This window comes from Cornus florida, unplaced genomic scaffold (genome assembly GCF_030987335.1).
Source record: "Cornus florida cultivar Cherokee Brave unplaced genomic scaffold, ASM3098733v1 CherokeeBrave_3.0.0_Hap2_Chr06, whole genome shotgun sequence".
Taxonomy (NCBI): Eukaryota; Viridiplantae; Streptophyta; class Magnoliopsida; order Cornales; family Cornaceae; genus Cornus; species Cornus florida.
Window position 1 is genome coordinate 98,016,301 of NW_026775576.1, and position 62,946 is coordinate 98,079,246.

At 33.7% G+C, this 62,946-nt stretch overlaps 6 protein-coding genes across 11 annotated transcripts; 2 read left to right on the plus strand and 4 right to left on the minus strand.

Annotated features, from left to right (window-relative positions):
- The first annotated feature begins 12,048 nt into the window (after positions 1-12,048).
- Positions 12,049-30,426, plus strand: LOC132313217 (peptidyl-prolyl cis-trans isomerase PASTICCINO1). 2 transcript variants are annotated; one of them, XM_059811902.1, is made up of 20 exons: positions 12,050-12,367; positions 12,527-12,611; positions 12,870-12,939; positions 14,185-14,282; positions 15,771-15,893; positions 16,464-16,496; positions 17,008-17,066; positions 17,199-17,283; positions 17,401-17,559; positions 18,785-18,842; positions 19,030-19,178; positions 19,530-19,627; positions 19,777-19,846; positions 23,019-23,078; positions 23,938-23,994; positions 24,611-24,679; positions 24,839-24,916; positions 29,277-29,378; positions 29,460-29,531; positions 29,623-30,426. In XM_059811902.1, the coding sequence occupies exons 1-20, from the start codon at positions 12,294-12,296 to the stop codon at positions 29,902-29,904; spliced, it is 1,881 nt and encodes a 626-aa protein (XP_059667885.1). In that variant the 5' UTR covers positions 12,050-12,293; the 3' UTR covers positions 29,905-30,426. The 2 variants fall into 2 exon arrangements, with proteins under 2 accessions (XP_059667886.1, XP_059667885.1); XM_059811903.1 differs by lacking the exon at positions 24,839-24,916 and having other exon boundaries at positions 12,049-12,367.
- A 166-nt stretch (positions 30,427-30,592) lies between these two features.
- LOC132313215 (pentatricopeptide repeat-containing protein At1g71490) lies at positions 30,593-44,744 on the plus strand. 5 transcript variants are annotated; one of them, XM_059811899.1, is made up of 16 exons: positions 30,593-31,444; positions 32,421-35,236; positions 36,257-36,430; positions 36,811-36,963; positions 38,284-38,529; positions 38,619-38,863; positions 38,973-39,176; positions 39,288-39,380; positions 39,482-39,589; positions 39,722-40,078; positions 40,824-40,913; positions 41,042-41,137; positions 41,216-41,305; positions 41,452-41,584; positions 42,312-42,371; positions 44,238-44,744. In XM_059811899.1, exon 2 carries the CDS (start codon positions 32,650-32,652, stop codon positions 34,864-34,866), a length of 2,217 nt encoding a protein of 738 aa, XP_059667882.1. In that variant the 5' UTR covers positions 30,593-31,444; positions 32,421-32,649; the 3' UTR covers positions 34,867-35,236; positions 36,257-36,430; positions 36,811-36,963; positions 38,284-38,529; positions 38,619-38,863; positions 38,973-39,176; positions 39,288-39,380; positions 39,482-39,589; positions 39,722-40,078; positions 40,824-40,913; positions 41,042-41,137; positions 41,216-41,305; positions 41,452-41,584; positions 42,312-42,371; positions 44,238-44,744. The 5 variants fall into 5 exon arrangements, with proteins under 5 accessions (XP_059667882.1, XP_059667884.1, XP_059667881.1 ...); XM_059811901.1 differs by lacking the exon at positions 42,312-42,371; XM_059811898.1 differs by having other exon boundaries at positions 30,593-31,448; positions 41,452-44,744.
- A 1,904-nt stretch (positions 44,745-46,648) lies between these two features.
- On the minus strand, positions 46,649-47,447 carry LOC132315061 (copper transporter 6-like). The gene has a single exon (XM_059813818.1). The coding sequence runs from the start codon at positions 47,286-47,288 to the stop codon at positions 46,839-46,841; it is 450 nt and encodes a 149-aa protein (XP_059669801.1). The 5' UTR covers positions 47,289-47,447; the 3' UTR covers positions 46,649-46,838.
- A 2,035-nt stretch (positions 47,448-49,482) lies between these two features.
- LOC132315062 (copper transporter 4-like) lies at positions 49,483-50,516 on the minus strand. Its single transcript, XM_059813820.1, has one exon. The coding sequence runs from the start codon at positions 50,239-50,241 to the stop codon at positions 49,795-49,797; it is 447 nt and encodes a 148-aa protein (XP_059669803.1). The 5' UTR covers positions 50,242-50,516; the 3' UTR covers positions 49,483-49,794.
- A 2,053-nt stretch (positions 50,517-52,569) lies between these two features.
- Positions 52,570-53,622, minus strand: LOC132315063 (7-deoxyloganetic acid glucosyltransferase-like). The gene has a single exon (XM_059813821.1). It carries the CDS (start codon positions 53,564-53,566, stop codon positions 52,748-52,750), a length of 819 nt encoding a protein of 272 aa, XP_059669804.1. The 5' UTR covers positions 53,567-53,622; the 3' UTR covers positions 52,570-52,747.
- Positions 53,623-61,286: 7,664 nt separating this feature from the next.
- Positions 61,287-61,697, minus strand: LOC132314686 (copper transporter 1-like). Its single transcript, XM_059813515.1, has one exon. The coding sequence runs from the start codon at positions 61,695-61,697 to the stop codon at positions 61,287-61,289; it is 411 nt and encodes a 136-aa protein (XP_059669498.1).
- Positions 61,698-62,946: the final 1,249 nt, after the last annotated feature.

The following is a 62,946-nucleotide window of genomic DNA, read 5'->3' on the forward strand; positions in this document are numbered from 1 at the left end:
TATTTAGGAATTTAATTGTTTTATTTTTATTTTATTTTATTTATTTTATTTTGATATTTTTAAGGAATTGGATATGGATAGTAGTAATTGATCAATCAATGGCTCCATGGACTACTTGGATAAAGGGTTTAATGGGTACGGATAATTACCCATGTATATGTATATTTAATAAATATATATATATATATATATATATATATATATATATATATATATATATATAAGGAAAGTCCTTAAATAATAATCTGATATATATTTATATATTATATATAAAAAGGAGTACACATAGATTATACATAACATATATTTAAGTTACCTTTTTAGTATTTAAATTCTATTTTAGTTTGTCTTGGAATGAAAAAATGATTAGGGTTATTTTAGTTGTCTATAAATATATAACTATAGAGTTGTGAAAGAGGTTAGAAAATATATCACGTATTATATTTTAGAGAGAGAAAGAAGGAAGAGGAAGGAAGAGAAAAAGGAATAAGGAGGTTAGGGTTTTTATCAAATCCCTAAAGGCAAGTTTTAATTCTTCTCTTCTCCTTTGACTCATACCCTATGCATGCTAGATTAATTATAGATTCTTTAAATAAATTAATTGGATCTAATTACATAGATTTATTTTGAAATTTCAGTTCATGTGTTTTAATAATGGGTTTGTGATGAATTTTTATATTTTGATAAATTAAATTTTTATGTATTTTAATCATGTGTTGTAATACATTATGTGTTTAGCATGAAGTAGTTTGTATATTTTAGATGAAATTAAATTTGATTCATAGTGTGTGCGCCGAACGAGGAGATTTCTTTTACCATGAAATAATTTATACATGTTAGATGAAATCAAATTTTATGTTTGTTCATGCATGCCGATCAAAGAATTACTGTTACCATGAACCAGATTGTGTTGTGTATATGTACGAAGTCAAATTTGTGTTTTTTTCACGCACGCCGAACGGGGCTTCGAAAAGGCATCAGTTTGTTAATGGAATAGATTATTTATCTAAGTAAGCATTAGTTTATAAATAATTGGCCATCAGTTTATAAGAATTCACTTTATTCAATGCACGCCGAACGAGGAAAGAATAATAACAATCAATTTAATGGGATTAAAATTGATTAGCAAATACTATTTAATGGGATTAAGTAATTATTTAAATTGTTGGAATATTAAACAAGTATTTTGGTTTTTGGTTGAGTATTAAATATTTATTTAATGAAATAGATTCATTAAAAAAATGGGAATGCATGATTTAAGTTTGCATGCTAAGTATGGAATTTAATTAATTTTTAAAATGATAAATTAATTAAATATTGCTGGATTAAATTATTTTAATCAATTATTTAGATTTAAATTAATTTAATCAGAACATGGAGATGTACAATTTAGTTGATATGCATGTTAATTTATTGTAATGTAAATTAAATGTATACTATTTAGAATTGATATTTTTAATCAAGTAAATGCAAAGAATGTGTTTATGATTTATATCATGTTTATTTGGATTATTAAATATAAATATTAGTTACATTATTCTTGGATTGGAAACTTTTATTTGATTATGATATGGATTAATGCATCATTATGGGATGGGGGCATATTAGGGATGGATTAACTTAAAAGTTAAGTCCTACTTATTTTTAATAAGGGAATGGATTAACCATAGTGTTAAGTCCTACTTATTCGTGTCATGTCAACAGAATAGTTGGATGACATATTATTAAAATAATAATTGGATAGTTTATTTTGATGATTAGATATGATGGATTTTACATATATAATTATACGCCATGATATGAGCTTGAGTCTCAGGATCAGTGGTTAGGGTGCGTATATTGCCAGGGATGTGTAACTAGATATAACGTAGTTGTGTACCCTGGTAGGTCTAGGCACTCATGCCCGCTATATATGCGTTTTGCATGTTGTCTATTATTCAGGTTGAGACAACTCTATAGTCTAGTGAGGTTCCTTTAGTGTGTATATATCTACATATGGACTACTTAGTTCTTGTTGAATTAATTATGATGTGTATGTATATCGGGTCTCTGTTTGGGATGTAGTAGATTAGAACTTGTTTGTGGGCATGACCCACTATTATTTTTCAGGTGTTCGTCAGTTCCAGTTTTAGAGATTTTTCGTGCCAAGTAGAGACAGTCATTCACTCTTCCGACTCTACGTAGGACTCTTCTTCATGGTTTAATTATTAGTTTTATATCAGTTCAGTTATTTCAGTTAGGATATTATTAGGGGTCCACAATATGAATTCCCGAGTTGTGGTTTTAATTAATTACTGGTATCAGAGGATTGGAGAACTTTAGTATGAGATTTTTAATTATTATTTAGTTTTCTTTTCAGCTTATCTATTTATTTTTAATTCAACTTGTATTCCAATGCTTGTTTAAATATTAATTGTTTGATATCCCTTATATTCTGTACTCGGACTTGATCACCCGTGACTCTAGAATCGAGGGGTATCACGTTATTTCTTCAACTTCTGGGGATATTTTAATCTCTGGAGGGGACTTAATGACACGAGGTGTAATACCCCTAATTTTAAAAGGATAGTCTCGGTATTTATTTATTTATTTTTATTGTATTTTTTTAATTGTTTAATTGATTATTTGACTAATTGTTTATGTGTTTAATTGAATTAAGTGTTACTTGATTAATTGGCTACTTATTTATGTGTTATTTGTATTTTGTCTAGGTGTTATTTGTATTATTTGTTTAATTAGATTGTGTGCTTAAATGATGTATTTGATTAATTGTAATTAATTGTAAATTAAATGATTAAATGTTTTATTTTATTTTATTTTATGGTTATGGTTAGTGGTAATGGGCTAACTAATTGGGTCCCATGGATTACTTGGATACGAGGTTGGATGGGTATGGATAATTACCCAAGGATAGTTCTATATGTATATATATAGATATATATGTATATATATATATAAAAAGGAAGGTAATTTATTAATATTATAGTAACTTTAGTATTAATAAATAATCTGATGTATATATTTTATATATTTATATAATAAGGATACGTAACATGTTTTAAGTTACCTTTTTAATATTATGGTAACTTTAGTATAAATAAATAATCTGATGTATATATTTTATTTATTTAATGAGGATATAGATAGATTATATACGTAACATGTTTTAAGTTACCTTTTAATATTATGGTAACTTTAGTATTAATAAATAATCTAATGTATATATTTTATTTAATTAATAAGGATATACATAGATTATATACGTAACATATTTTAAGTTACCTTTTTAATATTTTCATTTTTATTTTTCTGTATTAAGTTGACTCGGATTGGGAAAAGGAATAGGGTTATTATTTAGCCTATAAATACACAACTATAGGTTGAAAAAGGAGTGAAAATATATCACGTAATATATTCTAGAGAGAGAGAGTTAGAGAGAGAAGGAGAAAGAGGAAGGAAGGAGGAGAAAACCCTTTAGAGAGAAGATCAAGGAAGAAGAAGTTTAACTTTCAATCCGAAAGTTTAAGGCAAGTTCTTCTTCTATCTCTTTCCCTTTGATTCGTGTTTCTATACATGCCTAGGAAATTTCAGGATTTATTAAATATATAAAATTAAATAATTATGCATGTTTAATTGGATTATAACATAGGTTTTATGAATTTGGTTCATATCTGTTCTTGTGTTTTGAATTGATAAATGCATGATTTTGATTTAATTTCCGGTGTGAATTTTTACATGTTTAAATTATGTATATTTCATATCGGTGGAATGATGGAACGTATAAACATACCTAGGATTCCTGAACATTAAATAGGAACTAGGTTTGGGTTTAAATAAATTTAAATAGACTCAATCATAATGATACTTGTTATTTGACTGTTTTAAACAAACGAATGAATTTAATCTTTTAATATGTTTTAACAATTGAGATTAAATGTGTAGGATGAATTAGATATGGAGAATGCTTATTTGACGGTATAATAAAATATCATCATATGTATAAGATTCAGTTTATGTAGGACATATGATATATGAAAGTTAAATAAATAATAAGTCATTCCTATTTTGTGATAACTTGAAGTCATATTATCATAGTTATTTCTGGATTGTTTGATGTATTTCCTTAATCGTTACATCAATTGTTGAATTGTGTGATTTAATGCACCGGTATGGGACGATGGCATTCTAGGGACGGATTAACTTATCAGTTAAGTCTTACCTATTTTATATAAGGGAATGGATTAACTAAAATGTTAAGTCCTACTTATATTCAAGTCAAGTCAGCTGAACAAGTTGAATGACTTATGGATGATTAATCTATTATATAAGGGAATGGATTAACTAAAATGTTAAGTCCTACTTATATTCAAGTCAGGTCAGTTGAACAAGTTGAATGACTTGTGGAGGATTAATTTATACCGGATAGGATGGTTACTAGATTTTATATATATAAGTATGGTTCCATGATATAAGCTTGAGTCTCAGGATCAATGGTTAGGGTGCGTATATCGCCAGGGATGTGTAGCTAGATATAGTGTAGTTGTGTACCCTGGTAGGTTTAGGTATTCATGCCCACTATATGTGCGTTTTGCATGTTACCTACCATTCAGGTTGAGACAACCCTATAGTCTAGTGAGGTTCCTTTAGTATGTATATACATATATATACGGACTAGTAGTTATTATTGGATTGACTAGGATGTATACGTGTATCGGATCTCTGCTTGGACTGTAGTAGAGTAGAACTTGTTTGTGGGCCTGACCCACCATTATTTTTCAGGTGTTCGTCAGAAGTAGAGGTTGTTCGTGCTAAGTAGGGATCAGTCTACTTTATTCTTCCGATGCTACATAGGAGTTCCTTTACGATTCAGTTTCCTGATTTAGACAGTTATTGCTGTCATTTGTTTAGTTTGGATTTTCTAGGGGTCCACACAGTATGGATTCCCGAGTTGTATTTGGAGGATCAGTTGTATCAGAAGAGTTTATTAATTAATGGAAATATATTCTGAGGTTTATTATTAGATTATCGTTTTAGTTTCTTGTCAACATTTTATTTATTCTTCTTTATTCTTTTGTACTCTATGTTCGTTTATTATCAATTTGTTTTGGTATCCTCGGGTATTCGGGCGTGGGCTTGGCCAACCCGCATTCGGAAATCCAGGGGTATCATACGAGGAATTCTTGCTTTAACAAAAATTTCCATGTTGATATTATGATCATAGAGTCTGAACCCAGGATTGTAACTTGGATTGATTTGTCGATAGGCTTTATAGTACACCAAATGGTTAAAGGTGGCTGGTTCGATCTCATTGCGAAAGTTATTTACAAAAGCAACATGTTGGGTAAGAATTTTGACTTCAGTAGGATCAGAATAAATGTAAATTTGATGCTGTCCCAAAATTATAGCTCCATCCTTTACCCATTTTGGGAGAGTACTGTGGATTTGAAGGAGAATTGGACTCTCTGGCATAAATTTTTGAGTTAGTTTTTGTTCGAAGGTAATGGCTTGGTTTAGACGGTTGGGAAAATTACATAAATAATTTAAATATTCTAAGAGAGTATCATTGGGTATGATGACACTATAGATCATTCCTAATTCTAATAACTTGCTTAAATAACAAATGGTTGATTTGGTAGAGAAAAGGATTTTTCTGGGTACTTCAAAAGGAATAAAGAAAATAGGGTCTATAACTAACAAGATAATGGCTATTTGTATGTCAGTGCCTGTTTGTATTAATCGTATAAAAGTATAGTTATAACGGGTGCCTTTGGGTGGACTGCTGTTTCTGAGGTAATTTTGGATATCAAACCATTCCTTTAGCCCATTTGACTTAATTTCTTCAAGAATAAGTTCTTTAATGTCATCGGAAAAGAGCTCAACTTGTTGTCTCATGATTTCTCTGTATGTAGGAGAAAACATGGGCAGTAACTTGGCATACTTGGTTTGTACCTGCAGAAATTGAACCTTCTGAAGATTTTCATCTTCATTAGTCCATTGCTCAGAAATAGTTAGTTCTATGAGATTTGTTGTCGTCTTTTGATAAGCTAAATTTAACTTTTTATAATGAGATATAAGCGGCTCATGTTCTTATTGTAAATCTTTATACGCTTTATTAGATGATACGAAATATTCACTTAAAGTATTTAGATTTCTAACGAGGGTTCTATCGGAGTTGTTTCTAGAAAACCAAATATTATCTAAAATAAGTTTTAAGTCAAGAAAAAGATTATGTCTAGCGCAAAACTGTTGAGCTGGGTTTTGGATAATTAAAAGAAGATTAGAAGTGTCTGGTATAAGGCTATAACTATTGTTGCTCTTAATCTCCATTCATGCAAAATTTAACGATCGATTAGTAAACGAGATAGAATATCTGCTAAATAATTATCGTTTCCTCTGACATGTTCAAATATAGGTTTAAAATCTCTTCCAGTAATACAGTCAATAAAGGAAATCCATCTCTTAGCAGACATCCGCTGTTGTTTTGCTTTATTTACAAATTTAACTATGTTATCACAATCTGTTCGTATAATAAATTCTTTATCAAGGAATATCTGAAATTTTTCAATAGAGTTGGTTACCCCTAGAATTTCTAAGTTTGTTGAGGGTAAAATAGATTGTGCTTTATTAAAAGTTCCACTAGCATGGCGACAAATTTGTTCTTCATCTCGAGAAGATTCTTTTGTTGGTCTTTGAAGAAGTAATCCTGCCCATCCTTGAGCTGATGCATCTGTTTGAATAATTTTATAACTTTTTTCAAGTGGGAGTTGTAAAGGTTCTAATTGAGAGACTAAAGATTTAATTTTCTTCACTAACTCTATATCTTGGGTATTGAAATACTTTTGACCATGTTTTCCTAGTTTTAAATATAAAAGTCCTACTAGTTATCCTATTTTGGAATAAAATTGCGACTATAGTTTAATAATCTTAAAAATGCTTGTGATAACTTGGTTTCTTCTAATTTATCTGGAAAGTCTAGAATCTTTTTGACAATATGGGATTGCAATTATATTTTTCCATCTTTTATGTATAAACCTAGGAATTCAATATCTTGTTTTTCTAATATCATCTTTTTACTACTTATAATGAGTCCTTGTGTTATAAACTCGTTGAATATAAGTTCAAGATGTTTTCTATATTCTTCTTTAGTTTGACTGAAGACTAAGATATCGTCGATGTAAACCACATAATTTTGAGTGTTTATTAAATATAATATCCATTTTACGCTGAAATTCTTGTGGCGCATTTTTTAATCCAAAAGGCATAACAAACCACTCATAATGTCCTTCTAGACATGTGATCACTGTCTATTCAATGGATTCATCGGCCATTCAGATTTGCCAAAATTCTGATTTACAGTCAAATTTAGAAAACCATTTTCTATCTTGGATTCGATTTATTAAAACATCTTTATTAGGGATTTTATAGCTATCATCATAGGTATTATCATTTAATCTTTTATAATTTATAACCATACGAGCCTTTCCTCTTTTTATTTCGGCATGATTTCGAACCATAAAAGCTGGACTCCTATGTCGACTATTACTTTTTCTTATTACTTTTAGTGATAACAGTTCCTTAATTTGTTTTTGAAATTCTTCTTGATCGTCTAAGGTATGAGGATTATCTTGTGTCTTTATAGTTATAAAAGGATTTATTATATTTAATTTTGTTTCAATTTTATTTTTATACCAGTGTTTCTGGGGGTCTTTTCCTAAAATTTTTGTGGTTTCAGCTAATCGTATAAGATTATCAATGTTTAGTTTGGGGTTTTTTAATATAGCTTTATTATTAAGGAAAATATTTGGTTCGTCAAGATGATTAAGAAACATTAAAGCTTCATAAATGTATTCTAAAAATTCGGATATATCAAATAAATTTTCTGTCATTTCTTCTGTCATAGGTAAGGTATTAACATATGTAATGGCTCCTTTATCTTTATAAGGATCTCTAGATGGAATAAAGGTTCCTTTCTTAAAAAATTGTAAACATGTAGGTGTATACATAAATCCTCCGGTAAGTGAGTTTATAAAATTTAATCCTAAGATAAAATCATATGTGCTAGGAATATTATTAACTACATAAGTCTGGGGTAGAACAAACTTTTCATTATTAATTAATATATGAATGTTTTGAACACAATGGGTTATTAGGAGTTTTTCATTATTATATTGGCTCATGTTAACATTATAATTTAACTTTACTAAGGCTTCGTCTGGGACTAAATGTTTTTGAATTATACTTTTAGATGCTCTAGTATCAAGCACAACTGAGGTTTGAACTAATTTTTCTCTAAATTCTAATGTTACTGGGAATTGGATTAGACTAGATGGTTTATATATTGAATTTATAGATTCGACTAAAATATTTTCTTGCTTATCTTCATATTTTGTATAACAATTATGACATAATAAAGTTTTACAATGGTTTTCACAGTAATGACATTTTTTAATAGATGTATTGCACTGTTTACAATTATAAGAAGAAAATTGAAAACTAACTAAGCTATACTGACATGAGGGATTGCTTATAGCGTGAACGAACTCCTCTATTGAATGAAGCCCTTGTTTAAAGTCTTCATCATTATCAAAGTTACTATTTAAGCTCTCGATACTATATATACTTTCATTATCATCGTCAGAGTCATAAATACTTTCTAGTTCATATAATTCCTGTATCTGTTCTTCAATATCTGCAAGTATGTTGATCTTTTCTTGTATCCTTTTAATAGGATTCTGTTTGTATCTATGAGGGCAATTTGGTCTAATGTGTCATGGATCTCCACAAATAAAACATTTGCAGTGTCTTTCTTTTGTGGGTAAAGTATTTACCTTATTATCTTTTGCTTTTTATACCAAGGTCGCTTTTTGAATTGCTTAGGGCTAATTCTAATATATGGTTTTTTATTACAAAAATTTTTGTAGGTCTTACTTTTTCGCAGATTATATTTTTTAGGTTTATTATGCTTATAATTGTAATTCTTTTGAGGCATACACCCATATTGGGGTGGAAAATCTATTTGTCTACACGTATAATAAAATTGTTTTTTGATTTGTTTAGACTCTTTATGTTGTCGACATTCTGCTTTTAACATGTTATACATATGATTAACTCTATCTCCTATGGTTAGCATATCGCGTCTATGGTTTTCTAACCATTTTCCCATATTTTTGTTCCTACGCTTCTGGATAACTTCTGAAGATATCGATCAAGTAATGTTTTATCACCTGTTTTACCAGTGGCTGCAAAATACTCAAAAAACTTATTGGTGTAGTTTTTTATGTATCTAAAATCACAAATCTGTAAAGCTTCATTTTGTTTTATTAAGGTGTCATCTAATAATCTGTCTTCACCAATTAATACTTTTTTAATGAGGCTTGTAAAGCCTTGAATGGTAAAATTATCACGTAAGATGGCATAATCATTTGGATAAATTACTTTATAAGCCTGCCACCAGTCATGAATGGTTCCTCTTAATAAGGTTTCACAATAGGTTAAGGCTTAAGTTCTATTGTCAAAATTGGTCAAAATAGATTGTCTAATACAATCTTATTCCCAGTTTTCGATTACTTTTGCCCAGTCTTGGGGATCGTGCCTTGCTATGTCTAATATTGTTCCTGATGATTGCGCTGGTATATTTTCATATTGTCTACGATATTGTGTTAAGGTTTACATATCTGGTTCTATTTTCTACATAAGTTTCTCGTGAGGGATTTAATCTTTGTCCAGTAGTAAAGTCATCACTTAAGGTATTACTACCTGAGGTGTTAGTCTTTCTTTGGTCACTCATTTCTTGGTCGATTGAGTGAGATTCTGATGCTTCTGGTGCTTTCCCTTCTCTATGCTCTATTACATTTAACTCTTCTTTTACTGTGTTTAATTCTAACGCTATATAGAAGGATTCAAATCCGACACTTAGAATATTTTTCTTAATATCATCATTATTTCCTTGTCCTAAATAAATACTTTCGATAAGTTGGTATTTAGGTTCTGGATACTTGTCTAGCAATGCTTCTAATTCTAAATTATCAAAATCGTACATTATTTTATCTAGAATTTCATCTTCTAATCTATCATAAAGGACATTTATTTCTTCTGTAGATTCGCTCTCTATTGGTGTAGTTAAAAAGTCTTCTTGAGTATCATCAACTAAATTGTCTTATCGTTTATAATTACGAAACCTTATGCTAGCATTTCCGCTATTTGAAACATATATCATATTATTTTCGGGAATCTTTTTAGGTGTAGTAGTAAGTTTAGGTAATTTCCATTCTGTTCCTTCATGGGTAATACTGCTTACTTTTCTGACTTCTATCATCTGGACATATTTGCTACTAAAAGGTTTAACTATTTCACTAAATTGGGCTTTAAATTTTAAGTTATACTGATTAACTGTCTTTTCCATAAATAAAGTATTAACTAATAGATTTTCAAATTGTCCTGTCATGTTATATCCTTTTGTAGATATAGCTATCTTAATATGTTTACTGAATTCTCTAGTAGTCATCGTATAATTGGGAATACATCCTACTATTGCGGCATTGTCGGCTAAGTCTATTTTGGCGCTGGCTATTTGTGCTTGTTAATGGTTATTTCGTCGGTCATCATAAATATAAGCAAGTGCTCTAGTTCCGATTTCTGCTCTGTTTAATCCTACTAATCCTATCATTATGACGCCTAAATGCATAAGTTCTAAATTATTATTATTTAGTTCTTGGCAAGCTTAGGGTGTTATAAGGTCTAAAATTACTTGATTGTTAACTGCACTTATTTTTCTTTGGCTAAAATGATTATATATCTTGCTCTGAAAATCTAATAAATTATTAGAATAAAGATTAATTTTATTTTTTATCTTCTTCATTTCTTGTTCTATATATTTTTTAGCATCATGTTCATTGTCATATAAATCTTCTACTGTCATTATTTCTTTGGCTTTACTAAGGATAATGGCCATTGTGGTATTTGCTTATGAGGTTGAAGTTGTAATAAATTTACACGCTTAGCTGTTGTAGGAGAGGACTGGTTATTGACTGACAATTTTATTTCTTTTATTTTATCTGATAATTCAGATAATTCTTTTGAAGATTATCTGGGAATACTTTATTGTATTACTTCTAATTTCTTTTCAAGTTTATTAACTTTATCGGATAACTGAAGTAATAACTGAATTAAAAAGTTATTTTGTCTAATATGTATATTAGATGACTGCACGTCTATTTTAAAGCTAGTAAATCCTATAGGTTTTTTTATCAATTTTGTAAAGTTCAGCTAACGCGGTTAAATATTCAGGACTACTGGTGCTCATAAAACTATTGTAATAATTTTTGGATATCGGTTTTAAGGGATTTTAAAGAGTCTAGGATTATTTTCTGGTTTTCAGTAATATTCTTAATATCACTATTGTTATCTTTAATCGCGACTAATATTATCTTGTTATCTAAATTATTTGGAATAGAATTCTGTATTACTTGTTATTTAATATAATCTAAATTTTCTCCTAATCGTTTTAAGGAAGTATCTAAATTATTAAAGTCAAGTCTATTCATAAACTAAAATCGTTGCTGTCTAGCTTCTAAAATATATTGTATTAATATAATTCTAGATTTAAGTTCTTCAATTCTTCTTTGTAGATTACGTGTTGTGTCTCCTAATTCTAGCGCTATGTAGCAGTTCTTAAGTGCTGGTTGACAAAATTCTATTACTTGAATAAGTTGTTTTTTGGGTAAATTGTGCATAAATTAAATTTCAAGGGGTGAAAATATAAATTCAACTTAATAAAAAGCTAAAATAGAACTTGATTCATGTATTTGTAAATATGCAAACTACGTTTGTCTATGGGTACTATATCTACACTAAAATCACTTTATTGTAAAAGTCCCTAAATGTAAATAATGGCTCTTTTTTACCGTTCTTATCAGCTCAAGATTTTTTTTATTGAAATATTTACCCTCTCTATAGTCTATCACACCATATTTACGTTAAAAAAAAGAAGGTGACCTGTAGATTACTAGGTAAGAGAGGTTGAAGGACGATGTCGTTGATTTTATAGTTAGCCTATCTTTGAAAATTTGGTTTAGACTGACTGACTGTGTGTGAGAGAGAGCCCTGACACTTAAAATCCCATTATTACATCTTTTACAATCACCTAGGGTTCTCCGCTACTTCTGCCCAACTACTGTGTCATTACCGTCTCATGTATGCGCACACATATATTTTTCAATTCTCAAACCTAATCTGAGCCTTGTGCACAGTGAATTCTTCACTGTTCTTCAAATTTCCGGCAACAGTTGATTTCAATGGCTGTAGACGAAGATGCTGAACAGGAATTTGCTCCGCCGAAGAAGAACACACCTTCTGATGAAGATGAAAGGTTCATCTTTTCCTTCTTTTTGTTTCCATTAGTAAATTTAAAAATACTACATTGTATTCAGTATGTAGACTCACACACACATATATGTATGCATAATTTGTACAATTTTTGTATATACATGAATAGATTTTTTTACAATTATGTATTTTGGATTGATAGGAGAAAGAAGATTGTGCCTGGAAGTTTGATGAAAGGTTTGATGAGGCCTGGAGGGGGTGATTCAAGGCCAGCTGATGGTGATCAGGTATACTATTTTGCTATAAATATATGTCTATTCCAATTTTTTCACATTGTAAGCGTCTCAATTGGAGTCAATGAGTAATTGATTGAATTTTCACTCCTGTTTTCAGTTCATAACTTCTTGTTTAAAAAATAATGTGAATGAATTGTTGTAATTTGTTATTATTGCGTGCTCAATCCATTGGAAATGGAACTGAATTATCCAAGGATGACCAAGACATCGATTTGTTGTTATGTAAGTTGTGTCTCTTGTGTTCTGCAGGTGATATATCATTGCACAGTTCGTACTCTAGATGGAGTCGTCGTTGAGTCCACAAGATCAGAATTAGGAGGTGAGTCAAGTCCAGGCTTCATGTATTTATTGATTCAAGAAAATTTTGTGTTGCTAGGAGTGAGATATTCTGTTAAAAAATATCGGAACCACATGGTAAGTGATGATGTAGAAATGCTTTTGGTTTTTCAGTTCATTACTTCTGATGTTTTTATGTTTTGACTCCATTTGTAATTTCCTCCTAGAGCTTCAAATGTACCAATTGAAGTTATTTATAGTGCGAACTATTTGTCCTTTGCAGTATAAGGTTTGCATTGAACTTTTGAAAGAGATTCTTTACTTGCCTTTTGGGCTATAATCATCGGGCAGAGCTTCTTTATATTGCAACTGAATTTGTGTGAAAGCGGAAGTCTGTACTAAAATACATTAATTCTAAAATAGATTTATTCATTGACAACTGGATAGATTTTAAGATACTTCAAGCTGTGCTGCTTCTTGTGTTCTCTTACAATGGACTAGCTTCTAGAATTAATGCTGGATGCCAATTTCACCAAACTCCTAAATTACACATTTCGATGCATGTTGCATAAGAAGAATTAAAATATATTTATTCATTGACAACTGGATAGATTTTAAGATACTTCAAGCTGCGCTGCTTCTTGTGCTCTCAGACCAATGGACTAGCTTCTAGAATTAATGCTGGATGCTAATTTCACCAAATTCCTAAATTTCACATTTCGATGCATGTTGCATAAGATCCTGGTTGACTGTTGACTACTATACTTGCCCATGATCTGTTGGATTTGATCACGCCTCTGAATGCTTTATCAAGTCCTTGATCATTTTATTCTGCAAAGTTGTTATTGACTTTGATTGGTAGATTCACTTAATTGAACGAAGTATTCGCAATGTATGTGTTATATATTTTTTGATATATTGTTTTCATGGCCTCAACACACCCTTCAATTTTTTTTTTCGGTAAGTTAAAAAAAAAAAAAAAAAACCAGTGTTGGTTTCTGTGCACTTTTTCCAAAACTATATCCAAACTTGGCTATAATATGTTAATAATTCATGGTTTTAGTTTTTATATTAATCCATTAAATCTTTACTTACTACCTTGTTCCGTCTATGTTCATCGTGCAATTTTGCACTCTATTAATTGTGTTTTTCCGTTCAATTCGATATATCATATCCTGCAGGGTTTTATAATTTTTGTACTTTTTAAGGCTATTTATTCTTAATTTTGTTCAATGGCCAACTCTTACTTTGTTTAACCAATCTCTCTCTCTCTCTCTCAATGTTGAAGGTGAGGGTACACCAATAAGGCATGTTTTAGGTAAAAGCAAGATGATACTGGGATTGCTAGAAGGAATTCCCACGATGCTGAAGGGTGAAGTTGCAATGGTAATTATGTGAGATGTGTTTAAGCATTAATAAAGAAAATAAAATAAAAAAAAGTTTAACTCATAAACACATTTTTGTGACACAAATATGGAAAATAGGTCAGCTTATTTCAACAGTAAATTGTAGGGATTTAACTCAAATTTGGTCAATTTTTAACTCAAATTTTCATTTTCATCTCATAAGGGTAGTTATGATTTTTTTTTTTTAGCCTCATTAAAGGTTGAATAACAAAAATGTTGCATTTGCAAATCTTTTATAGTTTAGGGTTTTCTGTAGTTCAGGGGGTTATTTGAAAATGCAGGATATTCAAGGTGGGATTTTTGCATCTGGCCCTAAAATATATAGAGTGCACAGGGAAAAATATAAAACAGAAGCTAATGTCACACTTTATATTAGTTGATTGGGGAGGAGCTGCTGAGGAGGCTATTCAGTCTGCTTACTTTTTGGACTAACTGTTATCTCTCCATGTTCCAAGATTTGGGAATTATATCTTCATCACCTGGTCAATACCTTCATCTGACACCCATTACAATGTTCATTTGAACCATAGACTTAAAATCAAATTGGTGATTTTTTACTATATTTTAGCATTAAAAATATGCTAATATATATATATATATATATATATATATATATTTCTTTATTCTTATAAATTAATGGATATTGCAATATTTGTTGTTTAGGTGTCCCCTTGCCCAGGGGGCCCTATGACCTAAATCGATTTCTTCACTACATGACTGTTAGCAAAAGGTCTTTGTACCATAAAGTGTTTGATTTTTGGCTAATAGATTACTATTCAATGGAATACACGTAACTGACGCCTGATAAGAGCACTAACTCGTGTTTGTAGTCTTTAAATGCTCAAAATCCACTTTTTGATCTTGTTTGGTCATTGGTGAAAATGTTGTGGATATTACTATAAGTGACTTTACTAAAGATATTTTCTAAGGTGGTATTTTTTTAATTCAATTTACGGGTACCACTAATTCTAACCAGAAAAATGTCATTCATTGTAACATGTTTACGTTATCTTTGTCCGTGTGCTGAGAATTTGTGGATTCCTTCATGATTGGGTCTTTGCTTATGTCATCCATTTCCATTTACCCTTTCCATAAAGGAGCATTATGGTATTTTCCCCAATATGCCTAGAGAAAGCTGATAGCCAGAGGTCTTGGCATCTGTAGGTTCCTACTACAAAGAGAAAATATGAAAAAAAAAAAAGAAGAAAAAAAGATCACATGCGAAAAGAATTTTTTGCTGGGAATGTGGAAAGATTCAAAATATACGCCATTCCAAAATAATGAAAAGAATTCTTGGTTTATTTTCTTTTATCTTCCCCTGAAATAAATTTTTTAACTTTTAGTTTGGAGACCATACATTTTCTGTGTGTATTTAGGCTTAATGTTCTAATGTTATGCTGCATTTTTTTTTCCTGACCAAAAATTGTTGCGCTGCATTTAATGGATTTTGTAATACCCATTGTTTCAGTTAAAGATGAAACCCGAAATGCATTATGGTGAGGATGATTGTCCTGTTTCAGTTTCCGATAACTTTCCGAAGGATGCTGAACTTCATTTTGAGATTGAGATGATAGATTTTTCTAAAGTCAAGGCAAGAATTTTAAATTTTCTTCTTAGCTATAGATTTTTGATTTTATAAAGCTTTAGTTCTGGTCATGATAGCATTTGAAATATTCCTATGATTTTCACAAGTAATATGACCTCTGTAAAATTGATTAAATTGACTGTTTTTAGATTTCTATACGAGGTCCTGGCGACCTGCTATGTCTAAACCAGTAGGATTGAGATTTCTTGTTTAATAGATTTTGTACAGACATTTTTTTCTGTATATTTTCTTCTGTTAAGAATGATTGGGGGAAGCTTTCTGATGCAAAATGTTCTCATGCAAGGGTATTCTCAGTTTTATTTTCACTTGCTACTCTATCTAAAGAGTGGTCAATCTCATTTCTTCTGATCTGATACTAACATCTAGTGCCCGATGTTAAAATATGCTCTCTTTTTTAGCAAACATTCCTCTGCTTTTGTTATAGCTAAAATCTTTCTGGCAGTTGCGCTGCAGCTATCTTCACTCACTGCTTACTTTCTAGTGAAGGAATTTTTTATTAGGGTATATTTATTTTTTTTCAGTTTTAACCTTTACATTTTTTGTTCTATTTTTCAGGTCATCAGTGAAGATTTAGGAGTTCTGAAAAAGGTATCAGAAACTATGAAAAAATGCTGCCTGATTCGTTTCATTGAGATTGGCAGGAAGGGTTGTATGAAGAGTGCAGAACTCATGCATTTGAAACACTTCAAATTTATGAAAATTCTGAATACACCATGAGAATTGTCCAGGAATTATATAATCTACGTATTAGCTTATTAAGTTTGTATAGGCGATTGCTCAAGGAAAATTGATTTAATATTTTGTAGTCTAATTGCTGAATGATAGTTTAGCTTGTCAATTTTTCTAAAAGATCAGGGTCTCCTTTTGTCTGCACTTATTGTAATCACTCAGGGAGCATTTGAAACAAATGTGAGGGACCATTAAAGGATGAAATCAAACATTATACAATGTTGTGTTGAAGAAACAGGATAACTAGGAAGGAGCTAGTGACTGGATACTTTGTGTAAAACAATGGTGTATGGCTTATGTTTAGAATATTATTTATTCTTTGTATCAGCTTTAAATTGAATGATAATTGTTCCTCCATTTATTTTGATAGGTAGTAGATGAAGGTCAGGGTTGGGAATCACCAAGGGAACCATATGAAGTAAAGGCTTGGTAGAAACTTATTCTTCTTTGTCTTTTTCCTTCTTTATGTCAATGATGGACTGCGTATTTAATTATTCATAAACTTGATCACTTAATATATCTTCAAGAATCGTGACTTACAGTATTTATTGCTTTTTCCAGGATTTCTGCAAAGACTGGGGACGGGAAGTTGATATTATCACGCACTCAAGGAGAACCATTTTTCTTTACTTTTGGAAAATCTGAGGTTGGTGTTACATTCCTGCTCCTCTTCTGAATTCCTTTTTTGCCCTCCTTATTTGGTATGGTTAATTTGCTTTGTCTAAGAATGCTCTCTTCCTAATTTTTGTTGTCTATAATTTAGGTACCTAAAGGTCTGGAAATGGGAATGGGAACGATGACAAAAGGAGAGAAGGCAGTAATTTATGTTACCAATCAATACTTAACTAAATCTTCCTTCATGGCCATGGTAGAAGGTATTCAAGAAGTTCATTTTCAAGTGGAGCTTGTCCACTTCATTCAGGTTGGCATAGTTGTTCTACATTATGAATTATGATTCTTTGCTGTTCCACTTTCACTTCACTTATTGTGCAGCAGTTAACACAAGGTCAAATTCTTGAAGCTATGAGTTTGTATACTTTCATATTTATTGGGAATTTTTAGCTGATAAAGCATATTATGATAGCGGACAACCATATATGTGTAAGATAACAACTTGTTTGGATGCTAGAGTTGTTCTAAACATCTCTTGCATCTGAACATTTTTATTTCTTTTAGTTAACGTGAAATGGTTTTAGTGATATTTCTACTGCCAGTGAAATTAGCGGCCTGAACTTAAGCTATAGGGGATTTGACACACTCTCAATCTGGGATGGTTCTTTTCATTAGATATTATGTGCATTACATGTTGTCAAGATGATGCTTGAATGAGCACCTGGCTGAAAATTATTACCTTGGCTAAGTTGTAATGCTAGCCACTTGTACACCCGTGTAGTACCAGTATAGGTGCTGTCGTAGCATTCTCTAAGTGCATGTAAATCAATATTTGATTGGCTGGCTGAACTTTGTAAAGTCTAATACAAGAATATAGGTGACAAAAATAATTCTTTTAGTAATTTACCCATGCCCAAGAGCATAAATTCTCTCCTTCTCTCATGATATGATGTCATGTCTTTCGATGATCAAATGTTGTAACTACTGCCACTGTTTGTGATCATCTGAGGCTGTCATTGCCATGAGTAGTAAATTCTGTACCCAGGGGAAAAAAAAAAAATTGGGAATGCATCCTGTCATCATATGCATTGGATATGGAATGCATTCCTTGTTTATCATTCCACCTCGATTTCTAAATCAATTGTTTTCTCCTTTCCTTTTTTTGCTTGTATGAGCTACTTGGAGGACCTGCGTCAGTATTTCTTTTATGGTGTTACTTCTATATCCTTGTTATGTGCCATGAATAGCTTAGAGATGTTCACTAATGAGTAATGAGTAAATTAGCAATAATTATGCAACACATACCCTATATGACATTATATAACACAAAAATTGGTGACCACCTCGCAGCTTTGTCAACACTGCCTATGGTCGCTGAGGTACTTTGAACTTATGCAATCTTTATTGCAATTGGAGATATTGTTCATTATATTTTCCAATCCTGAAGTTGTCCTTTGTTGTTTATTAAAGTTCCACTATCTTCCATAGGCAACTTGGTGAGGATTTGTCCTGTTTCTCTGGTTACACTTATACAGGTGCGTGACATGCTTGGAGATGGGCGCCTAATAAAACGGCGTATTCGTGATGGAAGAGGTATGAATCCGAATTTTGCATTTGAACATCACTAAGGTAGGATTATTTTGCATGATCTTTTTAATTTCTTTTTATCTTAGATTACTTCTAATTATTGTATTTGTAAGAGCTTACTTTGTTCTTACTAAATATTATGTGATCACTGATAACTGATAATGTTTCTGTTTCTCTTCTTGGAAATAATTAGGTGATTTTCCTATGGATTGCCCTCTTCAAGACAGTCTACTACGTGTCCATTACAAGGGCATGCTGCTTGATGATGATAAGACAGTCTTCTATGATACAAAAGTTGATAACAATGGTGAGCCTCTGGAATTCAGCTCAGGGGAAGGGCTGGTAAGATGCAATTTTTATAGAAAAGAAGGATGTCATTTTGATATTATATATGTATGTATATATATATTTATATATATATCAGTTACGGTGTAATTAACTTGGAAGTATAACTGATTGATTTGTTGATCTACCATTTATAAATTTTGGGTATAAATACTTTCTTTTAATTTTTGTTTTGATTTTAATTTTTTTACTATTTTCTTTTTTCATTTGTCTGGAATTTTATTTGAGCTCTTAATATTTTAAAACAATGCTTATTTTATTTACTTTTGAGATAAAGAAATGATTACTAATTTGTTTTGATTTCTTTATATAATTAATATATGGAAGATGTTGCTTTTTGTATGGTAGGTGCCTGAAGGGCTTGAAATGTGTGTTCGCTTGATGTTGCCTGGAGAGTTAGCTCTTGTTACCTGCCCTCCCGATTATGCATATGACAAGTTCCCAAGGTTATTTTTCTTACCTGGTCTTCCTCTATATCATATATGTGGGCATGACATGCAAATATCATGGGTTTCTGAAGTAGACCCCGTGATCATTATCATCTTATTCTTCTTAAAATGAAATCGAGTTTTATATTTCTCTTTTATTTGTTTAGGCCAGCTAATGTTCCAGAAGGTGCTCATATTCAATGGGAGATCGAGCTTCTTGGTTTTGAGATGGTCAAGGTACTCTAACTGAATGTATTTAAGCACAAAGACAAAAAGATTCAATCACATCTCTTACAAAACCTTACGAAATTTACTGTTTATAATTTATTTTAAATTTTGTGGCATTCGAAGTCTCAGAACTATCTGTATGTGGTCTTTACAATTGCACTGTTTGGATATTTGTATTTGTTTGGAGTTGTTTGATATAAAGGGTAAATTACACTGACACCCCCTCAGGTTAGGTCAAATTTCACATAAATTAACATTTTGGTTTTAACTTTCACTCATAATTTGAAGAGTGGATCTATATTTCACTCACACCCCAAAAGTCATTTTTCAGTGTTGTCAGAGCACTTTTACATGTAAAATGACAATACTAACCTTTTGACTTTGTGTTGACTTTTTTTTATACATAAAATGACTTAACTACCCCCAATAGACCTTTTTAAATGACTAAAATGTCATAAAAATTAATATATTTGTATATATATAAAATCTAGCTTTGTCCATGTAAGGATTTGAAGAACATTGATTTCGTCTTCGCTTGCCTAATAAAAAGTAGACAGAATTTCTTACTTCCAGAATTTATCAAGTGTATTAGAATTCGGTACAACTGCATAAATTTTAACTAATTATACATGTTTTGGTTTATAATTATTTCTCTTAACAAACCTCAAATTTAGTTTCTTTTCTTCCTAGCCAAAATAAACCCTTGAAATTGGTGGATCTGCAACTATCTATCGCCGACCATGGTTCCATGGATACCACTGCAGCTTCCACCATAACCGCATAATCTGGTAAATGAAGCACCACCACCACCGTCTTCACCCCAAAACCATCACCACCACTGTTCATCCCGGCCAATGAACCCTCAACAGACCTCTGCACTCCCTCCTAACGTTCAAAACCCTCTCACACCATCTTTGTCACCCAATTTAACACTGATCACAATTCTAACACCAATTCATTCGCAAACTATAACCCTAACACCGAATCAATCTCAGCTCTGTAATCATAGAGATCATCGCTGAAAGAAGAAAAGATTCCGAAGCCCAGGTGCCGATCAAGAAACCGGTTAGGCAGCAGAGGAAAGTGGCGACGATAGCGAGAGGGATCAAATTGAAGACAACCAGATAGCGAAGAACGAACTGGGCTTGAAATTGATATCATCGAGGATGTAAGCGACCATGAGGCCTAGGGTTAGGGTTACGACGACCGGAGTGCCACTGAGGTTGAGGCATATCACAAGAGATGGTACGCTCTCTGCACCGCCGATTGTGGTGGTTTATTCTCTGAAATAAACCACCGATTATGGTGGTTCGACGGACTACAAGTGGTATTGGTGCCACCTATTGTGGTGTTCATGCCTTCAATTTTCAGGTGGTGGTTTGTCGCCGGAAGATAGTGGTGGTGGTTATGGGGTGGGGATGGTGGTGACGACGGTATTGGCTGTGCTTTGCGATGGTGTCGGCAGTCTTGACGGAGCTATGTACAGTAATGAATTGCCTTTACAGTGTGTGTGTATATATATATATATATATAGAGAGAGAGAGAGAGAGAGAGAGAGAGAGAGAGAGAGAGAGTTTTGTTGAAATAATTAGGGGTAGTTTCGTCTTTTAAGATATTTGATTTTTTTAATTAAAATATATTAAATAAGTGGGGCATAAATGACATTTCATATATTTTTTTGATGAAAAGCTGCTTGGGGTGTAATTGAAAGTTAAAACCAAAATATTCATCCAGGTGAAATTTGACCTAACCTGAGGGGGTGTAAGTGTAATTTACCCTTGATATAATTAATTTTGTGAATTGCATTACTGTTATTTTACTTTGATAATATCATAGTTGACCATCAACTAGTTGTAAAATTGCAGCTTAGGCTAATTGAACCTAACAGAACCAAACGTGCAACTGTTTTTACTGAGATATTTTCAGTCAGGCTTTGGTTGGGTGTACTCAGTACTGTGTACACATCAATAGGTTATTGAGAAGGTGTCTCTGCCCAAATATTTGGGTCACTTCCATTTTTTTTTTTTTGGTTTCCTTGTCAGAACATGGCATGCCTGTATCTCAAAAAACATAGGAGCAGAGTTTTTTTGAGAAATTTAGTTATGAACTTTTAATTTGTTCAAAACATCACTGTTGACAAATGAAAAAGAAGGTAAGGGCTTGACGTAAACCTTTGATGTAAGCCTAATGTGCTTTGAAATTTATCGTCGGCCTTCAACAATTCTGGTAATTACCTTTCCAGAGGCTTGGGACCTTAATTGGCAAAGAGAGAGAGGTTAAGGGCTTGATATCAATCTTGGATGTAAGTCTATTGTGCTTGGAATTTACTGTCAACCTTCAACAATTCTGGTGCAATTACCACTCTAGAGTGTCAGGACCCCATATTTCGTTCTTTGTTTAGCCCACTATTGGTGGTTGTGATGTTTGATTAGTGGTGTCCATGTCAGAAATTAACACCTTGGTTTGTGAAGAAAAGGACAGTTTGGTGCAACTGTCAGACCAAGTGTTTAGTTGGCCTGAGGTCAAAATCATCATATCCTTCAGAAATATATATGCTTAACTTTTCACACAAATAAGACATGCTTCATTACCATTTGGATATGATATTGGTCTATTAAATTTTATATTAGGCCCCTTATATTAAGTAATTACTTTTGTTGATAAGTGTTCCTTGTCATAACTTAGAAGGTTTTAGATACTATTTTGGCTCTTAGCTTTTCAAGAGTAATAATTATTAGTGTTATCTATGCTCTCCTTAGTTTAGAGGTGAGGCAAACATATAAGAAATAATTGAAAGAGCTATGAGTTTCGAAGTCGCTGACTTATTTGAATTGTGGTTTTTTGCATATTTCAATCGCTTACTTGGTGCCATTGATGTTTGATATAACAATCTAGGGCTTAGATTTGATACTTCCATCTCAACTCTTTGATTACATATGTTAATGCACTTTCTTTTGTAGACTTCCTTAATTGGCAGCATTGATTTAATGTCATTTGACTCTAGGGCTTAGATTTGTTACTTGCCTCCCAATTCCTTGATTACATATGCTTAATTTTTTTTAATTAATTAATTATTTATTATTATTTTTTCTCTCGACGAATTATATTGATATGCATTCAGTTATATTGGCTTATTTTACCAAACCATGTCTCTGGTGTATAATTGAAATCCTTGTTGCAGGACTGGACTGGTTTAAACTTTAGAGCTATAATGGAGGATGTAGAGAAGATCAAAGGCACGGTATATATTTCCCAACTATTTTGAATATTATTGTTTAACATACCTTGTTGACCATTAGGCTCTCCATTAAGTACTAATTCTTTCACAGCAGTTCTAATTGTTGCATGGCTGTGCATCTTTGGAATGGGTAACCTCAAACCTGCCAATTATTGATAGTTCCAGCCAAAATTTGGGCAGGCTCGATCATGATCTAAATAGTGTGGTCACCTCCAAAGATGAGTCATTTTTGTGTCGGACACACGTTGAACTCTGCACTTCTTGGAGATGTGTTTGATCCCCTTAATATGTTACATAATCTTAAAATGAAATTTGGGTTTCAAGCACTTGGCTGTCATGCTCTGAACAGCAGTGGACAGCTTAGAAAATATCAATTCTATTTTTTAAAAAATAGTTTTTGAAAAGTTGTAATGATCTATATGCAAATTATAAAAACCATGATCCACTATTAGGGGGGGAAAAGGAAATGAAACATAAAATTATGAATGTACATATGTATACATTGGTATGTTTTATGTAAAGTTCATGTCCCTTGTTTGTTATTTTCAATTTAAGTTGTGTCTTAAAAGGGATTCATGACCTTTTGACTTTGTCTAATAAGATCTTTAGTCACTCTAGGCTTTTGAATTTTAAGACAATAATTTTCTTATACAAATATTTTTATTCAAATTTTGAACATGTCCTGTTAAAATATGGTTGTTATTGAGGCTGAGCTGGAGTAGCACATGGAGAAGTGTGGGCATGACATCTAAATGGAGAGGGGTGGGGTTAGATGGTTCAATCCTTGGATATTGTGTGTTGCAGCATCACTCTAGAAGTGAGGAATTTTTAAAGAAACTCACTGTAATCTGTTCATTTTCAGGGTAACAGGCTTTTTAAAGAAGGAAAGTTTGAGCTTGCTAAGGCAAAGTATGAGAAGGCAAGTGTAATTTTTTTTTTTTCTTTACAATTTTCAGCTTTTCCTGTTGAAGATTTTTGTAAGACTGACTGCTTATCTGATGTTTTTGGTCTATTCTTTATAAAAGTGGAACCCCCCATTAATAATCAATTTTAACTAGTGTTTTGGATAAAGCTATTTGCAAGTCTACACATCTTCTTTTTTTTTTTTTTTTTTGATAAGTAAATTTGCAAGTCTACATATCTTAGAAGTCAAAGTATCATTATGAATTTTTATCTAAAGTTAATTGCACGCTTCATGGGGCACCAAAAAGAGGTACCATGGCCAGTATGCAGGTGGTGAATTGCCATCTGTAGCTTTTACCAGTCATCCTTGCATGTACTTCTATGGTAACCATCTGGCTTAGATGGCCTGCCATTTAATGACTCAATTGCTGCTACTGGCATTTGATATTCTTCGACAAATAGTTTTGTGACCTGCTTTGGATTCCTAAATTATTTTATGGCATACTGATTATATTACCTGAATATACATTCTTTTCGCATAATATTATTTTAAAGAATCTTGAAAAAATTCATATGCTCTTCTATATTAAAGATGCAATTCTTATTGCTATTTATATGGAATCATCCTACAGGTTCTTCGTGAATTTAATCATGTTAATCCACAAGATGATGAGGAAGGAAAAGAGTTTTCAGATACAAGAGTATGTTTATAAACTTCATCAACTTTTGTGATTCTTAGTTCTTTTGGGTTCTAAGAGATACTTTTTGACTCTTGTACTCTCACCTATAGCTACCTTTCTGTATTAGAGCATGGTTTTTATTTGGTATTGATTTCCATTTTTCATTTTGGACGCTTGAAGAATTTGTTACATCTTAATGTGGCTGCCTGCTATCTGAAAATTGGAGAATGTAGAAAGTCCATTGAGGCATGCAATAAGGTAGTTTTCTGACCTTATAGTTCAAAAATATTCCATTTGTTTAATTACATAAAACATATTCTAGCAAAAGTGTATTGCATTTGGTTGAGATGTGTCATTATGAGTTGATGTTGATGCGCCTTCTCATTTCACATATACCAAGATTTATGAGGGGGCATTCTGCCTATCGTCTTCAAAATGCCCAGCGATTAATAAAAAATCTGTAGCAAATTCATTTTAAATCGAAACGGAGCAAATGAAAATGATTTGGAAACTAGACTCCTTGGGTAACATAGACGGGTCACTCCCAGCAGCTTAATCTTAGCCAATGAAAACAGTTTTTCAAGGTACAACAGCCCATAAAATGTAAGCTAGAAATAGACCCTTCGGTAAATTTTGTTCATTTGGAAAAGGTAGGGAACTGAGAGAAATTCCATAGACTTGATTTTTATAAAGTAGACTCAAAGAACTTAAAATCTGAAAATTTTGATAATGCTACGAAGTCGAAAAGTTAGCCAAATAAATAATCCAAACTCTTTTTTCCAGCAGCGAATAAAGGACGGACAACAGGTAGAGTCGGATTTTTATAAAAATATCTGCTTGTCCAAAAATCACAATATTTTACAGAGTGGTACTACCCTCTATGCCTACTTGTGGTAAAAATATCAGAGTAATAGGGACACGACATCACCTCTTAAAAATTTTGTCCAACTAAGACTTAAGGAGATCGGTTGCTGGCTATGGGATAGTTAACAATTCTAGTTTCCTGCTACCAGCTATTGAACACCCAGCCACATCATTAAGATCACTTGTATACAATAATGTTGACCTCAAAATGAAAAATAATAGGTGCGTACCCAATGACCCAAACTTGACATAGATCACATAAATACACCCTAGGCAGCAAAGGAAATTCTACATAACAAAATTATCCATTTACATAGAAACGGATAACATTTACATACCAAGTTCTTCATGCAGATGAGTAGAAACTTAGTCCACCCACTCACACAAACTACATTGGTACACACATAAAAAGAGGGTACAAATAATACCCTGAAATAGGCTAAAACCCATACCTTAACACCATAGCATGCTTTACACCTTAAGCCAACTATATACAACATCAAAATCAAATATACACAATAGAAGAGCATGCTAACATTTTCGAACCAGCACAACAAGTGACAATAGAGTTGTCACTTCTTCTACAACCCGCTTCATGGGTCAAACTATAACTACTATAACAAAAGCCGAAAAAAATTTGATCATTCTATCAGCTTAATTTCATGAAGCAACATAGGCTTCAATCCAAAAATATATCCAGTGCAAAAGCAAGTCATGGACCGCAATTCGCATCTCCGCGTCCACCATCTCGGTTGACGATACCTGAAAATTGTTAGGAGTGAGACAACGCTCAGTAGGAAAACTCTAATGATGCCTCAATGAGGTTTTGAGTATATGTTGGACTTTCGAAAAATATAATTTGATTATAGACTACATTATAAATCAGAATTTTATATTTTCATACAAAAGAACAAACAAGACTCATAGCGAGCTAACAAAATATTCAGGAATTTTGTTCAAAAACATTTTTCTTTTCTTTGGTACAATTCATTGAACACCTTCAACTCATCCCGGAGTGTCCCACACTGTCACTCTGATGTAGGACAAAGGACAGGCTTTAATAGAAGAAAGTAAATAAGAGTTATGGGCTGGAAATTCAGAAACAAAGCTAAGATTCAGGGGTTGTTAGTAGAAAAAGAAGGATTGAAAGTAACATAGAAAAGCCTATTGGAATCACTCCAATAGGACTTAGGTATCACACCTAGAGAAGGCCTCACACCCTCAGAATTTGTGAATCACTCACAAAGAAATCTCAAAGGATAATTTTATTCAATCATTCGCTCCGTATTCAGAATTACATAATATCCTTTTATAATAAAAGATGACCCTTGGATTACCCTACAATGGAGGTAATCAAAAGTTGACTCTAACTTAATAAAGTAACAAATAACTTAAATTACTTAATTGATGCAATTTACCAAAACAATGCAGATTTTCCATAATTAATGCAATTGCCAAAATAATGAAATTTGACCAAACCCCCTAATTATGCAAGACTCCAAGTGGACCCCATCGTCTAGCATGTGCCAAATTAAGGTTTGAGCCTTAAACCCTCCTTGCCACGCCTTTTATATACTTTAAAAGGCTGCTGCCACTGTTCTCTACCACACTCCCACACCGATCAGTATGTAAGCAAGTCCCAAATACCCAAACAAGGGTCTACCGCTGCGGGTTTTGGGACTTTCACCCTAGGGTAGCTCGTACCCTCTTTTCCCTTCTGAGACTTCACCCACCTAGTCTCATCTCAAGTATAAAAATCTGTTCAAGATGACTTTGTACCAATTAAGACATTTGAAACTCAAGAACCTTAAAACTGTAATTTTAAGTGCAACATAGCAAGAAAATCTCAGCCTTGTCAGTCATGTTACTCAAATTTTTAAAACAAAAACAGAACTGGTACATTGCACCAAACTCGAATTTTCCAACATATGAAACACATAACACATATATTTAGTTAACCAAACTGCTTACCAAATTTCAAGAATCCTTTTTCAGCAATTAAAAAAAAAAAAACTAATAACAACCTTTAAATTTAGAACAGATAGCTCAATGTATTAGTTTTATCAAGCAACAAGAAAACTAGCAAAGTCACTTATCAAAAAAAAGAAAACTAGCGAAGTCAGAGGAAAGTCTCTCAAAGAAACAAAATTAGAGAATCCCTACCAATTACATAGATGAAGAAACAGTGATGAGTAAATCCCCAGCCTTTTTCGGCCTCCCTTACTCTTCCTTGCTCGATCTCCCTCTTTCCCCTTTCTGTTAGATTTTCTTTTTTTTTTAGATAGTCTTACATGCAGAGAAATATGTGAAGGGCCTAAGCTTGGTGTCAACCTTAGAACACAAATGTGTCCTTAGGATGCTGGGAATATTGACAGGTGTTTTCCAATAATATATATATATATCTTGTGTAAATTGCAAGTTTCTCCCACCAACTAATTTAAATACACAGGAACAGCAATACTTCCCCACAATTTCCTCTAATAGTGAACCCGCACAACTTAGCTAACTAATTGCATCTTTGACCCACCTTTCTACTTAAAACAAGGAAAATAGCACAATACCTCTATATAGAAAAATTCAGCAAAATAGAAATTAAACAACTTAACTCACATAGAATAGGAAAATAAATCTTGATGCATTTTAAATATTAAGGATAAGGCAAAATAAATTCACGTGGCAACAAGAGAAATAATAATTGCAAAGAAAAATAATTTACTTAAGAATTTAAAGAACCTAATAAAAATCCAAGATTGTCACAAAACATTAGTCGTAAGATTATTCATCCTGTGCTACATGAAACAAAGTGATGACTTTCTAGGATGGTTTAAATTTTTAGCTTCCCCTACCTGATGTACTGCACTGCAATCTCTGCTATGATGACGTGTTGATCAACTGACCATTGTTTAAATTTTCAACTGTGTTGTTCGTGGCCTCTGCTGTGACTAATAACGTTTGACTGGTTGATATGTTTGAATTTCGAGTTTCATTGGTTATTTTCCTTAGTTTTAAAGTTGAATTTAAACTAGTCCACTGTGTCATTAACAATGCTTGCTTATTGAAAAAAATGATCATTTGTCATTTGTCCTTGTTGGTTTTTGCTTTTCCTTTCCTTTCTTTTCTTTTCTTTGTTATTTTATTATTATTTTTTAAACGGCCATTATTTTTATTTTAAGCTATCACATTTGTTGAGTTAATTTTAATCTTTTCAAAATGATGTTATAATAAGAAATGGTATTAATTTATCTTTGTTTGAGGTATTGTGTTATTTAAGGACCTTATTATTCACTCAAGTTGTGATGGGGGAAGAAATGCCTCGAGCTTTCTGTCACATTTATCCTAAATTCTTCCAATATATGACCAGTTCAAGCTTTCCTGGAAAGTGCATCAACGTGCACACACAGCTCAATTAGGTTTCAGTGATTGGCTTAGCTGTCTTAGTGAATAATAGCAGGGTAAAGCCTTCCGTCAAAATTCAACATTCAAAATTAGGCCTTTGATGGATGATAAGATATTTAGTGTCCCCTATTTACTTTTTCCGGAACCTAATAAGTGAATGAATACAACCAAACAATAAAGAGGTGTGTTTGGTGCTGTATATATATTTTTTAATCCTCCAAAACTGTAAGATTCAAAGTAATATGAATATTGGGCCCCATACACGTCCTACCATCCAATTCAAATTAGTAGTCTTACAGGCGAAGCTTATTCTTCTTGAGCACTGATATCGGCATGTATTTATATGGAAATAATGCAGGTATTAGATGCAAACCCTGTTCATGTCAAAGCTCTTTATCGCCGTGGAATGGCCTACATGTCAGCTGGAGATTTTGAGGAAGCAAGGAGAGATTTTAACAAGGTAATGTTTTTAGTTATGATCATAAATTGGATATTTACACGCGCTTGACACACTATTCTGACTTCCATTTTGGATTATTAGATGACGAGCATTGACAAGTCATCTGAACCTAATGCAAGGGCAGCTCTTGTAAAATTAAAACAAAGGGAGCAGGTGGGTTTAAAAGTAACAAATTTTCAAATTTGTATTCAATATGGAATTGGAAAAGCAAAAGCAACTGTGAATGTACTCCTCTGATAAGCAGGAAGTTGATAGGAAGGTTCGTAAACAATTTAAAGGACTGTTCGACAAGAAGCCAGGGCAAATTGCGGATGTCGAAATCAACAATGGAGGAGAAGATCCGAATCCTGTAGAAAATCATGAGAAGGGTGATCAGGATGATCCAGATGGGAATAAAGAGGAGGAGGAACTTCATGAAGCTGCAGCTGCAGCTGCTCCACCTCAAATGGGTTTTTTATACCAAGCGTGGCCTACTGGTAGAAGATTCTTCAGAGCTCTTGGGCTGCAGAGATGTTCTATATTGTGAGTTAGGCTCAATAATATCTCCCAACCCAGGGCATCTAACTTCTAAAAACTAGTTAGTTGTTTATACCACCCACCATAAGAAGGTGCGTAAATTAAATTTGGCTGGGAATGGAGACGTGTGTTAGAGATGTCATATTTTTCATTCCCTTTCATTTTCTCTGAACAAAAATAAAGAGCGAAAAAGAAATACACCGCTATTGTAGATGTTCTTTTATTTTATTTTTGATACTTTTGCAACTGCATCTTGCTACTACCATTTTCACCAGAATAAAGTCGGAATGATCTGAGAATCCGGAGAAGCATGATGTTATCCCATTTCTGAAAGGGGGTTTAGATTAATGGTGCAAATGGACTGAGGTGAAACGTGCGTTCGAGCTCAGCTTAGTTGAGCTTTACTTGTGCTCATCAGGCCTCTGCCATGTTTATTTTATTGGGGTGTCTTGGTTTGATTGAGCCTAATGAATAGACTACAAATCAAACACTACTTGAGTACATGTAATTTAGTCAGCTTCTTGAGTTTCAATTGCCCAAGTTATATCATTTATATAATTGTAATTCAGTATGATCAACGTTTGCTCATCACAATAGTTCTATTGAGAATAATCCAATTTTTTATAGTCACAACCTCGCTATGGCTTTCCCTTAGTAGAAGTTTGTCTGCCTTGGACTCACAAAGTGTTTTTGAAAAAAAACAACACTTCTACAAGTTCTAAAAGAGTTGTACATGAGATTGATTTTATAGCTAAAACCTTCTTCATTTGATTGCAAATCCACGATTTCAATAAGGAAAAACTAAAAATATTCGTAATCTTAAAAACAATAGCAGTTGTATCTTTAAAAAGTGGTACTGTTTCAATCCAACTTAAATAGACAACTCAAGCATAACCTAAAATTTAATTTCTATATATATATAAATTGGTACCGCTTGTACACGTGACATGTACATTGTAGAACCTTCGGCCAGGTGGAACTTAAAAGGGTTCATCTTTAAGGGGGAGCCGTAAGCTCGATATTGGTAGGCTTGGTAGCCCATACCATTTGTTTTTGATAAACCTCTCTCCGGATAGTTGCAAGAACTTACCTTTTCCCTTTTGATTATCGCCGGGAATTTACATCTTCACCATGAATCTCGACTGTAGACTTCTCAGAAATAGAACCATCAGGCAGTGACGACGGCCGGCCTTAACATGGAAAATAGAACCATCAGGCAGTGATGATTAGCGATATGGTAGAGATATTTCAAGAAAGTAGAGGAAGAACACTGATTCAGAGTATGTTAGGCATCTGGTTTATGGCCTATCATAGTTCTGAAAGGGCGTACTTAAGGGACCTCTACCGGGCCTCAAATTCACAACCGAGCACTGGTTGCTCAACTTACACCCAGAGTACAATAGGCCCAGTCCATACATACTCTTGCTGCTCACGTCGTCCACCATCGACCATCACCAACGCTCTAATTGCACTCTAATTCTTCCCTCAAAACCCTAAAACCCTTCTGTTACCATTGAAACTCCATTGGTCCTTTGAATATCAGTGAAGAGGTAGGTATGTATGCAAATATGTGTGTGTTTATGTGATCTTAGAATGTACTGTGTCTTATTACATCTCACAAATAACTGTTGCGTTTACAAATGTTAATGAAATACTTCTTGCCTCATTTTCTCTTCACACAGTTCAAGGCTTTGCTATATTAATTAATTTATCGAGTTCTTCATGAATTGAGAGTATTTGATTTTCAGGGATGTTTTTGTTTTTGTTTTTGTTTTTGCATATCTATGTTGCCCCCTTTTTTTTTTTTTTTGGTAGATTATATTGCTAATTTCTTAATATTTGGTTCCGGAGGGTAGGTGATTCAGGAGGGTTCATATTACAAGTTTAAAGGATTAATGAGATGGATTTTTACTCTTCTTATGTATTCATGACCATGACGTTGCAAAATCGCCCTGTAAACCTTAGGTTTTTGTAATGTTGGACGCAGTTAAGAGAGGAGAGAGAATCCTACGAACTGATTAAGCCAAAGGTTAGGTTTAAAAGCTTTTTAATACCAGATACTAATTAAATACGTTGTTAACTCTGTATAAAACTGATAATTCATTTATACTTATTTATGATCTTTTTTATGTTATAATTAGCAACAGTTTTGTAGTTGGGTTAGTATTTGAAATGATTTTTATTTATTTTGTTATCAAAATGAGTTTATTTGTAGCACAGAATTGCAGTATAAAGAAGTTCTATGGAAATGGTCTTTCAAAAAATGCATCCTCCTTAGAGAGGTTTTCTTTTTTTTTTGGCAGCTGTAAACTTTGCTGAAATTTTTTTTTTGTTCTTTTTTTTTTTTTCAGGATTAAGCCAAACACTAGAATTAAGAGGGAAAAATAATAATTTATATGTAAAAAGTTTTGTATGAAAAATGTTTTACATCGACACAAATGGAGCGCATATGTTGATTAACAAATTATTTCTGAGGCGATTACTTGTATAGCACCTCTTATATTTATATTGTTTTTATGTTTGCAGGGGAAAGACATCTTTTATATATATTGTTTTATATTAGCTGGGGAAATACTAAAGCAAAAGGAGCTCTGAGGAAGTCTGTGTGTGGTTGTTAATCAATTGAACTGATTTTTTGCCTTGAGCAGGGGAAAAAATTGAGTGACCTTATACTGTATTTTTCAATTTTGACGGTTGCAAATGCAGATGCAGTCACTACTCAGTACCCTCTTTTTGGTTATTACATCTATGTTGTATGCCATCTTCTCCAAGTTATCTGCCACCAAGAGCCTTTTTAGCATTCCAACTCCAAAAATTCATTCCTAAAAAATGGAAACAAAGTGTCAGGCAAGAAACTGAAAAGAAACACCCGCTGCCCACATCATATAATTATTCCCAGGACTCAATACTAGATACATCCACAAGTGCTGATATTTCTATGGTGGATTCCCTTCTCACATCCCTCAAGGACTTTGCAAGCCAAGGCCAACTATTCAAAGCCTTTAGAACTTTCTCTCTAATCCAATACCACGCTTCTAATGACCTTATTCTACACTCCTTATCTTCACTTTTGTTATCTTGCAGTAACCTCAAGTCACTTCCACAGGGTAAACAACTTCATGCCTATGCTCTCTCTTCGGGCCTCCAACAACATCCTGTATTGGTTCCCAAACTAATTAGCTTCTACTCAGCCTTGAATCTCCTTGTTGATGCTCATGGTATAACTGAAACTTCAAATATTTTGAGCCCTCTTCCTTGGAATATGCTCATCTCTTCATATGCTAAAAATGGGTTTTCTGCAAAGGCTCTGTCCACCTATGAACAAATGGTGAATAAGGGGATCAGACCTGATAATTTTACTTTCCCTTCTGTTCTCAAGGCTTGTGGTGACGACTTAAATTTGGATCTTGGGAGGGAGGTTCACAAGTCTATTGATGCTAGCTGTCTCGAGTGGAACTTGTTCGTGCAAAATGCATTGGTTTCTATGTACGGAAGGTGCGGGGAAGTGGATGTTGCTCGTAAATTGTTTGATAAAATGTTGGAAAGAGATGCAGTATCTTGGAACTCAATGATCTCTGGGTATGCCTCAAAGGGTCTGTGGGGGGAGGCCTTTGAGCTTTTTGAGAACATGCGAGATGAGAATATAGAATTGAATATCATAACTTGGAACACCATAGCTGGAGGGTGCGTGAGGACGGGCAACTATAAGGGGGCACTCGAATTGCTTTCTCAAATGAGAACGTGTGGCATTCATTTGGATTCCGTGGCAATGATTATTGGTTTGGGTGCATGTTCCCACATTGGTGTATTAAAATTGGGGAAGCAGATTCACAGTTTAGCAATTCGTAGTTTTTGCGATGGGTTTGATAATGTGAAAAATTCATTAATTACTATGTATTCAAGGTGCAGGAACCTTGGGCATGCATATATTATGTTCAGATCGATAGAAGCTAAAAGTGTGATTTCTTGGAACTCCATCATTTCTGGTTTCGCGCACTGGGACCAATCTGAGGAAGCCTCTTTTCTATTTAGAGAAATGATTTCTTCTGGGGTTGAACCAAATTATATCACAATCGCAAGTATTCTTCCCCTTTGTGCTCGAGTAGCGAATTTGCAACATGGTAAAGAGTTCCACTGCTACATTATAAAGCGAGAAGGGTTCAAGGATTATTTGTTAATTTGGAATGCTCTTGTGGATATGTATGCAAGGTCAAGTAAAATTTCAGAAGCCAAAAGACTGTTTGATTTGATAAGTAAAAAGGATGAAGTGACCTACACTTCATTAATAGCTGGATATGGGATGCAGGGTGAGGGTCAAGCTGCATTGAAACTTTTTGAAGAGATGAAAAGGTTCCAGATCAAAGTAGATCATATAACCATGGTAGCAGTTTTGTCAGCTTGTAGTCATTCAGGTCTTGTAAGTGAAGGTCAAATGATATTTGAAAAGATGCCTAGTGTCTATGGTATAACTCCTCGTTTAGAGCACTTTGCTTGTATGGTTGATCTCTTTGGGAGGGCTGGTTTACTAAATAAAGCAGAAGAAACAATCACAAGGATGCCTTACCGGCCAACCCCTGCAATGTGGGCCACTCTCATTGGAGCATGTCGGATCCATGGAAATACAGAAATAGGGGAATGGGCAGCCGAGAAACTGTTGGAACTGAGGCCTCAAAATTCAGGATATTATGTGTTGATTGCTAACATGTATGCTGCTGCTGGGTGTTGGAACAAACTAGCAAAAGTGAGGACCTCCATGAGGGACCTGGGTGTGAGAAAGGCTCCTGGCTGTGCTTGGGTTGATGCAGGCACTGGATTTTCTCCCTTTTTGGTGGGAGACACGTCCAACCCCCAATCAAATGAGATTTACCCTTTGTTGGGGGGATTGACAAAGCACATGAAAGAAGCTGGTTATGTTGCAGTTGAAGATTTTGGTCTAAAAGACGATGAAGATTTTGAGGAAAATTTTGGGTAGAATAACTTGTGCTATGCAGACATTCATTAAAATTTTCTTTTGAATTGTCCTATTTCTTGCCACACCAGTATAAAGTTGATCCAAATGAAGCAAACTTGAGAGCTATAGTTAGGGGAAATATTTTAGAATAATTTTTTCCCCCTACATTGGGGGCCCAGAATGCTTTTTAGATGAAACAGTGCCTGGTTGGCAAGGGAGAAAACCACTGGAGCTAAACATTGGGAGAGCCTGGTGCTATCTATGTTGATGGGGCTATTCACAGGTTGGATCGTAAGGGTATTTTTATTTCAGAGGCTGGGAATTCCATTCTTAATCTATTGTGCATTCCATACATGAAGAGAAAATGAATCAATGTAACATATGGGAACAGGTACAGTGTGCATCATGGGTTATACAAATTTTTTATTGAAAGAAAAATATTTGTTATCGACAATATATTCTTTTTTTTCCCCATGTTATTGTTAATAGATTCTGATAATTTATGTGAGCTAACAAATTTTGCAACAAAAGCGCCAAGCAATTATATATTTCTTGATTTCTTATAGAATCTTTGGCTAGGTGCATCATTTTATGTTATAACACACTTCTAAAAATACTTGTACCAAAATGAATAAATTAAGGAGGGCTAACTTTCCGTTCTTTTTTAATTGTTGTTCTAGTTGATGGATGTATGTAGAACTTGATTGTCTCATGAGTATAGTGCATCTTAGTTCAGAAAGGCCCTTATCTATTTAATGTAATAAAAAATTTATTGGTTGCAAACAGTAGTAAATCTCTTATGTTTGATTTCTCTGCTATATTTTTCTTTTAACTTTCTTTAATGTCTTGAACTTCTGACAACATTTAAACAGTACTAATTTTGTAAATTTCTATAATATATATATATATGTGTGTGTGTGTGTGTGCGCGCGCACGTGTGGAACTTTGGAAACAGGTTACTTGATGTAATAAAGAACAGGGCAGGCGTGGATCTCATTTTTGAGTGTCTGGACCTTGACCTGTCAAAGTTCATTGCTTCTTATCCTGAGGTTGCAAAGGATCAACAAATAATAAACGTAGGCGAGAGCCTTCTGCTTGTGTTTCTGTAAATGGGTGACTTCTGTCTGTAACTTTAAAATGAAACTAAACTGGTGCATTGGTGAAATGTTATAGACGTTTATGGCCTTTTCTTTCACTTTTACAGATCAATAAAGTTTTCTTTATACTCTCTGTTTATCTTCTTCTTTTTTACTGTTTGTTTACTTATTAATGTTTTTATAAAAAAAAAGAAAAAAAAGAAAAAGAAAGAAAGAAAGAAAAAAAAATAGCAGTTTCATATTATTTGTCTGCAACTTTGGATAGTTAGTTGAGATGACAATGACGATTACCTTTGAACATAATTTCTCTGCAGCGGTTTCTCTATCAGATTCTCTGTGGTGTTGCTTATTGTCATTCTTATAAAATACTCCATCGGGATTTGAAACCTAAGAATTTGCTCATAGATATCGACAACAAGGTCTTGAAGATTGCTGAATTTGGATTGGCTAGGGCATTTGGTGTTCCTCTTAGGACCTACACTGGCAAGGTGTTTCACTGCTCATTACTCTTATCCTTGCATATGTCCTTATAAGAAATCATGTTTATGAAATTTGTTATGTTCTATTTTCCTTAATGTTGGCTTGGTATTTTGGAGTGATGTTGAGATTTTTCCTTCATGGGCATCTAGATGTTTCCTGCATACCAAAAATTTCTTTTTCTTTTATTGATTTTAGCAAGAAAAGTTGTAAATTTTAATGAAAAATTATTATACCTTTTTTCATATGATATTAATTTATGATATTAAATTATTATCCGAGGTCAAATTTAATTTATTCCTTTTTTCTTATGATATTAAATTATTATCCAAGTGTCAAATTTAAGTTGTGTATTAGTTTTAATGTAATTTTTTAGTGTTTAAATTTTCAGGAAATATGTGGCGTACTACGAAAGGCAAACGTACCAAGGGCTCCATGACTAATGGAACACATGAGACACTACACCAGCAACCTCATATGGTCCAACCAAGTTCTAGTGGACAGTTACGGGCATCCCAAAATTGTAGTACTGCTGAAACTGAAGGTATACTATTAACTAAGTTTTTTATTTTTTAAATGAAAACTGAAATAGATCATATATATATATATATATATATATATATATGTATATATATTTATTTATTTATATGTACTGTGTCTAGTGGTTATATGGAGATTTTGAGAGTTGAGAGTTGAGTTAGTCTTGTCAATAATTTCTTATCACTTATGCGTCATCCTCATCGTGCTCATGGATGCAAAAATTTACTCTCTCTGGCGATAACGGCTCTCCACCTGCTTTGGAGGTTGGACTATTTCCTAAGGCCAAGTGGCAAAATCTTGGTTTCAGTTTACCTAGTATATAATCTCTGATCTAATTCAGCGACTGTCAGATTTGGGATTCGGACTTTTTTCCCCAAAAATCGTAAAATATGAATCTTATCAGTTCACAATCTGTAAATTTTCAATCATTTTGTCTGCGTTTTTCTTTGTTTTGCTTTAAGTTGATATTACTTGCATCATTTAAATTTCTATCCTTTAAGTTATTTTATAAGTAATTTTTTAATTTACTTTATTATGTATATTAAATTATTAATTGTGATTAGATTTTGTCTCTTTAATATCCATGTTCTGTGTAGAGTGATGCTGTATTTCATTTAGTTACATTGAAACTGCTAAGGCCATTATTGATCCTCGCCATGTAGCAGTACATGTACCAAGAGTTTAAATTGTAATGTGTTTACTTTTGTTTGATGTGATTCCTAATACCTTATATGCTGCATTTCTTAGAGATGATCTTATTTCAATGGAGTTTAAATTAGTGCTTTAAATTGAAGCAAATGCAGAGATATATTAACAGATTTTGGGCAGTAGTATCTGAATTCCTATTAAATGCAGAAATAAATTTGACTCTTTATTTCTTTTCCTATCAAACCTTTGCACTATTAGTGGCAGGGTTTTGTTAGATAGATGCCAATTGAATGACATGTTCTCACTCGTGCTGTGCACACTTGCTATCTGTTCCATTCTAACATGTTTTTCTTATCTAATTCATAATGTATAATCAGAAGGGAATGTCAATGTCCTTTTGTAGGTTTGCAGTAGTTAGATGTTACTGGCTGTCCTGTGAATGGTTTTATTTAATCAATTTCATGTGAAGTCTAAGACAGACTCAATCAAAACTCCCATTGATAATTGATTTATGTGTAACTATGGTGTCTTTTATGACTAATTTCGTCAGGATTTTGTTATTCATCCTGTTTTTACTAATTTTCGTGCTCATTATATCTTAAAAATTGCATCAGTTAGCAGTACTTAGTTGCACTTGTTTTATAATTATCTCATTTTTTATGGTTAAAATTTTCAGAAAATACGAGGCATAATAAGAAAGCCAAATGTATTAAGGGTGTCATGACTAGTGGGGCACAACAGTCACTTCAGCAGCAACGGATTCATCAGGTTGGCTGCATGCAAACACAACACACTGGCTTTGTGCAAACTCTACATACGAGTTCCATACAAAAACATCAATTTTTACCTACACAAAACCAGTCTACCTCCAATCTGGAACAGTCAATCCCTTCTCAAAATTGCAGTACTACTGAAACTGGAGGTATATGAATCTTTGAACATTATTTCAATAAAAACCATCTTGATTTTTGTAAGATTACTCATTTTTTTAAGTAACCACTCATGTAATAGAATCATCAAGAATACAACAAAAGACTCGTGTTGACACTAGGTGCCCTGACATATGGGGCAGATCTGAGGAAGATTGTACGTTTGTTGCTTTTAATGAATTGGGGCAGCCCATGGAGGAAGAAGGCAGAGTTTTGGGTCAATTTCTGGGTACTATAGCACGGAGCAGCGAGCTACTACCCTTGCATTTTACAGATTGGAGGAATTTACCTGATCGTTTTAAAGAGGAGGTTTGGAAGATAGTCTTGGTATGAAGCATTATGTCAATCTGTTTATTAATATTAGTGGACGCACCAACACAGTTTATACTTTGTAGGTCCAACTAAGTTTGTTTAATGTGTTTTGAATTTATGGCAGGAAAAGTTTATCACTCCAGAGTATGCTAAATCATGGGTACTGAAATCGACTGGTAGGAAATGGGGTAACTTTAAATCTAACTTGAAGAGGAAGCATTATAAGAAACATGCGACTGATGCAGAGTGACTGACAGATCGTGATGATGGAGTTCTGCCAGAGCAGTGGTATTACCTAATTCAATTTTGGAACTCAGACAAAGGACAGGTGTAAAGCACACATTCCCTTTTTATGGTTGATGGAATGATGTTAGAGTAGATGTCTGATTTCTCTTATCTTTCTCTAAATAATATTTTAACATGTTTTTCTTATTTTTAGGAGCGTAGCAATACTAATACTATCAGTTGTTCTAAGCAAAAATATACTCACACAGTGGGGTCAAAAAGCTTTGCGCGAATACGCGAGGAAGAGGTAACCTATTTTGTGCATTATGCTTATGTGAGAATATTTTGGTAGTCTAATTTCCAAATAATTATTCTGAACTTTAATGTTAATTATTTATTTGAGGATAGCGTAAGAAGAGGCCTAATGGAGAGGAACTAACTCGGGCAGAGATGTATATACTAACGCACAAGCAGAAGAATGGACGACCAATGGATGAAGCATCTGCAGAAATTATTGTAAGATATGTTCGTGGAATTTGGACTTTCTATTGGACTCTTTTTTCAGAATAGTACATATAAGATTAAATTGTTGCTTACTTTTTATTGTGGTTGTATAATGCAAACATTTGCCCTTTTTATTTTATGTAGAATAAACTTAAAGAATATGCAACTCAGCAACCAGAAACTTCATAACGTGGTGCTGCTAGAGATGACATATTTTCCCAAGTAGTTGGCGAAGATAGACATGGCCTGGTTCGCGCGTATGGCTTGGGTCACTCTCCCTCAGATCTTTGGGGCACAACACCTAGTCGTGTGAAGTCAATGAAGATGGCTTCAGAGGCTAGAAGGGCTTGTGAAGAAGAAGTGCATGATTTAAAAGAAGAAGTGCAAAAAATGAAGCAACTAATAATTGGATGCCGGATGGATGCTAGAGATAACCAAAATCAACCAGCTGCACATATTGAACAATATACCACTCAAACTGCCCCCACCAGTATTCATCAGGTAACTTCATAGCAAAATGATAAATTTCAAAAGCTTCCTTATATTTCTACCATTTACAACAGTTTTTCCTATATATGCCAAGGGCCTTGTTATATGGTTTAATAACGCCCTTAATTTAGTGAATGATGGAAATTTTTAGGTACCAGACCTGGAGCTGTTTTGAATAAACACACCAATCACTCTTGTGTCAGAGATTAGCACTATTGTTTTTTCAGTATCCATTCTTTTGAAAATTTTAATTTTCTCACTGTTCTGATTTTTATATATGCTGTTCTTTTTGGGAGGGCATTTTTCTTTTACTTTTATGACTTTTCTGAATTTGACTTTTTTAATTTTTTCAATAAGATGCTGTATCTTGATATATTGTTAAATCTTAACTCCATGATTTTTCAATGGTATGGGTTCATAAAATGTAATCCTCAAGTGGTTACCATTATTTTCGAACTTCTAATTGCTGACTTGAATCTAAATAAGGGTGCTAACATTGTTAAAGATGAATAAAAACTTCAAAACTGCTAATTGCTGACTGGAGTCTAAATAAGGGTGGGGTGCTAATAACATTGTTCTAGATGAATAAAATTTACAAAACTGCTAATTGCTGACTGGAGAAATAAGGGTGGGGTGCTAACTGCTAACGCTGTTAAAGATAAATAAAATCTAGTAAATTGCTAATACGTCATCCTAGGAAAGTTGTTTGAACAGCAGTTAATTGAGCTCCTTGTGTTATTATTATTATTTTTTTTAGGGGCAAAAGGATAGTGGGTATAACCCATACCAACTAACTGCTCCAACTCAACAATTTGTTACTCGTTCTCAGCCTATGAAAAGACAGCAGGTAATGAAAACCTCCGATATAATAAAGCGATGGATAATGCTCTTCACTGATGTACATTATTATCCATCACTTGTCCTAATGCATTAGGGCTTCAAACAAAAATGAAACAACTAAGAATTGGAATGCAGGTCCAGATGGATGGTAGAGATAACGAAAACCAACCCGCTGCTTATACTGAACAATATTCATATACCACTCAAACTAACCCTATCAATACTCGTCAGGTAACTTCATAGCAAAATGATAAATTTCAAAAGTTTTCTTATCTTTTTATCATTTAACTGAACCTCATTTTTGGGTAGGACCGGATGGATAGTGGGTATAACCCACACCAACAAACTGCTCCAACTGAACACTTTGTTGCTCATTCTCAGCCAATGAAAAGGCGACAGGTAATCATTCTATCCCATTGTAATCTACCTCATCAAGTCTATCTCATTATAATCTACCTCTCGTTAATGGATATAGCTAACGTGACATGCATTTGATTTATCTTGAATTATTTATATTAACTTGAAATTTTGTTTTGTTTTAATAGGGCATGAGTGAAGTTTTTTTGTTGAGTCTCAAAAAGCCCGATGTCATAGTAGCTCGAGCCTCGAGGAATTCTTTTGAGTAAGAACCCACATTCAAAAGTAAAGGGCATTGAATTGGGACATCATAATTGGGAAGTAAGTGTTACCATTCCCGTCATGTGAGAAGAACCATTACCTATTGTTTCTACACGTTTCAAAACTATTGGAGAAGCTGGAGCTAGCGTTTCTTGGTCTTTTTTGCTTATGTAAATATAACTTCAATTATCTTATTTTAGTAAAATGAAGTAATAAGGATTTTCTTGCTAAATGGGGTATCATATTAGATACAGTGTATTGTAGAATGTAGATTACCTAATTTTAGATAAAAGTTTGGCTTTGAATTCTTTTGCTTTGCCAAATTCTGGTGCAGTGTGTACAGATCATCAAAACTTATAGTTATTCAACTTTGTGCCGGCCCAAGTGACTGTTCCATGTATGTGTATCAAAAGGCAACTAGTGTATGTCCATAAGTTTCTTTTAGAGGATGCCACCAAACCTGAAATTGCAACCATCGTGATTAGTGATTAGTTGTCATAGAATTAGGTTTTTCGGTTTTGTACTTGTGATCAGCTGAATCAAACCCATTAGAGCTAATAATGATCCTAATATTCAAAATACCAATTTGAATGTGTAGAACTAATTTCTGTATTGTTGACTAGTTTCCTCACTTCTACATTTTTCGTCTTCTTATCACTCCCCAATAATGGATTTTTTATTTTATTTTATGTTTAGTTAAACACATTGCTGTGTATATAAATTTTCAGTAGTTATTGGATTTGTTGAGATTCAATTTGCAGCCATGTTTAACAATTTTTTTGGGCAGGCCACAAATTGGTCAAGTTCAATGATAAAATATGATGCACAGGATTAGTAGAATGAAAAGGTTAGTAGATGGAGTTATCATTTTAATTTACTTCTATATCCTGCCATTTGTTGTCCTTGGCCTAGACCATAGCTTAGTATATAATCACACAGCATTTCATCTGCTAGAATTAAGCTTTGAATTTCTGATTGTAGTAGATTCGAAATTAGATGATTAAACATAAATGATTCTAAGCCACAATTGGCGCTTGTTACGTGTTTTCTTTATTTTATTTTAATTTTTTAAGTGGCTGTTACTGGGTATGCAATTTTGTCATTAGTTATTTGTAGGAATTCTCTAATAGAGACTTTAATTTATAAAAGCCACATCTGATACACAGATAGTAGTGTTGTAAAGCAGTGTAACTTAACATTTGGCTGAGTTCAATGTCGTTGTAGTCGATTGCTGTTTATCATCCAGTACATGTTCAATGATCTTTGCAACAAGCATTTGGCCTTGAGGCCAAAATCTCAACAAATGTCTAGTAAATTCTCTCTCTATCCATCTAAACTGCTAGTTATCAAGTACTGTGTTCTTACTTATTTATTTATTTGCTTTTTATAGTAAATTTTCTTTGGATAGATATGGTTTCCTGAGACAATTTTGGTGGATTTGATGCTTAGTTAATCTCACAAGGACAAATTAATTCTAGAACTCTTGTAGTTTTAAATTTATTGTTTAATTTTCATACAGTACCATGTCGAGGCTGAAGCCAAGAAAATATTTATCTATGTCCTGAAGCAAAAAAAAATTTACTAACATTCTCTTTGAAATCCTTCATTTTGAAAATAAACTGATAGCTGTATTGCTGGAAACATAATTATTAGATTATATTAAAAATGATAATTATCATTATATCTCAATTTGTCTTTTTGAAGAAATTCTCTATATTTTGAACCCTTATTATGCTTTTCCTTACATTATGCTAAGAAATGCTACATGTCTGATGTTCAAGAACTGTTAGACAAGCGTCCTGAAGTATTGAGAAATATCCTATACATGGTCATTGAGAAGTATCAGATCCGTAATATGTGTTCAAAACAAATATTATGAATTTGTCAATATGTTTTAGAAGTTTTTGACACTTATCCGCGAGTATCGAAGAAGTATTAATATCTGATACTGATATGATATAGATACATATCCCTTATAGAAGTATCATGTTTTTTTGGTTTCACAGTAAAGATGCTTTTGTGGAAACTACCGGTACAAATAAAAAAACTACTGGTATAAACTATAAAGCAATTCATGTTTTCTCCTCATTAATGGTAATATAAGTCACTGCTTCCATATGATTCAAATTGCAAAAGCTACCCTGAAGCATGAGATCTGGTATTGTCTGGCACATCATTGTTCTGGTCATCTTTCAATGAGAAAGTGCTTCAAGTAGTTTAGGTTATGTTGCTTTGTTTGAGCTTATTTTTTTTCTTGATATATACATTGGTAAGTATATTTTTTCCTTTTGTGGAATGAATAAAACAGACAATCATTGATGCTGCCATAAATTAAGACTTTAAGAGATAGATTAAGCAAATGCCCCTTCAAGTGCAAGGCTTATGGATGCCATGTTACTAGTTTCTAATACAATTGTGACTTGTGGTGATTTCTATTCAGACCATAATCGAAATGGTAGATTAAATATTGATGCATATATACATATATATATATATATATAAACTGCAACAGATCTCATGGTTTAATTTCTGATATGAAAAACAGATCTCATAGTCTCTCGCTGTATACATCAGATTTCATAGTTTAATTTCCGGAAAGAAAAACAGATCTCATCTCTCTACGTGTATACATATATATATATATATATATTCATACACATACACATTCAATAATAATTGTTGGTTTCTAAGACGTTAAATGTTTTATTTTCAGGTTGTATATAGAGAAGGATGATACTTGGTGGATAACAAAGATGATAACTAGATGAAACTCATTCTTAGTTGACTAGATCTTTATTTTTCTTGAAAAATGGTACTAGTTGGGCAGTCCATGTTGTACTTGTTGATTGATAGAAGGTGTCAATAGAAATTCATGTTCAAAGGAAATTTTTATCTTTGTGATACTCACACATGCACAGTTGTATGGCCTAAGAAATATGTGAAAGCAATTGGTCATTTTTTTTCCCGAAAACTAGTGATTTACATACAATCTGATTTTTTATATACTTGTTGCCATTACATTTAAGAATATTGTTTTCTGACGGGATTAAAACCTCTATGATTTGAGTCTACAACATGACAGCTTTGGCCCAGACTTATAACAGGTGAGGTGACATTTATATTCGAGTCTACAACATGACAGGATTAAAACCTCCATGGTGTACTTCCTTCTTTGATCTTGTAGAATGCACTTGCAAGATAGGCCTTGATTTTTTTCAAATACAACACCTTAAAATTTGTAAAAACCTCGTGTTTTTCAATGTGTGCTGCAGACCTTCAATCTATGTCAGATACACACACGGCTCGGTGTACTTCTTTCTTTGATCTTGTAGAGTACACTTGCAAGATAAGCCTTGATTTTTTTTCAAATACAACACCTTAAAATTTGTAAAATTTTCAGTGTGTTGCAGACCTTCAATCTATGGTGCCTCTTTTCTTGGTCATTGGTTAAAATGATCTCTTTGCTGATATATACACACACACACACACACATATAGTGATAAGTCTCTGTTGATGGATGTTGATATTGAAAATGCTGAAATTTGGGTTGTTTCTCCATTTTATAGGTAAAGAACAGAAGCTTATGTCTGTAGGAAGAAAGTTGCAAGCATGAAGGTTGTTATTTGTATACCTGTTTGACGGCTATACTAAACTATAGCAGCTAGAGAACAAGTTTAGATCTCCACCTCTCTCTTTTTTTAGTTCTCCTTTTTGGATTTTCAAATGAAAGCTCTGTTCCCTTAATAAAGTTGGAGCTCATTTTGTAATGTGTAGCTGCTGCAATAATTTTCAGTTTTGTGCTAAATATAATTTAGAAGGCTTAATATTTGAAATCTCTTTTACCTTTTGATAAATACTCTCCTTGAGAATTGATTTCATGAGGGAAGTGGGAAGGAGTACCATACTTAAGAATTACTTCTCAAAATGAATCACATTTTTGTAGCATTTATATTTGTTACCATTTGTTTTTCATATATGGCAGCAGATACAATTGCTACCGTGCCTATCACAACATAGGTTAAAATATCAAATACAAATGTTGTTTATAAATGCTGCCAAGTAGCTATGGCAGCATTTTTTGGTCCTTCAACAGCAAATAAAATTGCAGTTAGAGATCATAATCATAATTGCTGTAGTGGTGTCTTGCCTGCATTGGCATATGGATGTGATGAGACAGCAAACCCTATTCATGTCAAAGATCTTGATCTCCATGAACGTAAGGTAATTATTATTTTTGACCTCAAATATTTATGCGAATAAATGCTTGACACTGTTCTGAATTCAATGGTTGATGTTATTATATGATTTGCATTGATAAGTCATCTGCACCTAATGCAGAGGCAGCTCTGGTAAACCTAAAACAACCAGATCAGGTAGGTTTAACGGTGACAATTTATCAGATTTCTATTCTAGATGTAGTGAAAAAACAATATCAACTATGAAGGTACTCCCGTTAAAGACGGGAAGTGGAGAGGTTGGCTGGGAAACAAATTATTATATTTTTTGCTGGATTCAAGTTGGAATGATTTTGAAGCAGTGAAAGGTTGGTTGATTTGAGGCAGTCTTGTTTGTACGTGTTGTTGAGCTTTTGTTTCAAACAAGTCTCTGTAAGGTGTTTGGATTAATGGTGCAAATGGACGGAGTTGAAACGGTGTGATCTTCAAGCTCAGCTTAGTTCAGGCTCCTACCTTGTTCAATCTTTTGGTCTATGCAGATTTGATTGCTCATCAAAGTCAATCAGAGACCTTATGTACCAATTTACTTGGTGGGTTATATAATAATGTTTTATAAGTCTGCTTCTTGGGTCCTAACTATATTGAGGACTCAGATTCAGTTTCTGTGCGTCTGTCTTATCAACCCGTCTGCCACTTGAGCTTGTAGTGGTTCATCCACAAAGCCGAATCAATAGGTTAAATTAAATATGGACCACAAAATCAATTAATTAAATGATGTGAAATCTACGCGGAATGCACTTATCTAATATGGATATTCTTTATTTTACATTTTTCTCCCCAAGAAAAATTAAAAATTACTGCTAAATTACACAACATTTTGCATCGTTTACTACGCCTCTGCATTTGCATTTCTTCGTACAATACAAATGAGAGCACATATAGTGAAATAGAGAAGAAAAACACAAAAATATTCAAATTCAAGAAATACGACGACACACCTACATACTTGATCGTACTATTCAAATTCAAAAAATACATCACCGCATATGCGTCCATGTATTTGAGTGTATCGAATCCGCATCTTTGATTAAAATCATAAACGTAATTCAAGTAAGGAATTCTAGCAAGTGACATGAAAATCAAACTTTGGGTATGCATGCGGACGTGGTGGGGCCATCGGGCCCAGACCGAGAAGCCATGGAAAGTGCCCGGCACTTGACGAGAAAGAAGCCGACGGTGTGGCCGGCCACCGCAACTAAGAAGATTCCGATATTCAAGGACATGACAGAGAGCATGATCAAGTAGGCAAGAGCGGTGCGAAGAGCGTAGACAGCAGCCTGAGTCAAGCCTCCAGCCACAGGGTTGGTCCCTGGCTTGACAACCATAGAGAAGGAGAAGAACTCCACAGAAAGGGCGAGAAGGAAGACAAAGCAGAGAGCGAGCACGTACATGCCAAGGCTTGTTCCAGGCCATCCCGCGAACAGAATGATCACATCTTTGCCCCAGAAGAGGTTCATGTGCATCGCCATATTATCTTTCATGCTATGATCACTGGGCGTCATTGATGGAGGAGACATGTCCATGTTCATTTTCTAGCAAGGAAAGAGAGAGAGAAGAGTGATGAATTAATTGAGTATTGCAAGGTTAATCTTGTGGGTAGGTGTGTATGTATATATACAAAAAAACACACACACATACAGGAGCAAGAACCAAAGATAAAACATGGACAGGGCGATGAGTGGACAGAGACAGACAACGTAACGTTTGGTGACTCCTGTTTTATATTTTTTATTTTTTATTATTGCAGTTTTTGTTTCTTCATTTTTGTCATTATATATATTTGAAAATTTGGAACTGTGAATTCAAGGGGTAAGATTCGAGCCTACCAATCAATTTTGTTAATAATTTTAAATTAAAAAATACGGTAAAAAATAGACTAAATCCATCCAATTTAGAATATTCGAGGATGGATTTAGGATGCAAAAGACACTTATATTCTAAATTCGTTTGTAATTAACCAGTTATAATTGATACACCTATTTTATATAAACCAAGATGGCAATACCAACTACATCTGTATCGATTTGGGGCTAAAAAAAGTTTTCTCTAATAAAAAGAAAAAATAAATTATAAAACTAGTTATAAAAGAAAATGACATATCACGCGTGGAATCATTTAGAAGCAGTCAATCAGCAATCAATGGCGGGATGATATAATATTAATGTATTGTTAGGATAATTTTTAAGTTAGAGATCCATTTACTTTTAACCTACATGTTGAAACCTTCCATGCAATGCCCTAATTTCAATTTCTACTGATGTCACTGAAAGCAATGGCATCTTTTTTCACTTTAGAAAAGGGAAATGATATTGTAGAACCTAATGCGTTCTCATTCCTTTTTAAAGAGGGAAGATTGAAACTTTCAGGATCAACTATTTATTTTATTAAATTTGATGATCCCACAGCATATATGCACTCCATGTGCATATATGTATTGATGATCTCATTATTTTATTATTATTATTAATTTTTTTTTAAGGATAATAGGTCGGGTTTCTTAAAGTTCTTCATAATTCATCATTAAGTACATTCAATCTTCGTCTCACGTAAAACTTCTCCTCTCTTTTTTTTAATCACATCTTGTGTTTCTCTAATATCTTATGTTAACTGATGATAAATATGACTTAGTCAGTTCAAAGCCAAATGATTGGTTTAAATTTAGAATAAGGTTGCAAATACACAGGAGCTTAGACTTGATGTTACGTCCACCTAATATTTATTTAGGAAAGTTATGTCACGAAGTTATGTCACGCATGCGATATGTGTGCTGAGAAAATTTTTGGGTGGTAAATATCTAAAACATAAATGCAGAGTGATTTAGAAGTTAATAAGATGCCTATAAATAGGTCAGGACATTTGCAACAATAATAAGCTGCAAGAGTAATAAAAGGATGGGTTAATTTGTAAAATCACTTAGATTTTTGTTTTTGATTAAACTAGTTAAATTATTATCAACTACTCATTTTTCTTTTTCTTTTTCACTTATAAAGATAAAATTAGGGCCAGGACTGAGGAGTGAGAGGTACGAGTGGAAGTGAGTTATGTTTAAGGTAAGTGTGTGGCTAAAGTTTTTAAAATAATCAATTTTGAAAAATAGGCTAAAATACGTTCACAAGAAGTCACTATGAAATCTATATAAGTCATCTTTCTCACGAGTCAATACTAATTAACTCACATCACATGTGATGTTGGTTAGATGATGTTCTCAACCGCTCAGATTGATCCCACGTCAGTGCCATACCACAATGGTGTTATCCTACTCAACATATGATTTGGACTTTAGCAATTGCCAATGCCAGCTACAACCACAATAACGTTAACCTAACAAAAGTATTGATATATGCTTTCATCATCAAAAGCCATATCCAAAGCTTCCCAAATGCTTGCTTTTAATAAAGAGAGATTTGGGCTTAACTCCTATATTCATGTCCAATGCCTTAAGAATTTTCTTGTTATATATCTCAATATTTATAAAATGAAATTAAGTATACAATATGAGCAATTTTAAAATTATTTCGAAACTCTCTCTCTTTCATTTTTAATATTTTTTGATCCACATTTTAATATTTGTCTAATAAAAATTTTTCTGTTTTAACAAATAATTATTAGGGAGTATTATTATTATTTTTTAATTAATAATAATAATGTCAGACCTCTTAAAACTTAATTCACACGTTTCGACAATTATGAAAAAAATGAAAAAAGTTCAAACAATCTCCTCACAATTATGTAAAAATTTGTAGTGAAATTCAAACTTCAAACCTACCTAGAGTATACTACAGATCATGTTACCCTATCTGCAGAAAATTTGAAATATTAAAACCCATGTTTCATGACACCAACCTCATTCTGAAATGAGTCAAATCTCACCATTCATTAAACCACTGAAAATTTGAAAATTACAAATGCCTCCACTATTTTAAGTAAACTCAAACCCAAAACCAAAAAGCCCATTATTCAGACCCGCACACTTGTCTTCAGTCCCATTCCATTTTTAGTTTCAGTGCTAGCTGAAGGATCCGACTGCCTACCCGATTACTTCTTAAAGACACGACTACCGAAAATCGCGAACCCGACCGCGTGACCCAAAACGGCGGCGAGAAAAATACCGCCGTTGAACGACATCACCGCCAACATCACCATGTAGGAGAACCCGGTTCGGACCGCGTACAACCCGGTCCGGAACAGCACCGCAGCGAGCCTGTTCGAGTCGGGTTTGACCAGATTGCAGTGAGAGAACCACTCGACGAGCACGGCGAGGAAGAAGACGAAGACCAGGGCCAACCCGTACATGGCGGAGCTCGATCCGGGCCAACCCGAAAATAGGACTTGTGTGTTTTTTCCCCAGAAGAACGTCATGTGCGTCAGGATCATCTTGTGGGGCGCGTGCGTGCCTCCGCCCGTGCCATTGAAAGCCGCCGTTGGCGGCGGTGCGCCGCCATGTGTGGTGTTGTGATGTAACGAAACTCCGTTGATCTCCATTTCGCGAATGGACTGTTTTTTTTTTTTGTTAACTGTTCGCGAATGGACTGTTGGCAAATGATAGTTTACAGGTTTTAAAAGCTCGAGAGAGAACAGAGTAGGAGATTCTCATTCCTCTTTTGTTTCTATATGGCCACGCTCGTATTTAGAAGGCCACGCTCTGCCACATCATAATTTTTCAAAATTAACACTAACCTAAATAACAAATTTTATGTGATAATTCAATCAATAATAAAAATAAAAATAAAAAAACCATTTAAGTGATAGCTTTGTGTGCCCATGTGAGATTTTTTCCAATCATACTATTTAATTGATATACACATTATGATTTAAGTAACATCAGTCGCTTAAAAAAGAAAATTGTGAGTCAAATATCACATAAAAATTAATGTAAACAATTTCAGATAATGTTGTACTTTTTTATAATTAAAATTTCAACATGGATAAATTCACAAACATTTACTATTTTGGTACTTCTAATTATTAATAGTCAAATATGATTAAAAAACAAACGAATTTTGGTGTAGCAAAATAAAATATCATACTAGTAATGTAAGGATTCTTGTAGTACACGCGCCCAAGGAGGGTGGAGATAGGAGGGTTCTCCTTTCATCAGAATTTAATTGCCCTTGTTAGCAAGCAATCTCCATAACGACACTCATTCCAATTGCATGAGTGCTTTAGTCAGGAGGTAACTTTTATTGCCACGTGGAGGTTAAGCTTATAGATGTCACTCCAATAGTTGAGTTTGAATGAAAGGTCTTGGGTCTTTAGTCGGCCCAATACCATTAATATGGCATCGACTTCAGCCCATTCAAAACACTAAATGAATAGCCCAATCCAAGAATTATGACCCTTTATTTCAAGAGAAATTTATAGACAAGAAGGTTGAACAAAATAGGGTTCAAGTAAACTGTTATTAACATGCTTAGCTTCTTAATTAACTCATTTTTAATGTGAGAGCTTTATGCTAACCTTGGCTTTTAATGAATTTTCAAAGACAGCAGCGAAAGCTAATTATTGGTGTTATTTCCAAATTTCTCATTAATTAAGTGCATATAGAAATTAAGTATACGTACTTATATTTTTTTTCCAGTTGAGAAAAATGACTTAAATTATACAAGTTTATGTCACTACAACAAAATAGTTCAATTGGAACGTTCCATATTTGTGACGCCCTAATTTTGGTCACTACTAATTCTTTCCGACTCAATATGGGACTGTCAGAAATAATTGTACCAATTGTGACGCTATTCAGGCGTAGTAAATACGTAAGCCGCCAAAAAATTTTGCACCCCAAATTCTCCCGGCAAGTAGAATTAAACACTACCGTTTTGTTTAAAATAATTTTTTCCCAGACGCTCACTATTTGAACCACATTTGTCTGAGAATGAAAATTCAAAAAAACACTTCATTGTATTATTATAACAATCCAAGCACACCCTTGAGTTTTCTAAAAACCCAAATTTAATTCTGTAATCTCATTCTCATCGCAACTTCGAAGCCCTCACTTTCTCATGTACTAATCAACATGTATTAGTCATTAAAAATTTAAAACCACTATGACTTTTGGACTTCCACAAACTCTCACTAACCTGACTTTAAAGCTTCTATATGATCCATTTTCCTTCATGAATCATTCATATGTCAAATACATGAGAATAGACTAGTGATTTTTCAAGAATTAATTCTAACGGTTCGTTGTCGCGAAATTCGGACTTTAGTTTATAACCTGCTCAAGTTTAATTTTCACAATCTCTTAAAAGGCAAGTGTTTTTGATAATCTGAACTTTGCAGAAAATAGTGATCTGATAACACTAATTTCATTTCATGAAATTCATTTGGACGGTGTATTAGCTAATTAATTAGTAATAGTTTCCTAATGTTTCTTAATTTGTATCGCTTTGGTTAGAACTTAGAACCATCATATAATCTTGTCATATTCATGCTTTGTTTAGTTAAGCTCTACTGGTGAGATCCATTGTGGATTGATATATATCAGTGCAATGTGAGCCTCAAAGCATCCACCTTGAGAAATCTTATAAGTTAAATATGTCTCAAGTCCAACCTTCTTAGAATTCTACTATTGTAGAAGCAAAACTAAGTAATATTCATTTTATTGTCTTTATATATTGGTGTTTTGATATCATCAATATAGCAAGACACAATTTTGTCCAGTGGTATTTTAGTCTTCTATTCGAGAAAAGAAAACACACAAACACAAAAGCTAGTAGCAGGACAAATCCAACAGGTCATGGCACAAGCTAGTAGGAGGACAAATCCAACAGGTCATGGCAGACCAAACAAGAACACTAAAAAACAACCAAAAAAAAAAAAAAAACCAGAAAACAACAAGAAGAAGAGCCAAAACTACATTCAAAAGCAGACAAACATATCATCTCTAACTTAATCAGCAAAACTAAAGGCCATGTATAGCAATGCAGCCAAAGATAATTTCTGAAAGATTACAAGCCAGAGTCCTGAAACTGCCTGCCTTCAATTTTCTTCACTCATTTCCAACATGAGCAATATTCTTAGTTGACCTCATTGATCGAATGTCTTCAATTAACTTCTCTAAGTTGCAATAAGAGGACCCACCTTCCTTCACACTGTCACAAGCCATTTTCGAATTCTCAGCCATTGATTTCATGATCTCCTCTCTCTTACCCTCCATCAGATTTCTTACCATTTTCTCAACCGTTGATCTATCACAAATGTCCTTCATATCAACCCCAACCTTCCACAACTCACTCACACACCTACTATTCACCTGTTGCTCAGCCATATGTGGCCAACAAATCATTGGAATACCCGCTAAAATACTTTCCAACGTTGAGTTCCACCCACTGTGGGTCAAAAACCCACCCACAGCCCGATGGGTCAGGACCTCTTCTTGTGGGGCCCAACGCACCATGCATCCTCTTTCCGTAGTTCCCACCTCAAGCTCTGCTGGAGTCTCAACCACGGTATCATCTCCCAAAAGCAAACCTTCCCTTAATACCCACAAAAATGGTTTTTCACTGTTAACCAAGCCATACCAAAACTCTAATAACTGGTCACGAGTCAACATGGTCACACTTCCAAAGCTAACGAATATTACTGATTTGGACGGCTGAGAATCGAGCCAAGTCAAGCAGGTCATGTCTTGTTCTCTCAGACTACCATTTGATGAATCTGACTCTGTGTGATGTGTGATTTGAGACTTGACGAGGGCATGAAGAGGACCAATGGTGTAGACTTTAGGAAAGAGAGAGCCAAGTTTAGAGATGATGGGTGATTCGAGTTCATCAAAAGTGTTGAGTATGAGGGTAGAGGCTCGAGTCATGGCTGATGTTTGGGTGATGTTGAATTGTAGGATTGGATTTTGGGCGTCTTCAAGTCTACAAAAATGTCACGCCCCGCCCATGGAGGTTGTGCCACGCAAGCGACACGCAGACGCTGAGAAGGACGATGCATGGTATGGGAGTTTCTAGAGTCTTCTGGAATAGTCTAGAGTTATGTGGAAGATTCTAGATATGTGTAGAAGTGTGTGGAAGGTTTTAGAGTTCTCCAGAGTTGTGTGGAGTAGTATGGAGAATTCTATAATGTTGTAGATACTAGTAGATACGTATGGAAGTGTGAAGAAGGTGGGAGAAGATTCTAGATAATCAATCTCTACCGTTGGTTAGAATGCATCCTAACCGTCCATTAGGGATGGGGATGTCTATAAATAGAGGTAGGACTTCATTTTGTAGGGAACAAGTCCTAGAGTGAGTCTTGAGAGCCTTGTAGAAAGTTTGAGTGCCTTGTACAAAGCATTCTTTGAAGTAATAGAAGTGTTTTTTCCTTGCCAACTTAAGTGCCTTAGTGTGTGCTAGTGTGCAAGCCAAGTGAAGAGAGGGCGAGGGCCACTACAACACTAGTAAGCGCACGAGGGGAGTGTGTTAGCTAAGGTGTACACGAGAGTTAGGCTGACCAAGTACTTGCGAGAGTGGAAGCAACGTCTTGGTGCCGCATGGGAGCAGCTAGAGTGGTGCTGAAACTCTAAGCCCGTGACAAAAAGCTTGGTAGATCTCGACGTCGCAAGAGGCTCTCAAACCCAGGAATGCAAACAATAGGCTTATCCATGTTATCATCTCCTAAAATCAAAAACCTAATCAATGAGTTATACTGATAGAGAGAGTATTAGATTATGAATACAATGGAGTATTTGTTATGTGTTGGATTGCAGGAGTAAACTAGGATCAATTAATATCCACTTTGGATATTTGTTCTAGGAGTAATGCTACCAAGAAGGTGTCGTGTACACTGACGACCAACTCTCCAAGCAGTTGGATTAGTAAAATTTTGAAATTTGCGAAAGTCCTAAAACTGCCGTTTTAAAAAAAAAACAAAAGGAAAGAATTGCTCGTTTCATTCTCTCCACTTTCTGCATCACTGACCCACTTTCTTCTGTAATTTTTTCTTGCTTTTATCGGGAAGAGAGAGACGAGCAGTTCCTTTTCCTTTGTTTTTTTTTTAGGAACTATCATCTCCTTTCATGTCGGGACAATGGGAAAATTATTATTCGGCCCAACACGGTTCATTGAGTAAATATAAGGGGAGACAAGTTCACATGGAAGATGACACCATGTTTGGCTTATATGGAAAACCATTACCTTTCGCATCTTCGGATGAGAGTTTGTGTAAAAAGGGAGAGCGTTGATTCCAAAGTGAATGGATTGAAAAGCCAGATTATTTATTAGCCCATCCCGAGCTTGTTTTATATCATATAGTTTACTGTTGTATATTAGGGTGCATGTTTTCGTTTTTTATTTTTGTAGTTTTAAGAAAACAAAAATATGATTTTACTTTTTTGAGTAAAAATAGAAAATAGAAATGATATTTATTAACATTTGTTGTTGTCACAAATTTAAAAATATAAAACAATAACTGTGTTTAGTAATACAACATATGTGCTACAAAATGTACATAATATTCTTTAAATTTTTTATTTTTTTCATTTCTATTTTATTTTTTTCATGACAAGAATTTTAGAGTTAGTGATTAGAAGGGAGGGTGAGGGGGAGGGTATATGACTTGAACACGAACTCTCGGATACAGGGAGCATTCTAACCATTCAGGCACGACACTTACTTCCATTAATATTAAAAATTCATAAATTTAGAAAATCTAATCTAAAATTATAAATCTTAAAAATACCAAATACATCGTAAGTACAAAATTAGATATACCATGACAAAAATATTCCCACCGATTATGTATATAAATACATGTATATGCATGATGTATACATTTATTATGTGATATATAATATATTTAGCATATGGTAATTTATTATGAATAAAAAATACTAAATAATATATCTTATATATAATAAAATATATATTGTGTTATAATGTTGCAAATTAATTATAATTTAATATTTACATATAATATAATATAGATATGATATATAATAATATAAAATATCTATTGCTTAATTATTTAATAACATAATATTCTATATCAAAAATTATTTTGTCACAAAAAAAAATTTACATTATTATTTAATACATTATATAATAAAATTTATTTTTATAAAATAAAAAATAATATACAATATTTAATATATTCTATATTAAAAATATATATTTTTATTAATATTTAATATACAACTTAGTATATAACACAAATAATATGAATTTTATTTAAAATGAACGGTGCCTGTGCAGTAACATTAGTGAAAACGTTTATGTGCTACAATACCAAAAACATAAGAAACATCATTTTGATGTTTCCTCTTTTCTTCACAAAAATTAAAAACGTTTTCTGTTATAGAAAAATAAAAATATTTTATTAAACGTGATTTTTATTTTCGTTTTGTTTTTTTTTACAGGTTGACAACAGCCTTAATATGTATGTTTTTCATTGAAGAACGAGGCGTTTGGTGAGCGAAAGCTGATGGATGTTATAGCTGCATATATATATATATATATATAAGATCTAAGTTCTAACAAGTTCACATGTAAGCAAAGAAAAATATAGCCTATGTAAACCAATATCTTACACTCACCATGGAATGGAATTTCTCCTCTTCGATTAAGTACATATATCTCTATACATATATATATAAGCTAAAAGTAAAGTGGGAGAAAAAAATGTAATTTAGAAATAACAATATTATAATTCTTTTATGCAATAACATTAATCTTAATCTAGGGGAAAAAATAATTGCAACTCACACGCTTTCATTTCTTCTTAGAAAAAAAAAAAAAAAACACCGGATGTAACTCACTCTATCAGTTGGTAAAATAAAAATAAAAAGACACCTTGAACATAGATGTTAATTATGAGATATATATATACTTGTGTGTGTGTGTGTGTGTGTGTGTGTGTGTGTGAACAATTTCACAAGGGGGCTAAGAAAAAAAATTGGGCTAGGGGTTTGACTCACCTTGAAATGGAATTTCTCCTTGTTGAATGAGGTTTTGAATATGGAAGTAAAGCCAGGTGCAGGAAGCATTGTAGGTTCGAAAAGTGATGACCGAGATATGGAGCTGTTCTGCAACATCAATGGTGAAAGACATGATTCCATATGCTATTATACACGTCGGAGGTGACCATTCTTGTTGTTGATGTAGACCCGTTAATATGTCTTTGAACTTGGCCTTGGACTCTGTTGATGACCGCGCCACGATAGCTGACTAAGTGGCACCACCTCGGCAATATAGGCACAACTGGCCAGTGTTGACCTGGCGTGCCTGTGGTGGATTAGGTATTCTTGAGGTACCTATCCAATAACGGAACTCACTGGTTAAGGACGCACCCCGCTCCAGTCGGATGGGCTCCTCCCCCCTGGCTCGCTCGAGGGTGCTCTCTGAAAGAGCAACCTCAACTAACTTGTGTACACGCGGAACTTCTTGGCAAAGAAGACCTCGGGATAGAACCAGGATGGGAACCCGTGAGGTTATGAAGGCAGGACCTCGAAAGGGGCTTATCCCCACAGAAGCACAGGAATCTGAGGACATGTGGATAAGTGGCTGAGATCTAAGGGGTCACCTCAGTCCGAGGCCAGCACAAGGGGGAAATGATACCCGGTATCTAAGCTCGAGCGATAAAGGATAAGCAATGCATTAATTGCGAAAGACATTTGATAAGATCCGCATTAATTAGGGAGCGCCGCTACCTCCTTTGACCGGGGGGCAAAGCGCCGCTACCCATCCATCAGTGTCTTATCCGTCAGAGGAAGAGACCATTAAACCTGTGGACAAGAGCGGGCTCAGCTAAATGACCAAAAGATATTGACCGAGGAGGAAAACACTATAAATAGGGGTGTTAATCAGTCTTAAACACACACAACTACCACATTAACACTTATCCTCTGACAAGCTCGAGGTTGCACGGTACCGAGGTCGGCCTTCCCTTTCTTAATCTTCATACTTAGAGAATCCCTTGTGTTGCTTGGATCTCCACTTGGATACTGATCTCAGATCTCTTGGCTTACGTGGAACGATCTCCTCATCATACTCATGAACTATCATCAACATTTTGGCGACTTCACTAGGGAGGAGCGCTTCGCATATGTCAAGCATACGGGAGATCAGTCCACCTTCTCAAACTAGCCCTGCTTTAGATGAGGGGTATAACGGATCTGTGAGTATGCCTGGGTTGTATTTTCCTGGGACCAGGATTATCTATCCTGATGCCCTGGTCGAAGCTCACAATGCTTTATCTCATAGAATGGAGCAGTTAGAGGGCATGCAAAGAGAAGTGGTGATGTTGTTGCGGGAGATTGTTGATAGAGGGGTACCTCGACGAGATTTAGACCCAAGCGTAAAGAATTTATGGTCTGTAAACTTAAAATGCCAATATATGAATTTAAACAAGCTTTCTAACAATGGTGTATTAAGTTTAATGATACCATTATTCCTTTTAGTTTTAAGGAAAATACTGTTAATCAGTGTATATACTAGAAGGTTAGTGGGAGTAAGTTTATATTTCTGATTCTATATATTTATGATATTTTATTTGCTAGTAGTAATCTTAGTTTATTATATGAGACTAAAAGTTATCTCTAGGAACTTTGAAATGAAATATATGGATGAGGCATCATACGTGATAGGAATAGAAATATTTTATAATAGATCACATTGATTTTTTTTTTAGAATTGTCTCATAAAGCATATATTAAGAGAGTTCTAGAAGATTTGGTTGGAGGAACAATATTATGAAAAAGTGCAAAGTAATTTATGATTACTTTGTCTATTATGAAATTTTAATTTGTAGCATGCTTTGAGGCTACAATTTATGGTTACAGAATTTATTTCAGAACTTGGAATTATGGGTACTATTTTTAGATTGCTGAAAATTTATGTTGTAATTGTTGATCTTCTTGTATGAAAAATGATAGGTACTTTAAAGTTGAAATACTTTATCATTAAAGAAGATATTTAGAAACAACGAATGTCTTTTGAATATATAAGCACACAATTTATGATTGCAATCCATTAACGAATGAACTACCACCCAAGACCCATTTATGGAACATGTTGAAAGAATGAGTCTTGAATGTAGTTAATGATGATTATTTGTAATTGTGGATTGTTTAACAGTGTTTATATATACTTGACATTTTGTGCTAATTAAATGTGTTTATGATATTTCCTATTAATTAATGTACATGTAAGTATTGCTTTAATAAATGGTAATAGGAATAGTATTGGAAAAGACATTATTGTTAGATCAGTATTGAAACTTCTTTATAGACTATGTTAAATAGATTACTAGTGTTGTGGTACATGGAAGGGACTGTGTCATTTAAGGACATATAACCGCCATGACTCGCATTGGTAGTTTATTTACCATGGTATTTATGATGATCAATTTAATGAGTTAATTTGATTTATGGTGCACACTAATAACTATTTTACTAAACCACTACAGAAGTTATCATATGGGCCAAGTGGGAGAATGTAAGATTATTTATTAATTGTGTGGCCCACATGTTTTGGACATGTGATATTTCATTAATTAATAGTTAAGTAAATAGGTATCAGATTAATATTATATTATTTGGTTAACTTATAATTACCTTTTCGGTAATTATTTATTGGAGAAGCGTTTTCCTTTCTTATTCTTTATTTTGATGGAAAGTAGAATTGTATTACTAAAAGGAATACTGGTCCTCTCTCTGCCTTTATAAAAGTGCATATACTCCGTCAATTATGTACGATTAATGATACAACACGTAAAAGTTTTATGTGTGCAAAAGGCCAAAAGAGAAAAACCAGTTTCCACCTTTGCCTGTTGATCAGAGTTGCAGATTAGTTCGTGGTTAAAGGATCTATACGTTGAACTTAATCTCAACAAGATTTGATATCGTGAATCGATGTATTTATATCTAACTAGTATTTATTTATGCATTATAAATATGTGAAAATAATGAAGTTCCAAGATTATGGGATTCATGTTTATTTGTGATGAATGGCTTAACACGAATAATTATAGTTTACATTAAAATGATGCTTTTGTCTGCTTCTGCACTTAAGCAAAGCCCTATTCAAAATATAACTAAAAGTATCTCCAATGCTCTCTCATTTGAGCTTTCAAATTCAAAATATGAGAGTTGGGTAAAAAAAGCCCTCTCCAATGGGCTCTCATTTGCTCTTAAAATTTGAGATTCTCAAATTTTCTCTCATATGTAGCAGCTGCCAATTTTTTTTGGCAAGTCTCTCATTTGCCAATACGATGCTGTTTGGAATCACAATCTGAAACTCGCATCTCTCTCTCATCATCTATTGCAATATACTGAGAGAAAAGTTTCGGGAAATCAGCCGATCTGAACCAGAGGAAGACAATCGATGGTGAAAAGAGGGTTACTGATGGACCTCGATCTCCAATCCTACGTTGCCGTTCCTTCTCACGTCCTCAGTAACCCTCTCTTGCGAAGCTGGCTTGACTGGAACAGGTGCAATGGAAACTGATGGACCTTAATCTCCAATCCTACGTCGGCGTTTTTGCCATGTTATGTGTTTTTGGTGCGATGGGGAGATGAACAAAACAAATGCGAATAGACGAGTCGATGTCAGAGGTTGTGATACGAAGTTGCAGAGAGAGAGGGGGGCAAGCTTGAGAGTTGATAGATAGCGGCTGAAGCTTGCGAACGGCAAACCCGAACTGGAACAATAGGCAATGGAAACTGAAAGATATGGGTTTTGAACTTCTGATTCTTGTTGATTTTGTAGTTTGCAGTTGCACAGAGAGAGAGAGGGGCGGCAATTTCAGAGTTGAGAACGAGAATAGAGATGGAGGCGATTGGGGAGGCTGAAATGATTTGCCCTAAATAAATATATATTTTTAATAATAATATAATCAAATATATATAATATACATACATATATATATATTATATATGAATTTCTGAAAAAGAAAAAAAAATTATATAATAATATAATCAAATATATAAATTTATACACACATATATATATATTTATTTTTTGTTCCTTTTTTTACCAGATATTTAGATTTTTGCTTCTTTTTAATTAGGTTTAATTTTAGTTTCCTTTTAATATCTACAACTTGACTTGGAATGTGTCTAAAATTAATATTATTGATGCAAATATGAATGTTGGGAGTGGTAATTGAAAAAGAATGGTGGCTGTGTCAAAAAATAGCATTTTACATAAAATGCACTATTAGAATAGAATTGTTAAAATGTAACATTTTGATACTGTAGTACCTGTCAAAATATAAATTTGAGTGACGAAAATGATTTTTAATATTAGAGATGCTCTAAACTGAGAAAATTTTAAATATTAAAACCCATGTTTCGTGACACCTACCTCATTCTGAAATGAGTCAAATCTCACTATTCATTAAACAACTGAAAATTACAAATGCCTCCACTATCTTTAGTCCCATAACAAGTGTTGTTATAGAGATTGCTTGCTAACAAGGGCAATTAAATTCTGATGAAAGGAAACCCGCCTATTCAGACCCACGACACCACACACTTGTCTTTAGTCCCATTCCATTTTTAGTTTCAGTGCTAGCTTCATAGCTGAAGGATCCGACTGCCTACTCGATTACTTCTTAAAGACCCGACTACCGAAAATCGCGAACCCGACGTTGAACGACATCACCGCCAACATCACCATGTAGTAGAACCCGGTTCGGACCGCGTACAACCCTGTCCGGAACAGCACCGCAGCGAGCCTGTTCGAGTCGGGATTGACCAGATTGCAGTGAGAGAACCACTCGACGAGCACGGCAAGGAAGAAGACGAAGACCAGGGCCAACCCGTACATGGCGGGGCTCGATCCGGGCCAACCCGAAAAGAGGACTTGTGTGTTTTTTCCCCAGAAGAACGTCATGTGCATCATCATCATCTTGTGGGGCGCGTGCGTGCCTCCGCCGGTGCCATTGAAAGCCGCTGTGGGCTGTGGTGCGCCGCCATGTGTGGTGTTGTGATGTAACGAGACTCCGTTGATCTCCATTTCGCGGATGGATTGTTGGCAAATGATAGTTTACAGGTTTTAAAAGCTCGAGAGCACACAGAATAGGAGATTCTCATTGGCCTTTTGTTTCTATATGTCCAAGCTCGTATTTAGAAAGTGAAGGCGACGCTCTGCCACATCATATTTTTTTCAAAATTAACACTAAGCTAAATAACAAATTTTATGTGATAATTCAATCAATAATAAAAATAAAAATAAAAATAAAAACAAAACTATTTAATTGATATACACATTATGATTTAAGCGACATTAGTCACTTAAGAAAGAAAATTGTGAGTCAAATATCACATAAAAATTAATATAAATAATTTCAAATAATGTTGTACTTTTTATAATTAAAATTTCAACATGGATAAATTCACAACCGTTACTATTTTGGTACTTCAAATTATTAATAATCAAATATGATTAAATGTAGGCAACTAAAATTTTTAATAAAAACAAATAAATTTTGGTGTAGCAAAATAAAATATCATACTAGTAATGTAAGGATTCTTATAGTACACGCGCCTAAAGAGGGTGGAGATAGGAGGGTTTTCCTTTCATCAGAATTGAGTTGCCCTTGTTAGAAAGCAATCTCCAGAACAACACTCATTCCAATTGCATGAGCGCTTTAGTCAGGAGGTAACTTATTGCCACGTGGAGGTTAAGATTATAGATGTCACTCCAATAATAGTTGAGTTTGAATGAAAGGTCTTGAGTCATTAGTCGGCCCAATACCATTAATATGGCATCGACTTCAGCCCATTCAAAACACTAAATGAATTGCCCAATCCAAGAATTATGATCCTTAATTTCAAGAGGAATTTATAGACAACAAGGGTGAACAAAATAGGGTTCAAGTAAACTGTTATTAACATGCTTAGCTTCTTAATTAACTCATTATTAATGTGAGAGCTTTATGCTAACCTTGGCTTTTAATGAATTTTCAAAGATAGCAGCGAAAGCTAATTACTTGGTGTTATTTCCAAATTTCCCATTAATTATGTGCATATAGAAAAATATATTTTTTTCCAGTTGAGAAAGTTTATATCAGTACAAAAAAATATTTAATTGGGACGTTCCATATTTGCGACGTCCTAATTTTGGTCACTAATAATACCTCTTTTCCGATCCAATATGGGCTGTCAGAAATAATTGTACCAATTGTGACGCTATTCACGCGTAGTAAATACGTTAGCCGCAAAAAAAATTCGGACCCAAAATTCTCCCGGCAAGTGGAATTAAA

Coding starts and splice junctions, on each gene's coding strand:
- LOC132315062 (XM_059813820.1), bottom strand. CDS start 50,241: ATGGAGATCAACGGAGTTTCGTTACATCACAACACCACACATGGCGGC.
- LOC132313217 (XM_059811902.1), top strand. CDS start 12,294: ATGGCTGTAGACGAAGATGCTGAACAGGAATTTGCTCCGCCGAAGAAG. Junction 17,560..18,784: donor AGCTTGTCCACTTCATTCAG/GTTGGCATAGTT, acceptor ACACTTATACAG/GTGCGTGACATGCTTGGAGA. Junction 18,843..19,029: donor GCGTATTCGTGATGGAAGAG/GTATGAATCCGA, acceptor GGAAATAATTAG/GTGATTTTCCTATGGATTGC.
- LOC132315061 (XM_059813818.1), bottom strand. CDS start 47,288: ATGAACATGGACATGTCTCCTCCATCAATGACGCCCAGTGATCATAGC.
- LOC132314686 (XM_059813515.1), bottom strand. CDS start 61,697: ATGGAGATCAACGGAGTCTCGTTACATCACAACACCACACATGGCGGC.
- LOC132315063 (XM_059813821.1), bottom strand. CDS start 53,566: ATGACTCGAGCCTCTACCCTCATACTCAACACTTTTGATGAACTCGAA.
- LOC132313215 (XM_059811898.1), top strand. CDS start 32,650: ATGCCATCTTCTCCAAGTTATCTGCCACCAAGAGCCTTTTTAGCATTC.